The sequence below is a fragment of the Schistocerca nitens genome, chromosome 7 (assembly GCF_023898315.1).
Source record: "Schistocerca nitens isolate TAMUIC-IGC-003100 chromosome 7, iqSchNite1.1, whole genome shotgun sequence".
Taxonomy (NCBI): Eukaryota; Metazoa; Arthropoda; class Insecta; order Orthoptera; family Acrididae; genus Schistocerca; species Schistocerca nitens.
In genome coordinates this window covers 123,972,485-124,044,573 of record NC_064620.1, presented here as the reverse complement: position 1 = coordinate 124,044,573, position 72,089 = coordinate 123,972,485, and positions in this window count along the sequence as shown.

Sequence of the window (72,089 nt, the reverse complement as noted above, 5' to 3'; positions counted from 1 at the left end):
CGTCGTAACTTTTTTATTGTTTCACAGTACACGTCTTGATTAATGGTCGTACCACGTTCCATGAATTCAACCAACAACACCCCTTTGGCATCCCCAAACACCGTTGCCATCAGTTTTCTGGCAGAAAAATCTTGCGAGGCTTTTCTTGGTTTGGTAGGCGAATTTGAATGTGCCCACATCTTTGATTGTTCTTTTGTCTCAGGGTTCACGTACTTAATCCAGGTTTCGTCACCGGTCACGATTCTGTTTAACAATGGTTCTCCTTCGTCCTCATAACGTGACAGAAAGTCTAATGCAGAGGCCATTCTTTGAGTTTTGTGGTGGTCGGTAACAATTTTGGGCACCCATCGTGCACAGAACTTACGGTAACCCAATCTTGCTGTTACTATCTCGTACAAGAGAGTCTTAGAAATCTGTGGAAAACCAGTAGACAACTCCGACATTGAGAAACGTCGATTTTCACGAACTTTTGCATCAACTGTCTGAACGAGTTCGTCAGTCACCAATGATGGTCTACCACTCCTCTCTTCATCATGAACGTTTTCTCGTCCACTTTTAAATAAACGTACCCATTCACGGACAACTCCTTCACTCATAACTCTTGGTCCGTACACGGCACAAAGCTCACGATGAATAGCTGCTGCAGAATATCCTTTGGCTGTAAAAAACCTTATGACAGCACGCACTTCACATTTGGCGGGGTTTTCTATTCCAGCACACATTTCAAACTGCCACAAAAACTAAACTAGCGCAGGTACGACGTTCACTCGACCACGGCTTGATGCCGACTGACTTGTTGAGTGCGTGAACGCACAGATGGCGTCGCTACTCCCCCCACAACCCGCACTGTGACCAATCGGAGGTTACTTTCTGAACCGCCCTCGTATAATTCTTAAATTTGGTCAATAATTTCGTGGCATATGGAAAATTAAATTTTTCTTGCCCCTACAAGCCGTTAGATAGGCAGCCTGCAACTGAGAATAGACAACTGGGGGTTGGGTTGGGTTGTTTGGGGAAGGAGACCAGACAGCGAGGTCATCGGTCTCAGTGGATTAGGGAAGGACGGGGAAGGAAGTTGGCCGTGGCCTTTCAAAGGAACCATCCCGGCATTTACCTGGAGCGATTTAGGGAAACCACGGAAAACCTAAATCAGGATGGCCGAACGCGGGATTGAACCGTCGTCCTCCCGATTGCGAGTCCAGTGTGCTAGCCACTGCGCCATCTCGCTCGGTAAAAGTCAACTGTTTCATCAGTTTTCTAGTATAGATAAGTATGATATATTTAGCACTTAATTGTCACATTCATGGAATAGGGCGTAATGTAACCGTTTCACCATCAATGATATCCACTAAGCATTTTAAATCGTTCAGTCATTTCGTGGGAACAACAATGTGTAGAAATATGGTGTTGAACGATCACCTAGGCTCACATGTAGGTACATAAAATATCAAGTTATAATTAATTGGATAGATCTACCTCAGGTGCTCATGCTATCAAAAAGAATTTACGAACAACCTGATGTCATGGGGAATTGACCATTAGATGTTACAACAGGTGCAATTGCCAGTGCAAAAGGAGGCGGAGAACATTGTGTTGTCAGCAGAGCAAGAGCATCAGCAGAGCGGTTCGGTCATGAGAGCCCAGTGACTTCGAAAATGTATCAGCCAAATGTATTTTACGGTAGGCCGAGGTTGTGTAACACATCTACCATGGACGTTTCAACCCTTCTAAGGCTGCCAAATCGACTGTTGGTGATGTGATTGTGAAGTGGGTACACGAAGAGACAACCGTAGCTACACTGATTAGCCAGAACATCATGACCACTGCCCACTGCGACCTTGGATGCCGCTTGGTGGTGTTGCATGCACGTGACGCGGTAACAAAAGTAAGTGAGTGTGGCAGACACGGACGGGGATCCCCCTAACGAAGATATGGACTGCAAATGGGGAAATCCATTGAGATAAGCGAGTTTGATAAAGAGCAGATTATTATTACACTGAGCCTATGAACGCGTATCTCACAAAGGGCGAAGCTGGTCGATGTTTCACTTGATACTGTCGTGAGCATCTACGGGAAGAGGTAGAAGGACAGTGGAACTACCACTAGGCACTAAATGGTTGCCCGTCCATGACTCTTCACAGGATGGGGGGTTCGTAGGCTTGTCTGCTCTGTAAAGGAGGAGAGATGGTGATCTGCGGCAGCTCTGCCGAAAGAGCGCAATGCTGGTGCACGCAGGAGTGTTTTGAAGCACACTTGTTTGTAAACACTTGTCGCCGGATTTGTTAATGCCTCGTCTCAACTGCTGTGGAGGCCGAGTTGCAACTGTTGTTACGGTAGGCCCAGGTTGTGTCTTCGTGAAATGGATTCGGGTGCAGCACACCGGTAAGACAGTTTCTTCCTGCTACTATATGACAGCTATACCCCAGGGTGAGGTAACAGGATATTTTTCTTTGCTTATTTTTTAAAAAAATTGTGACAAGTTCCTATGGGACCAAACTGCTGAGGTCATCGGTCCCTAGGCTTACACGTTACTTAATCTAACTTACGCTGAGGACAACACAGTCACCCACGCACGAGGGAGGACTCGGCCTCCAATGGGGGGATCATGTAAGAGGGTACGAGAGCGAAGGTTCCACAACACTCCAACAAATCTGTAACAAAGTCAAACGAATTGGTTAAACGGTTTACTTATGTTTGTGACTAGTTGAATAATGAAGTCTGCAACACCGTTTGTGATACACACTATGTGATCAAGATGACTTACAAGTTTGTGGCGCCCTCCATCGGTAAGGCTGGCAGTCAGTCGATGTTGGCCCACCCTTAGACTTGATGACAGCTTCCACTGTCGCAGGCATACGTTCAATCAGGTGCTGGAAGGTTTCTTGGGGAATGGCAGCCTATTCTTCACGGAGTGCTCCACTGAGGAGAGGTATCGATGTCGGTCGGTGAGGCCTAACACGAAGTCAGCGTTTCAAAACATCCCAAAGGTGTTTCAGGTCAGGACTCTGTGCAGGCCAGTCCATTACAGGGATGTCATTGTCGAGTAACCACTCCGCCACAGGCCGTGCATCATGAACAGGTGCTCGATCGTGTTGAAAGATGCAATAGCCTTCTCCAAATTGCTCTCCAACAGTAGGAAGCAAGAAGGTGCCTAAAACATCAGTGTATGCTTGTGCTGTGATAGTGCCACGTAAAACAACAAGGGATGCAAGTCCCCTCCATGAAACAGCCGATCACACCACAACATCACCGCCTCCAGATTTTACTTTTGGCACTACACACGCTGGCAGACGACGTTCACCAGGCATTCGCCATACCCACACCCTGCCATCGGATCGCCACATTGTGTACTGTTATTCGTCAGTCCACACAACGTTGTCCCACTGGTGAAACGCCCAATGTTTACGCTCCTTACACCAAGCGAGGCGTCGTTTGGCTTTTACCGGCGTGATGTGTGGCTTACGAGCAGTCGCTCGACCATGAAATCCAAGTTTTATCACCTCCCGCCTAACTGTCGTAGTACTTGCAGTGGATACTGATGCAGTCTGGAATTTCGGTGTGATGGTCTGGATAGATGTCTGCCTATTACATATTTCAACCCTCTTTCACTGTCGGCAGTCGCTGACAGTCAACAGACGAGGTGAGCCAGTACTGTTTTGTGCTTTACTTGTCCCTTCACGTTTGCACTCCACAATCATATTGGAAACAGTGGACCTAGGGATGTTTAGGAGTGTGGAAATCTCGGGTACAAATAGTGGAACTCGCGCAAGTGGCAAATCTCTATGGCACTGGCACCAGCTCGCACCTTTGCAGCTTTGGTGCTTTTGCCCTGACCGTGTCTTGTTCGGACGATACAGCACTGTTCATCGTGCGTTATTGAACATATAGCTCTGCGGCAGACCAGCCATACGTGTTCGTGTGGTGACCCAACGTCATCGTCACTTATGACTGCAGTGGGCACGGGACCACTGGGAATCGACCGTCGATCAATGGAAACGGATGAATCACATTTTTCCTACATAAGGTCGATGGTCGTCTCCACAAACGCCGTCATCGAGGTGAACGGCAGCTCGAAACGTGCAACGTGTCACAGACGTAGGCTGGTGGGAGCAGTATTATGATGTGGGAGACATTCTCCTGTGCATGGGACCCGTGGTAGTAATCGAAGACACGATGACAGCTGCGAACCACCTGCATCCCTTCATGCTTGATGGATTCCCCGACGGCGATGTCAGCTTTCACCAACATAACTGTCCGTGTCTCAGAGCCAGAACCGTGCTACAGTGGTTTGAGGAGCATTATAATAAACTCACGTTGATGTCTCGGCGACCAAATCTGCCTGATGTAAATCCTATGGAACACACTTGGGTTGCCATCGGGAGCCATCACCGCGTACGCGAATCAGCGACCCGTTATTTACGCGAATTACTTGACCCGTGTCTAGACATCAAATGCCACATACCTTCACAAACTGCGGGATTGCTGGTACACAGAATCAGTGATGTATTACGTTCAAAAGACGGACAAACAAGCTATTAAGCTGGTGGCCATAATGTTTTGACTCATCTTTGTAAATCAAGACCAGTGACTAAAAATTTACACGAAGTCAGTGGAAGGAATCAAAGTGCTATCAGCTGTCCAGCTAGCACAATGATTGTGCGTAGGGAGTTAAAATGAATTGGGTACAATGGGGAGGAGCACCTCATGAGCCACGCATTTCTAGAGTAAATGCTAAACAGCGATTGAGGCGATGTAAAGAGCGAAGCCACTGGCCATAAACTGACTGGGAAAGAGTAATTTAGAGTAACGAATCACGGTGTACACAGTAGTAGCCTGGTGGTAGGGTTCGGTTTGGCAAAAGCCGGGATAAAGTTGGATGCCAAGATGTGTGGAGCTACCAGAGGAGGTGGTGTTAGGGTACAAGATGGCATATGGGAGAGGAGGCGGGGGGGGGGGATAGGTGGGAGGGGGGGGTGGTGGTGGCGGTTAGCGGTCATCTTGTGGTCTCCTTACTGAGCATGAGGTAAAGCTAAAGACATTTTACAGGATTGTGTACTGCGTACAACAGAGGAATAGTAAAGCACTCCGTCATCAGGCGACAAGTGGCCCATCGGGACCATCCAACAGCCATATCATCCTCAGCTGAGGATGCAGATAGGAGGAGCATGTGGTCAGCACATCGCTCTGCCCGGTCGTTACGATGGTTTTCTATGACCGGAGCCGCTACTATGCGGTCGAGGTGCTCCTCAGCTGGCATCACGAAGCTGAGTGCACCCAGAAAAATGGCAACAGCACATGGCGGCTCGGATGGTCACCTATCCAAACGCCGGCCACGCCCGACAGCGCATAACTTCGGTGATCTGACGGGAACCGGTGTATCTACTGTGGCAAGGCAGTGGAATAGTGCTATGACAATAATTGTTTGTATCAGCATGAGAATGTTCCTTGTCGTAAACCGCATCTGTGAGTCAATGTTTCTCAAACGATAACATTGCTGAAATAGACTGTACTACCCAGAGTCTGACCTGAACGCAGTGTAATGTTTTTGGGATGAGTCAGAATATCGACTTCGCCTTAGATACCGGCGTACAGCATCATTACATTCTCTGGTATCGGTTTTTGAGCAAGAATGGATTGCCATTCCTCTACTGACACTCACACATCTCGTTGAAACTATCCCCAGTAGAATTCAAGTTGCCAGTCGCTGTGGCCGAGCGGTTCTAGGCGCTTCAGTCTGGAACCGCGCGACACCGCTACGGTCGCAGGTTCGAATCCTGCCTCGGGAATGGATGTGTGTGATGTCCTTAGGTTAATTAAGTTTAAGTAATTCTATGTTATAGGGGACTGATGACCTCAGATGTTTATGCCCACAATCAGCACTTCAATATAAGTTTATATTATGCCAGGTAGCACATGATGAAGAGATTGAAAAACTGTATGTTCAGATAAAATAAATTATTCAGGTAATTGAGGGAGATTTTTGTAATGGCTGAATGGAATTAGATAGCGGATAATAGAAGACAAGGAGCCGTAGGAGATGATTATGGACTGGGGTTAAGCAAAGAAAGAGAAAGCCGGCTAACAGATGTTTAAGAATCATGTAAGACTGTTCCATACGTGGAAGAGACCTCGAGACGCCGGAAGGTTTCAGCTTGATTCTATAATGGTAAGTCACAGATTTAAGAACTAGATCTTGAATTGTAAGGTGCAGATGTTATGAACTGTTGATTAAAACTGAAAAAAGGGAAAAATGTGGGAAATTAATGAGATGGGACCCTAATAAATTGAAATAACTAGAAGTTGCTGAGAGTTTCCGAGAGAGCACTAGGCAACGCCTGACTAGAACAGGGGAAATGAATACAACATAGGACGAATCGGTAACTCTGTGTGATAAAACGGTGCAGGCTGTAGAGGATCTAATATGTACAACGACAAAGCCTAGAGAAAATCCTTGAAAATCACAGGAGAAACCGAATTTAATTGATGAAAGAAGAATCTACATTATAAATAGCAACTAATGAAGCAGGCGATAGGGAATAAACACGTCTAAAAGGTTAGACTGACGTGAAGTGCAAAACAGCTAAGCAGGAATGGCAAGAGGATAGATGCAAGCATTTAGTACTATGAGGAAGACAGATCCCGCCTACAAGAAAATTAAAGAGAACTGTGAAATAAAGAAAAGCAGCTCAATGAATATCAAGATCTCAGATGGAAAATCAGTACTACAAAAAGAAGGCAAAGCTGAAAGGTGGGAGTCTATAGAGGGTCTATGCAGCTGGGATGAACTTTAAGGCAATATCACAGAAAGGGAAGAGGATGTAGATGAAAGTGTAATAAGAGATATGATAATGCGTGAACAATTGGACAGAGCACTGAAAGAACAAACTCGAAACAAGGCTCCAGGACTAGACGACATTCCGTCAAGCTGCTGACAGCCCTGGGAGAGCAAGTGATAACAAAACTCTTCCATCAGTTGTGCAAGATGTATGAGACAGGCGAAAAATCCTCAGACATCAAGAAGAGTGTAATAATTCCCATTCAAATGAAAGCAGGTGCTGATGCGTGTAAATATTGCCGATAAGGCATGGTTGTAAAATACTAACAAGAGTTATTTACAGAATGAAAAAGCGTAGGAGCCGACTTTGGGGTTTCTGGAGAAATGCAGGTATCCGGGATACAATACTAACCCTACGACTTTCAGAAAATGGGTCCAGGACACGAAAATCAACATTTATAGCATTTGTAGGCTTGGAGAGAGCTTTTTCTAATGTCGACTGGTGTACTCTCCTTGAAATTCTGAAGATAACAGGGGTAGAACACATGGAGCGAAAGGTTATTTACATCTGGTACAGAAACCAGACCGCAGTTACAAGGATCGAGCGTCATGAAAGAAAAGCAGTGGTTGGGAAGGGAGTGAGACATGGTTGTAGCCTATCTCCGATGTTATTCAATCTGTACACTGAGCAAGATGTAAAGGAAAGAATGAGAAATTTAGAGTAGGATTAAAGATCAGACAAAGGAAATAAAAGTTCTGAAGTTTGCTGATGACATTGTAAATCTCTCAGAGAGAGTAAAGGACTTTGAAGAGAAGCAGAACGGAATGGACAGTGTCTTGAAAGGGGCATATCAGGTGAACATCGACTAAAGTAAAAAAAAAAGGGTAAATCAGGAATGTGGTCGAATTAAATCTGGTGACGCAGAGGGAATTAAATTAGGAAAGGAGGCAGTGAAAGAAAGATATGAGTTTTGCTATTTGCGCTGCAAAATAACTGGCGATGGCCAAAGTAGAGAGGATACAGAATGCAGACAGGCAAAGATAAGTCTTTCTGAAGAAGAGACATTTGTTAACATATAATATTAAGTTAAGCTTATGAAGTCTTTTCTGAAAGTATTTGTCTAGTGCACACAAGTATAGAAGTGAAACAGGAACGATAACAAATTTAGATAGGAAGAGAATATAGGCTTTTGAAGTGTGGTGCTACAGAATAATACTGAAGATTAGATGGGTAGATCACATAAATAATGAGGGGATAATGAGCAGGAGGAGAAAAGTAATTTGTGGCACAGCCGGACTGGAAGAAGAGACTGGCTGGTAGAACTCATTCTGAGACACCAACATCAAGGGATCACCAGTTTCACATTGGAGGGATGTGGGGGGGGGGGGGGGGTTAATATGGTAGAGGGAGACTGAGAGATGAATACAGTAAGCAGATGCAGAAGGATGTGGGTTGCAGCAGTTATTCAGAGATGACGAAGCTAGCACAAGATAGAGTAGCTTGGAGTGATGCATCAAACCAATCTTCGGACTGACGTCCACAACAGCAGCAACAACAACAACAGCAACAGCAACACAATACCGATACGATCAGACTAACGGGAGACTGTACAGACGGTCACATACTTACTTCACTGAGATTGTAGCGAAAATTATAAAAAAAAACCTTGATATGTAGTCACTCAAAGGAAGGCGACTTGCACCTCACGAATCTGTAAGAACTGTCTTCCAAGGAAGTGCCTCCTATGCATAAATCCCTTAGGAGAACAACAGCCCGTACAGAGATGTACAAGCAGTCATTCTTACCATTGGCAGTGAACAGAATAGGAGAAAAATTTAACACGTGCAACAAAAGAAGTATCGCCTACCGCACATTTCACAACGATTCGCTGAGGATAGATGATGTAAATGGTGTAGGAGCAAGTGATTTTTAAACTGGCGCTTAACTTGCCTCTGCGGGCATAATAACTATACAACACGACAATGTAAACACAAAAAAGACAAAATTGAACCTTTTCCTGTATACAATTTCCATTTATTTGGGAAATTCTAGAACGGATAGCAAATAGCGACAGTCTTCAACGGACCAGAAATGGAGTTCGCCGAAGCGTTATGAAAAACAACTATTATAGCAAGAACGTGAACGCAAAAATAAAAGAGCTGATAATAAGTCCCGCTACAAATGACTGTGTGTGTGTGTGTGTGTGTATTCCGCGTAAAATAAGCGTACGCATTACTAGCGAGCCAAGCAGCGTGAAATGAATATTCCGCAGTTGTCCATAGCGCCCGAAACACCATTTTACAGCCACAAATTCGGCGGCAGAATAATGAGGACGAATGACATCACATCAGCGCAGAAAATAAAACCAGCTCGGGACAAGAGGAACACATATGGAGGGAGCGACGCGTACCGCTGGGTTGAAAAACGTAGCGCTGATTAACGCAGAGCGTATTGAACCACGACAAGCTGTAGCTCGTAGGCCTCCTTCCTGTGTTCTGTACGCAGGTACAGCCATTTCAACAAGTGCGTGATGAGATGATGTCGAAGGGCCAAATTGTGTTTATGAAATTCCATTTACTATTTAAAATAATCATAAATCTGTCTCACACTCTGTCTCTCTCTCTCTCTCACTCTCTCTCTCTTTCTCACAGAGAGAGAGAGAGAGAGAGAGAGAGAGAGAGAGAGAGAGAGGCAACGTCATTTTAAGCGGAGCGGTACTACACAGTAAACGCTTATCAAAAAGTAAACTTTAAGACTTATGATGAAAACCAATAATTTCCCTATTCCTTAAAGAATGGAACTTGCATGTTTAAAACAGTTTCAGACGTCATATCACTTTACAAATGAGTTACTGTATTACATATTTGACATTGGGCATGTAATCGAGAAAAACGTTTGAAATTATGCTTAAAATTTGTTGTAAGTCCCCAAGTGCTCACACTGTGAAACACTGGATGGGTTTAGTCTCGGTAACCTAGTTTTTCAAGCATCTCACAAGGGATTCTCCACATCGCAACCCCCCCCCCCCCCCCGCCCTCGCCACACACACACACACACACACACACACTCACACACACACACTCAGATTTTCAGATTTAGTGGTAAGAGGGCCCAGTGAACAGTCAGTCAAAAATTGAACACAGATCAAGCATGAAAACAGGAGGAAGGTGTACTGAACTACAAAAACAATGTTCCAACATAGTAATTGAAGAGTCGAAACTTCCAAAACGGAACGCAACTTCAAAAAAGTTAAAACCATATGTTCTGGCAGAGCACAGAGAAACTGTCTGATTGTGAAACTGCTGCGTTCATTTGTTGCAGTTTATGTGACAAACTACTATGTTTTCGTCACTTTCTTGGGAGTGATCACGTTCACATTCATTCGAACACCTAAACCGGGAAAGGAGGTATATCTCGTACAAATTAGGTCCTATTATATTACACACGTGCTGGCGCTAATGCCGTGTATGACACATCAGACGTGTTTTCCGGAGGAGGATTCGGTTACTTGTCGCCTTGTAATCAAACGTTTTCGGTTCCCATTCGAAAGTCACTTCCTTTTGGCTGTTAACAGAGTAGTTGTGCATAATCGACTTTCAGGTCCCTTCCACACACCTCGCTGTTGCAAACGGACATTACATCACGACACAGACAAATTTTAATACACCGAACAGGGGGAAAAAAAAGAGAGGGCACAAGGGAGATTCGAACACGTCTCTTCCGCTTTACAGTCCAGCATGACGGCCACTACACCACGACGCTGTCACTGCTTTACTTTCTTCAGTGTTGCACTCTTATACTTGAACCGTTCACTGCTTCTATTTTGCTGCTTTTTCAGATTCAAGTACACCTTCTTCCTGTTTTCATGCTTGATCTGTGTTCAGTTTCTGACGGGCTGTCCACTGGGACCTTTTTCCACAAAATCTGAGGGAGTTGCAAGGGAGTTTCCCTTGTCAGTATTTAAGCCGTCATATCTTCTGACGTGCCATGTACAGACATAGTTTTGTAGGCACCTACCTGTTGCCAATATAATTAATAGTAAAGAAGAAATAAAGTAACACGCCTGCATAAACAGCGAAAACGTAGCAAGCGTCATATCCCCCTCCCCCCCTCCCCTTTTCATCATTTTGTGGTGGGTGTCAGCGAGAAACGGTTTGAATTTGTCTATAAAGATTGTTGCAGGTCACTAAATGCTCTCTTTCTCAATTAATGGAAGAATATAGTCTGGGCGTTCTGCTCACATAGAGTTAAGCTGCCTCAGAACATGTACATAGCCGGCCGTGGTGGTCTCGCGGTTCTAGGCGCGCAGTCCGAAACCGCGCGACTGCTACGGTCGCAGGTTCGAATCCTGCCTCGGGCAGGGATGTGTGTGATGTCCTTAGGCTAGTTAGGTTTAAGTAGTTCTAAGTTCTAGGGGACTGATGACCACAGCTGTTAAGTCCCATAGTGCTCAGAGCCTCAGTATATGTACATAGTTTATAACTGTAATACAGGATCATTGAAAATAGTCTAGACATTTTCAAGTGATTAAAAAATGTTTGTAATGAGGTAATGAGTAAATTATCTTTAAAGTTTAAGAATTTAATTGCTTTAAAACTAGGCTAGATGTTTCTGCTGGTAAACCTATTTTTTTGGGGGGGAGGGGAGGGGGAGCAAAAGAAGAAATAAAGTAACACGCCTGCATAAACAGCGAAAACGTAGCAAGCGTCAATATCCCCCCCCCCCCCCCCCCCCCGACGGAACTGCTGTTGCTAACGTTTCGTCCAGGACTGTGCTGGACATCTTCAGAGGCGTTGTTCCTCCACGGCAAGACTCAACAGAGGAGCAACTACTCTGAAGATGTCCAGCGCAGTTCTGGACGAAACGTGAACAACAAAAGAGTTCCGTGGACCACGACTTTATACCCCGAACGGCTTACCAGCAGCAGTGTCATCTGGCCGTGAAAGCCTTCATTCTGTATACGAGATATTAACAAATAGTTTTCAGAGTGGGACAACACCCAAATTATTTTTGTACCTTCTATGTCACACAAAATAGAACTTGAAAATCTGGAAAAATATGGACGCCACGGAAGAAAGCTCAGTGTGTATTGCCCTGGTTCATACAGACGACGTCCGATACCCAAGTGCAACGAAACTTTCTGTCTGGTTTTGTAAAGGATTTAGTGTATCGAGCCAAGATTATAGACCTACAGAACTTGAATGCTTGCATTCACAATGAATTTGAACATACCACTGTAGAATTCCGACTAGACATTATCCGTCTCATTAAAGGTACACTCATTCATGTGTATAAATAAGGAAACAGAGCTTCATGACTAATCTTATCACATGTTGAAAGCCATCTGTTAATATCTACTGTTGTTTCAAAGTTATTATAGTCTTAAGTGGTTAAGATAATTTATGGACGCGCTGTGTTATATGATTGTACCGTTTGTAGGGAAACAGCAAGTCAAGAACTTGGTTTTGTTAGCATCGTCTCCAGCAACATGCCTGCTACACCAACAGAGAAGGCATTTTGCGTCGTTTATGCCACAGCTGCAAGAAGACAGTGATATTTTCATTTGTCAATAAGACGGTTCTCCACCACACTTGCACAATGATGTTTGTGAGTTCCCAGATACTGAACCATTATGACAAAGGTTTGTTTGTGAATCACCTGGCAGTTTCCAGTTGCTGGCATGACTCACACGTTCTCTCAACCGGACACAGTGTGGTTTTTACCTGTGGTGTTACCTTAGACACTGTTCTCACAGCTTCGTTTCACAGCAACATCCATCGCTGACTTCAAATCAGGTAAGTAGTAGAGAAAAGTTGATTCTGGCCCTTTATGTTTAGGCAAGTTGCGTAAATTCAGGGTCAAGCACATATTCAGGGGCAAACCTTTATCTGGGCAGCCGGCTGGAGTGGCCGAGCGGTTCTAGGCGCTGCAGTCTGGAACCGCGCGACCGCTACGCTCGCAGGTTCGAATACTGCCTCGGGCATGGATGTGTGTGTTGTCCTTAGGTTAGTTCGGTTTAATTAGTTCTAAATTCTAGGGGACTGATGACCTCAGAAGTCCCATAGTGCTCAGAGCCATTTGAACCATATAGTTAGGCTAATAGATCTATGACTGGGGGGAGTCATAAATCTTAGTTTAAGAACAGGTTTGCCCCTGAATCTATGCAACCTGCCAACAAAATGACTCACAGTGAATTTTATCCTGCTACTCACATACTAGATTAGCTGCAACTCACATTTATTCCGAGATGGGCTATAAACGTGTGTGCCATCTGACTAATGCTTCACACATTGAACACTTGTGAACATGGCACAAAACACTTCATGAGTTGCTGTTCCCATACATATAACAATGAAGTACCTAACTTCAATACACATATTTTTACATACACTTCAATGTGACTAAATCATTTTGAATAATCATGTAATTGACTTAGTTTACTTAACCTTTCGCATAGCAGTATATCTCTTACTGAGTTGATTCTGAAAGCATTTTAAATTTTTAAATCCGATCGCAGTTAACTTTAAATATTCAAACACTTGTTGGTCCTGAAAGCCCTGGTAACGAACCTGAAACTAGGCTTTAGTTATGTTACACAGGATACTTGCTTACAAATTCCAGAGAAACTAGCGAGACAGGTGGTCCAAACACGTGAATCAGAAAAATACATAAGCCCCCTGTTCAATAAGTGAATGTGGGATATATGTTACTTCTTGTGTGTATGAGGTACAAACCTCTAAAATCTGTAACATATTATAGATATACACAACGAAATTTATGACAACTGACTCAAGCGTTTCAAACACGTATTATCACATATTCCTAAGAGTGTGAATGTTTCACAGAGAAAGTATCTCCTTACACTTTTTGTAGTATTATAGAGTTTGTTGTCATATTAAACCACAAAGATTGGGCAAAAATGTGGGAGCCATGCGCAGTGGTCGCCGCGGGGTTTCAGGCACCATGTCATGGACTGCGCACACCCTCCTTCTGGAGGTTCAAGTCCTCCCTCGGACGTGGCGGTTTGTGTTGTTCTTAGCATAATTTATTTTAAGTAGTGTGTAAGTCTAGGGACTGATGACATCAGCAGTGTGGTTACTTAGGAATCACACATATTTGAACATTTCAAAGATATGGAGACACAACGAGAAATGCATGCTTGGTCATAAATGCAGATGTGAGCCAACAGATGTCGATGTTGTATATGACCACGAAAGGCGGCGTTGGAACACTTGCAGACAGTAATATTTGCACACAGTGAGTCTCGGATGGATTCTGGGGTTCTTGCCGTGCTAACCGGCTTTTCACAGGTATAGCTACACTTAGAAGTCTAGCAGTTAAGCACAGCTGTCCATAGCGCAGCAGTGAGCACCCACGTATCGCTTCAGGGTGGCTCATTAACGCATCTCATGGCAAATTTATTTTTAAAACTGTTGTATTAATGAGAACTGACAATAAAATTCAAAATAATGAGAACTGACAGTGAAATTCAAGATCTCTTTTAATACAAGCAATCCTGTTGGAAGAACATCCGCAATTGAGCATTATTGCAGAGATTGGAATTACTGCTTCAGTTTTAAATTACTTTATTTTCACACGACCGGTTTTGGACTGTTATAAGCCCATCCTCAGGTGTTGTACTCGAAATAGCAAAAGATGGGAGACAGTTTTACACGCCGCAACACACACAAAAAAACAAAAAAACATTTTTTTCTAAGAAGCTTTAAAACCTTTTAAAAAACATTTCGAAACTGCCGGTCGGGCTAGGTGCTGTGAAACCTATTTCAATGCACAAGTGGCACCAGATAGTACTATGGACGACTGCCTGGGTAGGGAATATATACAAATGAAATCACGACACTTAAGCTGTGCTGTGGTCCCCGAGCGCAGCATGTACCAGGCGTGGTGTGCTGCCTATGAGTGCAGAACAGGGAGTAACGGATGCGAACGAGGAGTCAAATTGGTAAACCAGAGTGGCGAAAGTGCTGCCATCTATTGACAGAGAGAAGAACATGGGGCCACTAGCTCGGTTGTTCACAATTTGAATTTAGTTGTTTACATTTAAAATGAAGAAAACACAAAAAAATATATTACTTAATACACGATATAAGTTAAATGTATATTGTGCATAGTAACGGAGCATATGAACAAGTCGGTCCAGAACTGTAGTAAAACTGATTGGAAGGCCTGATATATAATTACTAAATAAACCGTAAAGCGCAATGAAACTTTCCATTGGCAGTGACCATGCTCCTGTTCTCCTCACTATCCCTAATGGTCGCTATCCCCGCAACGCTCCTCGCCCTGACGTCCCTCCTAATCTTGTCCATGATTACTCCCATGCCAACTGGGATGCCTACCCGGACTCCATTCACACCCAGGTTGCCGGCCACGACCTTACCCTCCAATCTCCTGATGACATCTCTCGCACTACTGCCTTCCTGCACCAGACCTTGTCTGACGCCGTCGCCACCCATATCCCCACCAAAGCCATCCACCCTCACTGCCCCGCCCTGCCTCCACAGGCCGTCCTCCTCCTTCGAGAGTCCCGCCGCCTCTACCGCTCTTTTCTCCGCACTCGTGACCGGGATACACTTACCCGCCACCGGCAATTACAACGACACATCCGCAACCTGCTTACTGCGAAGAAACGCCGTGCCTGGCGCCAGACATGTACACAACTCAACACCACGCTCCCCATAAACTCTTCCAACTATTAGTCTGCTTTCCACCGCCTTACTGGGAACCGCCCCACCCCACAGTACCCTCTCCTCCTTAATGACCGTCCCTTTCCTGACAACCTCAGTAAGGCCAACCACTTTGCCTCTCACCTCTCCGATGTTTTTTCCATCCCAGATGATACCCACTCTGATTATTCCCTCTTCCCTGACGTCATGGACCGCACGAATACTTCTGTTCCTCCCCTTGCTCCTAGCTTCCAGTACTTGGGCCACACACCACCATCTGAACTTAACACTCGCATCACTACACAGGACATCAGCCTCACATTCCACACTAAACGCAACACTGCTCCTGGCCACGACTGCATCACCTACCGCCACCTCAAACAGTGCCCTCCCTCCTTCCTTTCAATCCTTGCCACCCTCTACAATGTCATCCTTGCCACTGGCTTCTATCCCGAACTGTGGAAAACCTCCCGTATCCTGATGTTCTCCAAACCCAACAAGCCTCCATCTGATGCCTCTTCCTATCGTCCTATCTGTCTCACATCTGTGTTCAGCAAGCTGTTGGAATCCATCCTTTTCCGGCGCATCCATCACCACCTCCGCCAAAACCACCTCCTCCCCCACACCCAATGTGGCTTTCGACCTTCCTTCTCTGCTGATGACCAACTCCTCCACCTCACTCATCTCCTATCCCTCCAGCTTAACTCCCGTCGCTCCGCCGTTTTTGTCTCCCTTGACATCGAAAAGGCTTACGACCATGTCTGGCATCCCGGTCTCCTGTTTAAACTCCAAACCTATGCCCTTCCTATCAACTACATCCGTCTGATGGCCTCCTTCCTCTACCACCGCCCCTCCTATGTTACCATCCATAGCCCCAGGGCTCTCCCCTCTCCTCTACCTCCTGTACACAGCAGATAAGCCCCAATCCCCCCCCCTCTAGTACACCTCTTGCAATATGCTGATGACACCGCATTCCTCGCCCTCGCTCCTACCCTCCAATGGTCCCAACGCCTTCGCCAGAATCACCTTGACCTTTTTGCTGCATGGTGTAACCAGTGGCTCCTGAAAATCAATCCTTCCAAGACCCAGGCAATCATTATGGGTCGTACACTCGCTCCTTCCGGCTCCTGGATTTCTCCCTTACTGTCTGCGCCCATCCTGTCCACCTCACTCCCACCCTCACCTACCTTGGCCTCACCATTGACTGTCACCTCACCTGGATCCCTCAACTCCGCTCCATCCAATCCAAAGCCCACAACTGCCTCCGACTCCTCAAACTCCTCTCTGGCCGGACATGGGGTTGCACCCCTCTACCATCCTCCACACCTACAAATCCTTAATCCATCCCATCCTCTGTTATGCCAGTCCTGCCTGGATATCTGCCCCCCCCCCAAATTCTATAAGTCCCTCCAGATTCTTGAGCACCATGCACTCCGCCTTGCCTTCCGTATATGCCTCCCGTCCCCACGCGGATCCTGTATGATCTCATTCCTTTGCTCCATCTGCTCCTATTCCTCTACACATCCCGCCGCCTTGAACCCCCTCACCCCCTCACCCCCTCTCCTCTCCCCTGCCACGTCTTCACTGTTGTATCCCCCCTACCCTCCATCTCTACAGCCTACATCTCCTTTCCCAAGGTGGCTTCCATCAACTCCCCCTCCCAGATGATGCCCTCTCTCCCTCCATTTATCCCTCCTATCAACTCTGATCCTCACCCCCCTCCTTTCCTCCATCCTTTCCCTGGGCTCCCTCTTCCTCCCCCCTTCCATCCTGTGTTTTCTCCCCGCCCAACCTCTCCCTATCTCCCTCCCCCCCCGAGTCCTTTTGTATTCCCCTCCTCTGCCTTCCCCACTCCCTGGCACGTCTGCTCAGCACCCCCCACCCCTCTTACGGGTCCTCATTCTCCATTGGCTCCTTTACCGCCCTCCCCCCTTCACTTTTCCTCTCCTTACCCCCTTTTTTATTTTCCCATCATCTGTCCAGTTCACCCCCCCCCCTCCTACTCTCGGCTGTGGTATTTCATATTTGTGCCAACTTTTTAGTGCAGTGTTTAAGTGAGTGTTCAGTGTTGTGCGTCTTTCCACAGTGTTGCGAACAGAAATCACACTGTCGCTGGGTTGCATTTTATATCTCTTGTGAACAGAAACCAGACTGTCGCCGTGTTTTTAACTGTCTGTCCATTATTTTTCTGCTTCCTGTGTATTTTCTTAGCATCATAAACCCTGTGTTTTATGTTTTAAGTTCCAGAATTTTCTGTCATTTTACCTTTAAGTCACCGATTTTATCGCCAACTGTTATTTTTTATTATCTTCATCTTTTTAAAACAAATTCTGTAGGCTGCAGAGCGGCGTAATAAGCTGCTGCCAGCCCGCCCCCTTCACGGGGAATCGAAACTCAATAAATGAAAAAAAATGAAACTTTCCTTTTACATGAGTGGCAAAAATCTTTTAAATTTAGTGTGATTACGTAACTGGCAACTTGGAACAACGCGCCATAGTCATCAATTAAAAGAACATGCACATGTGCCACTCCTATTTACAAGCTCTTGTTACTGATCAACAGGAAAGTAGCGAAACCTTACAGTCTATACTGTCAGAAAGTAATATGCCATCCGTTTATTGATTACCAGAGCTTGAAAATTTTGCTTCAGTTGCAAATTTCGTTTATTTTCACACGACCGTTTTCGGGCTGTTACAAGCCCAGCTTCAGGTGTCGTACTGGAAATAGTAAGAGACGGGAGATAATTTTCACACGCCGCAACACACATAAAAAACAAAAAAGAAAATTTATTTATCAGGACTGCGTGCTTAACCGCAGTTTGCTAGCTGTTAATTGGCATATTACTTTCTGACAGTATAGACCATAAGGTTTCGCTACTTTCTTGTTGATCAGTAATGAGAGCTTGTAAATAGGAGTGGCACATGTGCATTTTCTTTTAATTGATGACTATGGCATATTGTTCCACGTTGCCACTTGTATATCCCCACTAAATTTTTTAAACATGTTTGCCGCTCATGTAAAAGGAAAGTTTCATTGCCTTTTACGGTTTATACAGTAATTTTATATCACACCTTCCATTCAGTTTTACCACAGTTCTGGACAGACCTGTACAATACGCTTCTTTACTACACATGATATACGTTTTACTTGCATCGTGTATTTTTTATGTATATTTTGTTGTTTTTTCTTCATTTTAAATGTAAACAACTAAATTCAAATTGTGAACGGCCGGGCTAGTGACTCCGTGTTCTTGTCTCTGTCAATAGATGGCAGCACTTTTGCCACTCTGGGTTAACCAATTTGCCTCCTCCCTATTATCTACAGTGTCCTGAGCTCCGTACAGATGTCAACACATTACCTCTCCTTAAACTGTCATTCCGCGCAAAGTCACAAACTCCGAACGGCAACTGTCCAGTGTCCTAAGTATGTTGCACACTGACATGATGGAATCCATTGAATAGCGATATGCACACATACAGATGGTGCCAGTAACGTATACACAACATATAAAATTAACAAGACTGTGATCGCGGAACGGTAGTTGGAGCCTGACACATTGTGAAGTGGCGCGCTAATAATATACCTCGTATATTAGTTGGCCGTCCTTACTAGAACCTGAAAGCCAGAAAGCGATGGAGAACATACTGACCACAGTTTCCAGTCTGCAAGTCCACATTCTTCTTGCGCCCACTGAAAGAAATGTTTCTACTCTCTATTTATTCAGCGGGATCAGGAACTATGATTATAAGTAAAAGTTTTGAGTTCTGATTCATATATTCAGTAAAAGTTCACACACAAACATAGTTACATTCCTGATAACAATAAGAATAGTCATGTCCATATCGTAAACGGCACTAAGAGCAGTTCAGAGGCGATCTCTATGGTAAGTTTCAGTTAAATGGCCTCAGACCCTGGCTTCTGATCATCAAAGTCAACTGCTTGCTACAAAAAGTGGAAAATAATCTCACCACTTGCCAAGCAATTTTGTCAACACTAAGGACGGCGCACAAACACTTACTTCCATGACATCTAAGCGATCCACGACGGTGTACAGTCTTCTAAATCCCTCTTCCTATATGTACCGAAATCATGCGTTTAGTTTCAGCCTGGCTGTGACGTCATCTGAGGCAGCGTGTAAACCGTCGTTTGACTTACGAGGACCGATTGGTAGCTGGGTACGGAGTGAAATCACTGCCTCTCCGGCCGTATTTATACACGGGCACAGCGGACGGCCGAACGGAACATCTACTGTCATGCTCTCTACGCCCAGGTACAGCATCTAAATGGCCACTTTATCGGAGACATATGATTTTATAACACTGTTGTGTATCAATTTATAGCCTTCGTAATTTTGTATGAGTGAAGTTAAGTTGGCTTTCAATACAGAATAAGTTTTAGCTGTACTGCATTCAAACTTTTCCAGCTAGAATTTTTTGAATGAAACGGACTGTAGAACATGACCTCTGAACTACATATTTGAGAGACTTTGTTCTGATTGTTATTTACATCATAGTCTTGAAACTTTTATAGATGTATTATTTAATGGATGTAATCAAGTTCTGTAATCAGAATTTCTGTATTTATTATACATCACACTTAATCTGTTTCAAACAAGGACATTTTCGCTCCATATTTTGCTTTTAGTAATTTACTTGAAAACTTGTAGATGTAGCTTAATGAAGTCACATAGTTAATGTTTTTGTATGAAACTGAATCTTCATACGAATTTTCATCTTTCTGAGTCTAATATTTACCGCCTTCAATTCTTCGTGAAAACGCTAATTTTGACCAAAATATTGCTCCGATAAGTTGAGACTTGTAACAGTTGATTTTGACATACTTTTGTACATTCTGACGAATTTTTGGCCCTCTAGCTTTATTATTTGGCGCCACTTGCTTTTAGCTTAAAAAATGTATTTAGGAAAACATATTCAACTGACCACTCTGAGATTTAATATGGTTCAAATGGCTCTGAGCACTATGGGACTTAACATCTGAGGTCATCAGTCCCCTAGAACCTGGAACTACTTAAACCTAACTAACCTAAGGACATCACTCACATCCATGCACGAGGCAGGATTCGAAACTGCGACCGTAGCAGTCGCGCTGTTCCGGACTGAAGCGCCTAGAACCACTCGGCCACTAGCGCCGGCTTGAGATTTAATAATATAAACGTTAATTTACTGAAGCAGATTTTGACAGAATATGGGAAAGCTACTTTAATTTTTAGTTTCATTCTTAGGTTACGGCGCAATACTGTGTGTGCTACGCACAGATGCGTTATCATGACGTATAGCTAGTAGCAATGAACTGGGGTAAGTCCCTGCACACTCACTCACCTACTGTATCTCTCAAATGAAAAGCGCTTGTTTCGCCACAACATGGGACATTCCAGTTCTGAAAGCTTTAGGGAATTCAGTATTCTGAGATCCACAATGTCAAGAGAATTCCGAGAATATCAAATTTCAGGCATTACCTTTGACCACGGACAAAGCAGTGACCGACGACTTTCACTTAACGACCGAGAGCAGCGGTGTTTGCGCAGAGTTGTCAGTGATAACAGACAAGCAAGACCGAATGAAACAACCGAACCTATCCGCTGGGACAGTGCAGCGAAATTTTGCGTTGATGGGCTGTGCAGCAAACGACCGACGCTAGTATCTTTGCTAACAGCACAACACCTGCAGCGCCTCTCCTGGGCTCGTGACTATTACGGTTGGAGCCTTCGTGTGGTCAGATGTGTCTCGATTTCAGCTGGTGAGAGCTGATGGTAGCGTTCCAGTGTGGCACCAGACGCCACTAAGCCATGGCCCGAGTTGCTGGTGGCTTCATAAAGTTGTGGGCTGTGTTTACATGGAATGGACTGGACCGCTCATTGACTGGAAATGCTTATTTTTTGCTACTCTGAGACCATCTGCATCCATTCAGGGATTTCATGTCCCCAAACAACAAAGATGGAATTTTTTTGGATTACAGTGCGCCACGTTACTGGGCCACAGTTGTTCCAAATTGGTTTGAAGATCTTCTCCACAATGTGAGTGAATGATTACGCCACCGACATTGCCTGACGTGAAGAGTTCCATCGAACATTTATGAGACACAGTCGAGGGGTCAATTTGTGCTCAAAATCCCGCAAAGGCAACACTTTCGCAATTATGGACGGCTATAGAGGCAGCATGGCTGAAGATTTCTGCAGGATACTTCTAACGACTTGTTGAGTGCATTCCATATCAAGTTCCTGCACTAATCTGGGCAAAATGAGGTCCCACACGATATTTAGCTTCATCAACCCAGAGTAAGTGTCAGAGCAGTGTACTGTGTAATTGTGAATGCATTATGTCGTGGCCAATTGATGTCAAACATGGGCAATTTTTTGATGCTCTTGTAGTGAGTACTTCCTTAACGAAGGTAACAGAAGTGTTCGGTATTTCAAGAGGCACCATTTTCGAAGGTTAGCCCGCCCGGCTAGCTGTGCGGCCTAACGCACAGCTTCCCGAGCTGGAAGTTGTGACGGTCCCCTGCACGAATCCACCCGGCGGATTAATGTCGAGGTCTGTGGATGGTTTTTAAGGCGGTTTTCCATCTGCCTCGGCGAATGCGGGCTGGTTCCTCTTATTCCGCCTCAGTTACACTATGTCGGCGATTGATGCGCAAACACTGTCTCCATGTACACGTATACCATAACAATTACTCTACCACGCAAACACTGTGGTTACTCTCGTCGGCAAACACTGGGGTTACTCTCGTCGGGAATGAGACGTTCCGGTGTGTGTGTGTGTGTGGGGGGGGGGGGGGTTCACTGGGGGCCGAACCGCACAATAACCCTTGGTTCGGTGTGGGACGGTGGTGGGGTGGGTGGACTGCTGTAGCCTGTTGTGGGGTTGCGTACACTGAGGGCTATGGCTGGACAGAGCCTCTCCGTCGTTTCTAGGTCCCCAGTTCAGTACATACGTACGTACATCGAAGGTTAATACTGCAGACAGTGACAGCAGAGAAACATCATCCTCGAAGTCACAACGCGGACGAAAGTGAATACTGAACGATCGTGACGGACAGTCATTGAATAGAATTGTGAGGGAAACTGGGGAGAGCCATTGCAGTACTGAATGTTGTACTTCGAAGACTGTGAACACTAAAACGACGATAAGGGAGCTCCATTAACTGGAAATCGCAGGGCGACCTCGAATTCCAAAACCACACTCATCAGTGATGGAAACGCGCGTAAGAGCCGAGGTCATAAAACTGAACTATAGAGCAGTGGAAGAAAGTAATTTCGTCTGACAAGTCTTGTCTGACACTGTGTAGAATAACTTTGGGCCGAGTTTACGTTCCTCAAGTCAAACTTGGCTGGGGCTAAGTGATAACTTGTGCGCTCACATCGTTGTACTCCAAGTGCGGCTTGATACCCTTGCAAGGTTGCATTACTGCCAAGGGTTATGAGAGTATTTTCGCTGATCATGTCCATCCCAAGATACAATGTGTGTTCCCCAACGGTGGTGCTGCGTTCTATGACGACAGGGCCACTGTTCACAAAGTTCACATCGTCGAGCACTGGTTTTGTGAGTTCGAGGATGAATTGTCCCATCTCCACTGGTCAGCTCAGTCACCAGGTTTCAACATTATATAGCCTTTGGGACTGCTTTTGAGAGAAGGGTGAGTAAACGCTATCCACCTCTATCATCGTTACCTGAACCTGACACAGTTTTGCAGGAAGAATGATTGAAGGCATAGGGAATCGGTATTTATTCAGTACGAGACTATTGGAGGCGGTTTGAATGTCAAAAGTTTTCCTGACCACGCGTTGAGTTTTTGGTGTTTCCATATTTCTGTCCACCCTCTGCATGTTGTCAATGCAAGACTCAATATGAGCTTGTTACTGTAAATGGCGAAACGCATGCAGTGATATGTCTGTGCCATAACATCTGCTGAGAAAGATGGTAGCAAATGGAAAATAGATTTGAAAAGGTATGAGATGTGGGTGAAATCTGCAGCTGGAGGTTCGAGCAAAACTTATCACATCTGTAGAGGTAAATCGTGGGGCATGGACAGTAAATCGCCATACGTTTTGTGCGTGGAACCTGTGTGAGTTAGGTTTTTGGTCATTCAAGGTTTTTCACCTCTATGTACGGAGAGAATAAAAAAAATGATACTGCTTTCAAAGTTCGTTGCTGAACGTATTGAAATTCATGCCAAAAGTAAAGGCCAAAGATTACAGCGATCGAGATAAAGAGGGACTGCTTTTTAATTCTTTAATAGAGAAAACAAGAGCTATTGACCCGATGCTAAACAGGAAAATTATAGTTCTAAAATTGACCTGAATAAGGGACCGCTAGCACACTGTTACTCAATATTGTTTGGTGGCACAATATTTTGTGGCGATGTTGATAATCTGGAATTAAAAGTATTCATCCTACAGAACAGCTGATTCAGAATATTCTGTTAAAATGATAAATGAACATGTTGCAGGAATGTTTTCAGGGATAAAGGGAGTCTTATACTTGTGCGCCTATACACTTACTTTCTAATGAAATATGAGGATAGCAAAAAGAGTTAATTGAAGGTAAATTGTTCAACGCACTAGCACAGTACTGAAAGTAAAGCTTTTGCTATGTACAACCACTACGAATCCCTATCTAGAGCTCATAAAGGAGTTATATACTACGATGTGAAACTTTGTAAGGGATTGCTAGTAGATTTCGGCCAGAGAATTTTTAAATTCCCATAGCCGCAGAAAACAAATTAAAGGAACCTCACTGGCCACATTCGAATATGGAGTTCAAAATAGGCCTAAAAGCGGAAAACTTTACCTGGAACTTGTCACAACTGATATATTATGTAAAAGAGGTACTTTACACGTCCTCATGAGATCCTCCTTCGCGACAGCAATTTAGCTTCTCGTATGTCAGATATTGTTTCTCTCAGTGATTGTGTGGATAATGCTGTCGAAAATCCTAAATATCTGCAACTTCTTCCTATTCCCAGGAACATGAATGTACGTACCAGCCGTTCATGTGGTGAAGCTGAAATTTCTCTTCTTGTACAAGTAATTTACACTGTTACAAGAGCAGTTACGACGGTGTATAGATGTTTATATGCCTCCATGTCCAGTCGAAAATAATTCTGCCAGTCGCCAGGTTCACCGTGTAACTAGCGAGGTAAATTAATATGTGAAAACTGCCTTCGGTTTCTGAGTCACTATCTTGATTATTACCGTCGTACTATCCACATTTGACACTTTATCAAGATTTTCGAACGTTAGTATCGAGTACTACATCAGAATTTTCTGCATACCAGTTACTGTCCTGAAACGAAATATCCTTCGCAAGAGGGTAGACGCTTGCCGCTTAAAGTCCTAGAACGACAGATAGCAGTCTGGGAGTAGAATGAGCCTGTGTCATGCGGACGTACGAGATTTACCATTATTTATTTCATGCACAGACATTGCACAGATTTTCTTCGCAGGTAGGTCGATCCATGTGGAGCGGCGCCAACTTATTTAGACCAGGTACTTAAATCGCTTCTGCCGTGTACCCCACCTTCCGTAGTTCGCACAACGTTGACATAGTCAACTCTTCACATTTTGCGAACTCGGTACGTGACCCTCTCCGTCGGTGCTGCCGACCCTATTTTCTTCTCGTCGCGAGCAAATTTAATGACATTAACGGCTAGCCGTCACGCCTGTCTTCAAAGTCGTTATCAGGAAACACTTTGCGAATCTGTATTGATCACGTGACGAAGTCGATTCTTGCTACGGCCGAGAGTTATTTGCTCTGATTGGTAATACAACGGGTTCCAGACCAGTACAGACGGCGGAAGACTCTAAATTAAGTGTTTTGCCACGAGACATGTAGCTGCGCAAGGTCCCAAACTAGGAAAATGTGTAAGGAACGAGTTTGTAAACGTGTTTTGTAATACACAGCTACCTGGAGCATTAACTTTGATATCACTACCTTGAAAAACCAATACAAAATCGCCATTGTTTAGTTTTTCTTGATCTGAAGATTGCCCTTAACGGCCGAAATCGGCACTAACCTGTCACATCACAACTTTGTGGTAAGCAGTCAGTTCTACACATTACGTCAGCCCTTACAGCACTTCAATGTAATGCCCTATCGTCAAGGTTCCTGTAAAGCGATTAAGACAGTTGCCAGGATGGTTCCCATGAAATGTACACCGTTTATTTACTTCCCCACCCTCCCACAGTCCGAATTTGTTCTCCGTGTCTATTGTTTCCGTTAATGTGTTGTTAACCTCAAGTTTTCCTCCTTTCCTCTCTCTGGAGGGGGAACCCACCCGGAAGCGGCTCTTAGACATACAAATTTCCGTACTTAAGATAATTTTCATGTATTGTTCTGTCTCGTTGTACAATTTGTCTCATTGTACATTTTTAATTAGATTACGTGTGTCATTCACTTGGCATCATTTTCAGATCTGAGTAGTTGCGTCATCAACCCGTGTTGTCTACTCAGAACAAGATATCAACAACATATCAGAGTTCTCTAATATGTGGCGTACCATGATATATGGTTCCATGTAGACAAGGAGGGTAGCTGACGCAACTACTTACATTTGAAGATGATCTAGAATAATCAAAACATGTAAACTAGTTAAAAACGTGCAATTGAGACGTAATAATGAATTAGAATTGTCTTTAATATCTAAACAGTTGCTGAATTTCTCGAAATGATTATGTCGACTACAGTGAATATTTCCGTATGTTATGTTTTAACACAATACGCTTAATGCCGCGTCAAGAGTTTTCATATTTGAGGTGGCAGCGAAACTTTCGAAAGAATATAGTCAAGAACTACCGCAAAATCAGCTTCACAGTCCAAGCATCCCAGATTTTACCCAGAATAATGTGTAAAGTATAGAAAAACAGATTTGAGGATCTGTTAGATGACGACTGGTTTTGGAAAGGCTGTAACCTATACATGTTTAATGTTGTGAACTGAAACTGGAGTAATCTGAACTACCATTCTTTATAACTCGTGCATCTGTATTGTAATACTGAATAGCGCCAGCGGTGTAATTACAGAGACTCTGTTTGATAAATGAGTCACCAGAAGTGGAACTGTATAACTTTATTTTCAAATAGCTTTGTAAAAGTGACTAGAAAACGTAACTGTACATTAAATAAGCTCTGTGAAATTTTACTGCAATGTACATTGAAGTACTACAATGCGTGACATCACAATACGTGACTTGCAATTTCAACACAGAATTAACAGAATGAAAATTCTACATAAAATTACTAATTGAATTTTGAAAGAATGAATCACCAAAATGTTTCTCCAAATTCATTGTGTATTTACGTACACAATCTGACTGACAAAATTCTAGACAGTTAATAATGCACACGAGAATATAACACTGCTCTGTGAAAAAATATAACTGTCTGCGTACGAAATCTAAATCAATTTTACCTAAGCTGATCTGGTAATAATTTTGGAAAGCAACACCTGACTACAAAATATCTCACTGTTTTGATTGTACTGTATCTGCCCCTAACAAATTTTGATGTGGCTTACCTGTAGCAACGAAAACTTAATACAGCTCGCACTGATGAACGCAAAATATGTAGCGCAGCAGTGTGCACGCTAATGGAGGAAAAAGCCTTGCCCTGAGTAATGCAGGGACATGAAGCTATGCTAAGCAGCTTACGCTTCAATCACTGTGTGCCGCAAAGGACGATGCGGAGACACAAATAATCAGGAAACATGATATTCTTCTGTGAGAGGACGGTGATGGGATCTGAACTCGCAGAATAATTAAATGGAAACAGAGCTCTGAAAAACTGTATAGCAAAAACAAACTCATTTTCTAACTATTACAATCATCTTGACAAAAATTATCTTTCATAACAGATATTGCTCCTTCAGCGCGATTTAAAACAGAAAATGGTGAAGCAATGTCGAACCTATAAGCTCTGAGTGCCGGACAAGTGATTAGAAAACTTTGCTTACTCAGGCTGAACAGCTTAACTGACTAATCCAAGCCAGCAAAGAAAGTTTCATTAAAATTTTCAGTTATTCATACACATCATAATTACGGGCAATCAAGCAATTCAGGAATAACTTTACCTCATAATCTGGACTTATCCAAATAATCTTTACCAAATCGTATAGCACAGTTCATCATCCTCTGAACCATTGTCTCCCTGCTCTGAAACCTACATCAGGCCGCTCAGTAGCATAGGCTACATCCGACTGTCTCGCTAACTTCTGTTAGAATGTCTGTAGCAACGCCAATACTACCAGAAACTAAAGATCACAGCGCTTGTATTCAGAAACGTCTGCGACATAACATATCGACTACTAAAAACTACTGTTTGATAAAATATTCAGCATACAGACATGAGATATGTCCCATCGCATGAAAATAAAAAGCTCACATCACTTTGTCTGAGTATCAAAAATAAACTAGAAACCTTTCGGGGTAAAGGAACCACAGAGGCCTGGTGGTGGAAGCAAGAACTGACAAAAATCACGACACTTTCATAGAGTTCTGTGGCTCTAGAAATAATGTTCGAAAATGTAAAATTGTGCAATTTTTTTACGTTCTCAAACAAATAGGTATAGGGGAGTCTGGATCCAAGTAAAAAAATAAATGTTTTTAACCAGTTTGGTTGCATGGGCATCATCCACAGCAACCATAGAAATGTTCTTGTTGTAAAAAAAAATCGCTTTTCTCTTGCTGCACTGTATTTTATTTGTTCCAGACACGTTTCGCCTTTTACTTTATGCTATCTTCAGTGGAATCTAGAATGATACAGTTTTGCTTTGATATGCGATATTTGATATTTGTAGATTGTGAATCGGTTCACGTTTTTTTGCGTAAATAATTGATGACCTACAGTTATTTCAATTTTAGGCTGACATATACGTTTCCTCCCATCTAGTTACGTGGCTATTCACTTAAGAAACAACCACATTTCCACTTTGCAAGTATTTGTGTTCAAAATTTTCGTGCTAATTGCTGTGGAGTTGTATTATTCTTCTGTTTACCGAATACTGTGGTTCAAAATCGCAATTACTGTGTGTTCACTTTATGTCTTTTTCTATTTGTTTTGTTTGTATACATGTTGCCAAGCTGATTAAGTATATGCAGAAAACTGACATCTGGTCATTTCTGTTCTCTTTACATCTGCATTTACATCTCTGTCTCTCTCTTACACAAACGCGAGACATAATGTGTACGCACAGTAGTTAGTACTTTAAAACACAGTATTCGTCAAAAATCTACAACTAGTGACAGAAGCACAATAGAGCTCCAAAGCAAGTAACCCAAAGACGATGAATATTGTGAAGAAAAAAGTTATTGATATGGGAATGTACTTATATTCGGAAGTGTAGTTATATTGCGACCTCCAGCGTGTGACTAGATGAAAGGGAACACAGATGCCAGCCAAACACTCATTTACTTATTTACTTAAAAAAATTGTCGAGAAACGTAGCACCTCAGAACGAATCTTTTTAGATTCCACTGAAGGTGCCTTAAGGCAGGATGCGAAACGCATCTGAAAAAAACAAAAACAAGCATTGCCGCGTGATAAAGGCTGTTGTATTTACAAAACGAATAATAATTAGCCTTTTTTGCTACTACATTCATTTTTGGTAGAAATTTTTTGTAATATATTCAATGAAATCATCCTTTGTTTGCAATTACAAACTCATACTGATTATTAATACCTCTATGAAATTTTGTACTGTATTTAAATTTGTAATTAAAACTTTGTGGCGTTGCTTTTGTCCCCACGTATGGGTTAATTGTAACGTACATATGGGTCAAACGTGAGATATACGTTTGTTGTAGATAAAGGTTGTTTTAGGGTAATAGATTCTTCAAGATACATTATAACATAGATTATTCACATGATTAATACTGGAATTATTATTTACTGTCTATTATAATATTAAGACATTCTAAACAAAGTCATAATTTTATATTGCAGTGTAACACTTTTATATGTAAGAGCAGCAAGTAATAAAAATAAATTCCAATCTTAAAAAACTGTTAGGACACTCATAAATATTTTCTCCCTCCTTGCTACTACGATGAGCTAACTTCGAAAATGTAATACACTGTACCCATCCCTCTCCTGATCGCCATGATTATCCATGCCTACTAGAGAGAAAAAAAAATGGTTCAAATGGCTCTGAGCACTATGGGACTTAACATCTGTGGTCATCAGTCCCCTAGAACTTAGAACAACTTAAACCTAACTACCCTAAGGACATCACACACATCCATGCCCGAGGCAGGATTCGAACCTGCGACCGTAGCAGTCGCGCGGTTCCGGACTGAGCGCCTAGAACCGCGAGACCACCGCGGCCGGCACTAGAGAGAAACGTTCAGCGTTTTCTTCCTAGCTCCTAGTCTGGTCGCCTTGAAATGAAATTGTTGTAATGGATGGTTTCTCTTCGTTTTTAACTTTACTTATCAGCAATCAGTACTTATCTGTTATTTGACGTTTCTTCGATTGCAAGGTTACTGCTAATACTAATAAAAATTTTGGAAGTTTATAGCAAATGCTAGTAAGTGTTGTACGTTATCTTTTCCTTCGTACCTGATATCTTGACGATTCCTTCAAACTGCCTTTACGTGACACGCGCATCATTCAACGTGAAAAATATAAGGCCTCAGGTTGCTGCGGCGTCGTTACCCCGCTAGTTCAGGCCTATCTTAGTCTATCATTACGACAGGTAGGGTTGTTTCCTGGATTTGGTGAGTCCCTACCTTGGCATGATGCGAAATTAAACCCTTGACAAATGTTATCATAACTGCAGAGAACCTAACAGAATATTCCTCGGTATTTCTGCTTGAAGCAGTGCAGTAGCAACAATTTCTGGAATGTGACATATTGTCATTCTGCTTCCAGGTATGTGGATTACGGCCTATCTTTGGAACCTCGTTGTTCTTCATTTTCTGTCAAAATCTACGTAGTGACATGTGAGATGTGTCACATACTCTGGCCACAATTCTCACTGACATACTGTAATATAAAACGTCCGTAGTTTCCTGTCTTGTATTTACCATCTTTGTCATAAACTTACGGGTTCTAGAAAGAAGATTAATATAGACTACTTCAATTGATATATCTTCCGGAGAAATGTAGGAACACGCAAGGCAATACCGACCCTACGACTTCTCTTAGAAGATAGTTTAAGGGAAGACAAACATACGTTTATAGATTTATAGACTAGAAAACTTTTGACAGTGTTGATTAGAAATCTCTCCTAGAAATTCTGAAGGTAACAAGGGCACAAAACATGAGAGGAAGTGTGTTTAAAACTTGAACGGGAACTAGACGGCAGTTATAAGGGTCGAGGGGCATGAAAGGGAAGCAGTGGTTGACAAGCGAGTGTGACAGGATTGTAGCCTATACCTGATGTTGTTCAATACATTGGGCAAGCAGTAAAGTAAACCAAAGAAACGTTTATAGTACAATACATATTCCAAACTTTTCTTTGGAGAAGAAATACAATTTTATAGTTTGCTGGTGACACTGGAATTCTATACAGGCAGCAAAGCACTTGAGAGAGCAGTTTAACGGAATGGACAGCGTCTTGAAAAGAGGAAATAAGATGAATATCAACAGAAGCAAAAAAAAAAAAAAAAAAGGATGATGAAATTTAATCGAATTAATTTAGGTCAGGCTAAGGAAATTAAAAGACGAAACAAGAAAATGAAAGTATTAGAAGTGTTTTGCTATTTGGGCAGTAAAGTAAATGATGATGTCCCAAGTAGAGAGGATGTAAAATGTATGCTGGCAATGGCAGGAAAAGTTTTTCTGAAGAAGAGACATTCGCTAACATCGAATATAGGTTTAAGCGTTAGGGTGTATTTTCTAAGGTTATATGTCTGTAGTGTAGCGTTGTATAGAGGTGAAACATGGACGACAAACAGTTCAGATAAGAGAGAATAGAAGCTTTTGAAATATGGTGTTACAGAAGAATGCTGAAAATTGGATGGTCACATTACGTAACTGAAGAGGATATGCCCAGCAGAATTACGGAGACAAGAAATCTGAGGCACAACTTGACTAAAAGAAGGGATCGGTTGATAGGACAAGTTATGAGTCATCAAGGGATCACCATTTTAGCAATGGAGGAAGTGTGGGGGTTAAAAATCACAGAGGGTGACCAGAAATGGAAAAAGTAAACAGATTTAAAAGGATGTAGGTTGCAGTAGTTATTCGGATGTGAAGAGGCTTGTACAGGTCACAAACATCTTGTGTGTGCTAGTAGCACAAGATGGACTGCGTAGAGAAAGAAACAAGAACTATGCTTTTTCTGGGGGTCAGTTTATTATAACATGTTATTAATCCCCCCAAGGACACTACAATCGATCCCGTCACGCCATATTAAGATTAAAACTGAATAGCGCCCACCATACGAAAAAATATAGATACCGCATTAACTAACATATATTTTCATGTATTACTTAAAACGAATCTCGTTATCTAAGAACCAGTAGAAAAACTAATTCAGAAAATGTTCTTCACGTCAACAAACCGGAAAGTACTTCCGCTGACTTCTCATACAAGGACCTCACATGTGATCGTTAGCCTCCTTCTTCCTTCATTACGGAAGGTAAATAAAGCATAAGGCTACCTCTGGAAAAATCTACCAATGGCATTCGCCCAAAAACTTGAAATGTTGCAATTTGACGGGTAATATACAATACGTGCAAGAACCAGGAGGGGATATACTAGAAGACTGAGAAAAATGTGTTCGGATGTAAAACGGCATAAGGAAGAGATGCAGTCTCACTGTTCCACTGTTAAACCTGCCCAACGCAGAAGTAATGAGGGAAATAATAGAAAGTTTTATTGGAACCGAAATTCGGAGTGAAATATATCAATAACGAGCTTCGGTGATGATCTTCCTGTTCTTTGTGACAGTGAGGTAGATTAGAAAGAATGACGAATGTGATTTACGGTCTCCCGACAGTAAACGAAGAAAATACAATATTTTCTCACTTAAGATTAACAGAAAGGAGAGAAAAGAGTCTGGCGACAAATAAGACATCAAAACTGTTGACTACATAGCAGACAAGGAAAAGATATTTAGCTACCATGGAAGCAAAATAACGGTGGACAAAGCAAGTAGGATATAAGAACTATACTAGCGTAACTAAATGTAGCACTTCCCGTCAAAAGCAGTTTTGTATTGTGAAACATAATCCTTAATTTGAATAAGAAATTTATGAGGACGTAAATTTTGACCACACTTTGTATAGAAGTGCACTGCAGACTGTGGAGAAACGAAACGCAGAGAATCGAAAACTGCCGAAAATTAAGTGGGTTGATGAGAAATAACGAGATCCTCAGTCTAATGGGCAAACTAAAGAAAGGCGTATGCGGAAACGGTAGGAGAAGATACACACTGGTAATACGTGTGAGAAGTTATCAAGGAAAAGTTTCTATAGCAAGTAGACGCAACCACAGAGAGTAAAAATTGTAGGGTAAAACGAAGTGTTAAATATTTGCAGCAATTATTTGAGTACATTGTTTGTAAGCGCCTCTCTGAGATGATGAAACTGGAGCAGTAGAAGTAACGGTGGTGGTGTGGTGGAAACCAGTCAGAATACTGTTGAACCAAGTAAAAAAAGTTAGACCTTTTGTGTCTATTTTAGGATTCTGTATTATATCTTACGTACCACCCTAAGTTATTATGTAGAATATTTTAGTGTGCTGTCGAGATAACTGGCTCATCCAGGCATTATGTTTGGGTCCCGTAGCTCAGATGGTAAAAGCGGAATCCTTATAGGATAACTTTGTTGTCCGTCTGTTAAGAACCCTCTTTCTCAGGGACGGGTAGAGGTATCAGTTGAAATTTGCGTCAAATATTAAGGTCTACGGTCCCTTAGAGGTGTAAATGAAATAAGCTTCTAAGACAATCCCATCAAAAGATACGGCCATTTATGTCACATTTTGATACTTGCAAACTCACTCATCAAAACCTATATATATATATATCCGACAGTTGAGATTAAAACATCAGGCAAAAAATTTGAGGCAGTGTCATCACTTGCAAAAACCGAACAAATGCGCTTAAGACCGGTTCTCAAGGTTCCGTAGAAACTTCATTATATATAGCAAGTAGACGCAACCATAGAGAGTAAAAGTTGTAGGGTAAGACGAAGTGTTAAATATTTGCAGCTATTATTTGAGTACATTGTTTGTAAGCGCCTCTCTGAGATGATCAAACTGGAGCAGTAGAAGTAACGGTATATAAGTTTCTACTGAACCTTGAGAACCTGAGTCTTAACCGCATTTGTTCGGTTTTTGCAAGTGATCACACTGCCTCAAATTTTTTGCTTGATGTTTTAATCTCAACTGTCGGCGATTTTTATATCTTAACAGCACATTTTCAGACACAGATGTATTAATAAAAGTTTGGTACCAAATGGTTAACTGATCAATATGACAGTTTACTGAGATGAAACGTGGATTCGTGTTCATTTCTCTGGGCGTGAATTCTAACAAAGGGCGTGTGAGAGCAGCATCGTCGAAAGAAAATGACGCATCAATATATGATTTTTACTACGCGTTGTAAGCTGCCTCCTTCTTCTGAACTTTTGGATTACATGCAAATAAGTGTCCTAAAATATCCTCAGAACAAATAACCTCTTCTACATAAGGTTAAGACCCAAGAAATTATGTTGTTACTCTATCCGGCTACAGTTTTGCAAGGAATAGAACACACTAAAGGATAGGTGCAACTTACTTTGCACAACGAGAGAAACAGCTGGTGTAAATGAAGATTTGAATGAATACTCTGATTGTACTAATTTGTGATGGATTCGCAAGCAGAATTTAAGAGCGTGTAAGTAACCCACGTTGTAGGCAAGTTTCGTGCAGTGAACATGCATGGCTTACAAGGGGAGGCCGCCAATTGTGAAATTCAGATTCGATTCATACTGCGCATAATAAAAGCTCATGGCCAGAGGTGTAATGTGGCAAAGCACCAAGATGCACTTCTCAGCCGTTGTCAAGAAAATCGACAGTAAAAAGAAACCGTTGCGGTGAAATACTCTCGACGATTAATAACTTCCTACTGCGTCGTGGCGCAGCGGTAAGCGCTCGTGTTCCTAATGCGAAGGTCGCCGGATCGAATCTCGCGCCATGCAGTTTTTTTTATTATTAGTTTTTTGTAATTCAAATTACAAAAAACTAATGTTGGTGAAGGCGGATCGCTCTCCAATTGTACCGCCTCCATTTTTCTGTTTTTTTAACAGGGTGCACCAAAGCTCTCCCGTCCGCACTGATTTTCGACGATGTTATAAGTTGCGCTAGGGAGCGCATCTACCTTCTTTTGAAGTTAGCAGGCAACTACGCTGTTATGCGGCGTCTCGTTTCGGCCCATGCAACATCTGTCCTTCAAGTGTAACGAGCGAGTAACGGAGTTTATATTTCATACCCGCCACAGCAAATTTGTGTTCGTGGGGTCTCTATTCTAATTCGAACGTTTGACTTACGCTATACGTATTCGTTTCGGAATATCGTTTCTACGTCTTCCGTTAACTATACGTGGTTAACGTTATGACGACAATTAATAACATTTGTGAAATACAACTCTGTTTGCGGAAAACATAACGATGTTCGAAGTCGCCAGTTTTTCCACGACAAACGACTTTCAACAACTTATTATATGCATAATTGTTGCAACTGATTTCCGGGAATTTTTTATATATATATATATATATATATATATATATATATATATATATATATTTGAATTATTAAAAACAAATATTAAAAAAAAGGTTGCATGACGCGAGATTCGATCCGGCGACCTTCGGATTAGGAACCCGAGCGCTTACCGCTGCGCCACGACACTGTAGAAAATTACTAATCGTAGAGAGTATTTCACCGCAACGGTTTCTTTTTACTGTCGATTTTCTCGACAACGGCTGAGAAGTGCATCTTGGTGCTTTGCCACATTACACCTCTGGCCATGAGCTTTTATTATGCGCAGTATGAATCGAATCTGAATTTCACAATTGGCGGCCTCCCCTTGTTAGTCTGCAAGTCTAACCTTCTCTATTTAGAAATCTAAAATTTAAAGACAAATAGAAATGACGTCGCACAAAACATGAAGCACCGGCAGCTCTGTCTGCATCTCCAGCTGATGACTTAAATTCTAACCGTAAGAGCATACAAAGACATGACCAAAGCCCACTGCTGATCACAGTTTTGAGCAGCGTATATGCTGACTGTAGGAGTGGCTCACTAAGATTGGTGTCTCTGCCGAAGCCGATAAAGCTAGGTGTGATATTTCGATACGGGTTTCAAAGTGGACACACTACCGTTAAAATAATAGAACCATTAAATAGTAACACGAGATAGCTAATGAACCTCATGAACTTTGATTCAAATGATTGTTATTTCTTCTAAAGTACAATTACGACCGCAATAAAGTACACAGTTTTCCTTGAGTGGAACAGGTAGTACAGCGGATCACCACAAGGAAAATAGTGAACGACGAGAATTTCATTTACAATAGAAATTTTATAGTGGAGTGTGTGTTAAATTAGAGATCTTAGCATTCGAATGGAATAATGTAAACCCGATTCTGTACCATGGCTCGAATCACATCTAACAATGAAGGTTAAGTTTAAACATAAGTAAAGGCATATTAAAGATTTGGAAATGCTGCAGATACTGTTACGCTAAGCTGCACAGTGCAAGCGAGAATCTCGGCAAACATTTGTCACATAAAATCGGAGAATGAACAACAGAGTCATATCCACTTAACTTAACACACTACCCAACCACAGCAGCGCCTCTGCAGTTCGAAACAAGCTGACGGGAAGACGCAGACACCGTAGACTTTATTTGTGCCCTGTAAACGGCTTGTTTACAAAGAAACACTCAACACCCTCGCTTCTTACTGTCTAGCGCCAAAGCTCGCCAAAGTGTCACCTGAAATTTCTAAATTGGTCAAAGACTGTGATGATTGTAGTGATCGACTGATCGGTGCGGAAACATCTTTGAGAAGTGTCTGCGATTTAGAACGCGCGGGAAGAAAATCAGTTCTGAGAGTTGTGATTGTGACAGGAAGCTTTTACGATCTAGTCTAGCAACTGCCACAATGTTGCTGTCTCATTTTTTCTCGAGCGTAAACAATATAGTGGTGGCATGCTCCCCTAGCACCCTAATGACCGTGTCAGACAACAACAATCGAACTGCCGGTAGATCGATGAAAAAGAAGGGTGTTACCACTGAAAGAGAGTGCCACACTGTGGGGCAGTGGGTTAATATTAATTATTATTATTATTATTATGCACGTAGTAGACCCTTTGCGGATCACGTGAAGCTTCTACAGTTCCCCCTGCGGTTTTTCCATGAGACCTTCATTTTCTCGCTCATGGCTTTCTTTCTTTCATCCGTCTATTTTGCTTCTGTAGACGTTACGGTCTGCTGTGTCCTGAATGGTGAGCTGAGCATCACTAAGGTCTCTTCGTACTTGTTCGGCCCATGTCATACGTTTAAGGTTTTCAGTGGCTGTGAGTATCTGGCGTGTGAGTCTACACTCAGGGAGTCTGTATGTTTCCATAGAATTTTAGGCGTCTTTTTCTAATGTCAGCAGCAATATTAGAAATTTTCTCTGTAGTTTTGTTGGTTTGCAGTCTATATCCAGCTTCAGTTTTTCGTCGTCCAAGGATTTTCCTAATGATCTTTCGTTCTTCTTTTTGTAGATTTCGTAGTAGCATCTTGTTATGGAGTGATAAGGTTTCTGTTGCGTATGGCACCTCGGGTTTAATGACAGTGCTGTAGTGCCTGATTTTTGCATGCATGGACAAGCACTTTTTGTTGTAAAGTTGGAGTGTTCGACCGTAGGCTCCCTTTAGTTTCTGTGCTCGAGTTTCTTGAGATTTTTTTTCTAGTCCAGTGGGTTCCAAAATTTCCCCCAGGTATTTAAAATGTGGAACTCTGTTTATCCGTCCATATTTTGTGGTGAGACTCTGTATGTTTAAGAACGTACACATACATTCCGTTTTCTCAAAAGCAATTTGCAAGCCAACCTTCATGCGCATTCCTCGAGTATTGCTATTTGACATATTGCATTTTGTTCACTGTCTGACAAAATTGCAAGATGATCGGCAAAGGCTAGACCCTGTCTAGTGACTTCAGTTTAATATTAATAATAATATTTCATAAATCGTAGGAGGAAATAGGAATACAGTTGTTCGCCGTCTTTTACGAGAGCCTGGAAACTGTTTCAGTGGTCAGCCAGAAAGCAATGGAGAACATACTGACCATACTTCCCAGTCTGAAAGTCCACATTCTTGTTCATCCCACTGAAAGAAATGTTTCTATTCTCTATTTTGTATCCCGCCTGGAAGGTGGCGCGTGGGTCAGCTCCTGTGACCTACAAAATAGGCCGAATGAAGGAAGCGAGTAGGAGCAGGAGAGGTAAAGCACTTCGCTACTGCATGTAAAGTAAAAGCACATTTAATAGAGAATATTAGTCAATGACATATACGTAACTTTTGGTAAAGATGAGCACGTATGTGCGAAACCGTTGTCCATGTATCGAAGCTAACAGTTACTAGTAGTTGCACAAACTATCATTGAAGTAACAAAGGCAACGTCTGTAATGGCTAGCCCCCTATGAAGCAGAAGCTACATTACTTGGTCGCCTGCTCTCGATCAACTGGGCAGAAAGTAGAGCGGCGCTCGTTGAGCTCCACAGCGTCGGCTAGAGGGCGCTATGGTCGGCGTAGTTCGTCCGCTCTCGTAGTGCCAACCTACGAGCGTGAACGTACGCTGTTGCATCGGAACTATATATACCACACTCTGTTTGCTCAACGGGATCAGGATTAGGATTATAAATGAAGATTTTGATTTTTAACTGATAGATTTGTTTGGTAAAGCTTCAAATACACAACGTTGTAGTATTAATCGTGTTAATACCCATAATAAATCTCTCTATCTCAAACAGCACTATGAGAAGTTCAGAGGCGGCCTCTATGGTAAGATCCTATTACATCGTCTTTCGCCCTGACTTCTGATAATAAAAATTGCTGCTAAACCACAAAAATCGAAAATAACTCTCACCGCTTGCCACATGGATTCATATAAACATTGCCATCTAGAATTTTTAGAGAACTACCAGCAAAACATGACCTCTGAACTACAACTTTAAGAGACCTTGTATTTCTTATTATTAACATCCAGGCCTTGAAAGTTGTTACAGGCCTATTATTTAATAGGTTTCATCATGTGCTGCAATTAGAACTTTTGAAAGGTGGCTACACTGAGTCACAGCGCCAGAGATTGCGCCAAAGATTATTATTCCGCCACCTCCACTGGGGCAGTAGTAGCTCAGAGGTTGCCGCGAGCACTACTTGTTGAGAGGATGTCGAGAGCAGTAGTAGTTGAGAGCAGGTCGTGTGCAGTTATTGTTCTGTTGGCCGAGAGAGTAGATGCCGTTCGGTTGGTGTAATGTATAGATGGAAGATGTTGCAATGATCACAGTGTATTTTTCGTCAATATACATGGAGGTAACAAAAAAAAATTTATTTCACATTTCCTTAATGACAATGCCTCTTGGTCACAGGTTCAGTCAATAAAGCATTCTGGTTTGTATGTGCAATTATAGTATTTCTGGTTTTTCAATTAGTTAATCGTAAATGGTGTTTAAAATTTCTTGTCGTGTTGAGGAAGAACCGTGCCAGATACACGTACGTTGAATCACACTATCACACACAGAACAGTTACACTTGTGCTTTGTTGTTTCGTAGCTTTTATAGTTGCAGGGGACTTAATTAATCAATTGTGTTAACGGAAATTTCGCTTCATTCTGTATTGTTATTTTTTGCAGTCAGATTGCGTACTAATACTACTTAGGGCCACCCGGTTACGAGACTTCGTAACCGGACACACAGCTACCAAAATTATTGCATTTTTAATCAAGCCCCCATGCACGTGGCGACCGCTGCTTTGGATCGTCCCTTGGAATGTTCTGATAGTAAAAATAGCAGACAGTAGTATTGTTGTAGTAATTTGTAGTTTAGTAATTGTAGTCTATATTGCATGTGTAGATTTGGTAATTGAACATTTGCAGTTGTCTTGTCATTCTTGTAATGGTATTTTTGCAGAATTTAATTTTTGATGTCTCGTATACAGGTTTGACAATTTTGTGCAATTATGAAGATTTTAATTGTTCGTTAATCGTGTTTGTCGGGAATCATTCGTGTGAATGGTATTGTTCGAGATAAAGTGTTATATTGTGTGTAATTTTCGTGTAGTGACGAGTTTTGTATGTTTTGTAAATGATTACGCGATCGATGAAAAAGGCAAAAATGATGGATAGTCAGAATAACGAAATTGTTGACATGGCGAACTCGCCAACACAGGATAACAGTATGATGAATAATGAAGTAGAAAACAATTTCATAAGCCGGGAAAATAGTCCGGAACCTGTTCAAAATTTTTCACAATCATAAAATTCACGGAATACGAGATTAACGACAGAAGATTCTGGAATAGTGTCGAACACAGAGAGCTTTACAGCTACGACGAAGGAAGTTAGCTTTACGAGAAATGTTAGGGGCGAAAAGAATTTCGAACCAGTTAATATGGAGCAGTTGATGAGTGCAATATTAAATTTGGGATTACAGTTAGGATCTCAACTAGAAACAGAGATGGGAACAATGGAAGCACGGTTAGACTCACGAATAGGGACATGTTTGAAAAATATAAAAGATGAATTAAAGAAAGAAATTAGAGAAGAAGTACAACCGATTTTGAATGCTCACAATAATAGATTAATTTCAATAGAAATTAGACAAAAGGAACAGGATAGAGAACAGGAAGCAAGAGATCGCGTGACAGTACAAAAATTTTCAGAGTTAAATCTTCAACGTCCACACGATAAGGAAGAAATATTTCTAAGGATCGAGGAATCCTTACCAAATGACAGAATAAATACCGTAACACAACAATATGAACAGTTAACTACTAAATGTGTCAATACTGAAACCCGAGTCGCGACACTTACGGAAGACGTAAATAAACAGAAAGAACAAATAGGTGACTTTTCGGAAAGAGTTGAGGAGACTTCAGATAAATTGACAAATCTTAGTTTAAATGGGGACAGAAATTCAGATGATGCAGCTCCATTGCCATTTGCAGAAACAGAAGAGTACAAGAATATAAATAAACATGTTGAAAATCAGGGAAAATATAATGAACGCGTTAAAAGGGAATTTGAGGCGTTACGAAAGCAAGTTAAACAAATTGAAAGCGAAATAGTAGAAAAAGATAGTAGAAGAAATTTCGAATCACCGATAGCAGCGGGTTTTGAAGAAAATAATTTATTTCATTTACGATATGCAACAAGAGAGCGCCAGGCGCGCGAACTTGACAATAATCGACATTCGGAGTGGGACAGACGCGGTAGGTCTTTGTCGCCACGAGGCGAAAACTTTGACTATAAACACTTTTTAACTGTTCAGAAATTTAAGATCTTTCACAATTCTAATAATGACATACATCTATGTTCATGGTTAGATCAATTTATCTACGCACTTCCGCCAAATTAGCCACTAAGTCACAAACTGGAAATTATGTGTGGCTATTTAAGTCCTCAGGGGATTCACTACACTAAATTAATATGTGCCGTAGCGAGCACAAGGCCCCCGAGATGTAGTGGTGCTATTTCCCTTTTAGTTTTCTGCACTGCTGCCTACTCTTTTACCATTCTTTGTATCTATCAAGTAACTCTTCAACTATCAATCTATCTAGAAAAGGAGTCGGTAAAGAGTGACTGGATATGACTATTTTACCCAAAAGTAATTTCGGAAATTACCGTTTGGACTTACTGTATCTTCAGCAGCATTCATTCGTGTTTAAACGAAATTTTACCTGTCTATCTTCGTAACAATATTACTTCATATGTTGACGATATTCTTATTGCTAAATGTTATTGGAGTGACCATAACAAAATTTTGGATTCATTATTACGTATTTTTACAAGAGTTGGCATTACTGTGAACTTGGAAAAATCTGAATTTGGTCGTTCTCAGGTGAAATTTCTTGGTCATATTATTTCTACAGAAGGTATTCTTCCTGATCCAGAGAAACTAGACGCTATTCATAATTATGCTGTTCCTACCACAAAACGTGATGTTCGTAGTTTCCTTGGTATCTCTAATTTTCTTAGACCCTTTGTTAGATTGGACAATTTGGCCACCCCGTTTATGTGAACTATCTGGAAAGAATTCTAATTGGTGTTGGGATGAGGAAGCTCAATCAGAATTTGAACAACTTCGTGATGCTTTAGTTGCTGCCCCACTTCTTTCACATCCGGATTTATCTAAAGATTTTTGTTTGGCGTCGGACTCATCATACAAAGGCCTAGGTGCACACTTATTTCAAGAGAGAGAAGAAAACGGCGTTGTAGTACAGAAAACTATTGCATTTGGAAGTCGTGTTCTCTCTAAATCAGAAAAGAATTATTCGATTACGGAACTTGAAGCCTTGTCTGTTCTTTGGGCTTTCACAAAATTTCGCATTTTTTGTATGGCAGACATACTAAAGTTTACACTGATCATCGAGCTCTGGAATTCCCTATGTCAACAAAATTAACGCATGAGAGATTGTCACGATGGGCGCTGTATCTACAGGAATTTGATTTTAGCATTGTTTACATACAGGGTTCTTCAAATATTATTGATGATGCTTTATCACGTGCACCTATGGGTTCTGAGGAGGACTGCAAAGAAAACAAGTATTGTTTGATCTATATTCAAGGTGTTGCGTTTGAAAATGTTATTTCGTCTTCGCTCCAGGACATCGCTAAGGAGCAAAATAAGGATCCAATCTGGAAGGACATTAAGGAGAAGTGGGGCAGAAAGAAATGCGTAGCGATTAGACAGTATTATTTAGTTCGTAATGATATTCTTTTTAAACGAAAATCGGTTGACAACTCTGTTTGGTTAGTTTGCAATCCTGATGAGTGGGTTAATAAATTGATTTGGTATACACATTTCAGTTATGCACACTTTGGTCCCAGAAAATGCTTTCATAAATTACGAGAAAATTGCTACTTCAGTAATATGGAAAAACGTATTCGATTTGTTCTTGCCAAATGCAAATTATGTCAAAAGGCTAAGCCGCCAACTATTTGTCACAGAGCACCGTTGTTTCCTATCATTCCAGTGAAATTAAAGGAGATGGTTGCAGTCGATTTGTTCGGTCACGTGGTTCGTTCTACTAATGGTTTTGTGTACATTTTGGTAGCAGTGGAATTGACATCAAAATATGTGTGTTTTACACCTTTACGCAAAGCAACAGCTCGTTGAGTATCTAATGCTTTCATCAAACACCTTCTCAAAGAAGTGGGTCATGTTGATAAAGTTATATCAGATAATGAATCACGGTTTCGCTCTAAAATTAGGCTTCGTACTTTACGGCGTAGTAAGATTAAACAAATTTTCATTTCACTTTTTCACCCTCAATCTAACGCTTCAGAGAGATGGATGAAGGAAATTAATAAATTGTGTCGTCTTTTTGTCATCAGGATCACAGAACGTGGGATCAGTATCTTCATATTTTCCAAAACATTCTGAATGAACTCCCTAATGATTCAACTTCTTTACCGCCTATATTGATATTAAAAAATAAAGCACTGACAAATGGCGCAATTCTGAAATCGTTCCTTTTCCGCCTACACGGAAACTGCGGCATTCTGAGGTTGTCAACCTGGCTCTGCAAAATAATACATCTGCGGCTGCAAGAAGAGAGAAATCAGCTAAACGTCCTGGTCGTTTAAAAACCTTGTCAGTAGGTCAAAAGGTGTTAATTAAGTCTCATCGTTTGTCTCACAAAGGAAAAGGCTTGTGTCGCAATTTTTTTCTGCTTTATAACTGTCCATATAGAGTTCGCAAAATTATTCATGATAACACTGTCGAAGTAGTAACTCTTAAATCACGGCGCTCTAAGGGAATACATCATATATCGAACGTTAACATTTTTGTGGAATGACATACTTTTGATAAATTAACAGTTGCACGTAAACACGCAGAGAATACAAGGATACCGCGCCGTGTTCTGGCGGCGGCACATACTCAAAGCAACATTCAAGTCTGCGCGCCGCACAAGGCAGTCGTTGACAATTACTTCCTACGTCACGGGTACCTACAGCTGATCGAGCGCTCAGTGCGAATGCACTGACAGCCGAAAACAAATACACAGTCTAATTTCTCCTATTAAATTCAGTATAAAGCTATTGTTGTTGTTGTGGTCTTCAGTCCTGAGACTGGTTTGATGCAGCTCTCCATGCTAATCTATCCTGCGCAAGCTCCTTCATCTCCCAGTACCTTCTGCAACGTACATCCTTCTGAATCTGCTTAGTGTATTCACCTCTTGGTCTCCCTCTACGATTTTTACCCTCCACACTGCCCTCCAATGCTAAATTTGTGATCCCTTGATGGCTCAGGACATGTCCTACCAACCGATCCCTTCTTCTAGTCAAGTTGTGCCACAAACTTCTCTTCTCCCCAATCCTATTCAATACCTCCTCATTAGTTACGTGATCTACCCACCTAATCTTCAACATTCTTCTGTAGCACCACATTTCCAAAGCTTCTATTCTCTTCTTGTCCAAACTATTTATTGTCCATGTTTCACTTCCATACATGGCTACACTCCATACAAATACTTTCAGAAACGACTTCCTGACACGTAAATCTATACTTGATGTTAACAAATATAAAGCTGTAGTGACTTGATAAATTATGTTATTAACGGTTAGTTTTTTTCAGGATACAGTTATATAAAATATTATACAATTTCAGGTAAATTCTGTGTGTGTCCGACGTTAAGAGGACTTGCTATCGAGAAAATTTCAGGAAGAATGTAATTTCTAAGCAGAAAGTAATAAACTAAAAAAGATAACTATTAATTGAGTCTGTTTTTCAGGTAACATATTTCTACTTAGGTATGTACTTTATACGTAATTTGCTGCTCGCGATTACGTGATTTATACATTGTGTTAACTGATTTTGATAATGATTGATTAATGAACAGGGTTGTTACTTATGTATATTATGCATCCCTTGCCTGCTCTGCTTTTTCACTGATGTCATATTTTTTATTATGTGCCTGCTGTGGTCATTTATTTAAATTATAATTGTCACCTGATTAGTTGTGCTGATATGGTTGTGTATGTAAATTATACTTTGTGATTTATCTGCTTGCTCCTTCATGTTTACTTATTAAGATTACATATGAACATTTATTTGCTTATGATGATATGGTGCTAATGACCTGTTTATTATGTAAGACATATACTTGCTGCTTTGCGTATGGATTGCATATTTACACATTTCTGTTTTGTTGTCATAACTACTCTTTAATTTGGTATATAGAAATGCTGGTATACTGTGTACGAACATGGAGTTTAGGACACACTATGGCATTAATTATAGATTGTTCGCTTGGCAGAGCCTCGTTGTAGGGATTGTGCTCCATCCACTTGTTGACATTCTGTTCTCTACTGATATATTTACTCGCTATTGCATATTTTGCTTACGCTCAGTGCTTCATATTTTAAGATAAGAAAATGAACTGCTATAATTCTACGAACGATATTGGTACAAGAAACTTCATTGAGGTCACATGAGCTGGAGGTTTTATGGAAGCTGTATAAATTCATTATTATACAAAGGAAGCTAACGATATGAAATACCAACAGTAGGTTTAGACCATTGACAGTTATTACACTGCATTCTTCGTGAGCAATTGAAATAGCAAGTGACACTTGACAAAAAAAAAAAAATACTCCACATTTTTGCTTCTGTTTTGCCATGATTCTTGAAGTGGTGTACACACTGTGAAATATTTCGATTTCTTCATTCTAAGTCTTATGTGATCATTCATACTCCGTACTCGTACTTACTTACTGAAAGTTATTCAAACTAAAGGCTGTTCGAGGTCATGTATGCATTTCTTTTATTTAATGATGGACAAAGCAACCAAAATGTATTTTATAATTCAGAATGAGTAGAAGATTTGGGTCAGGTGGATTACACAGAGGTTGTGTGTAAACATTGTGTCTTCGGATTGTATGGGATGATGAATTGAAGTTTGCACTAGGATTTTATCTGTACTTGTTCGAGGAGACTGATTAGAGGAAAGAGTTGTTATGGAAGTGAAATGATATTGGTGATAAGGTTTTTATGTATCGACGTAAGAGGTATTATTGAAGTATTGAGATTATGTGATGCTGATGATTATTGGAGTTTTCATGGATAAGAGGTAAAGTAAGTGAGGAGCATATTTCTTTTTGGTTTATATGGAACAAGGAGGATGAAGATAGCAGACTAGAACACTCAAGTAGAAGGAAGATTGTCTACACACACACTTTGTTAAATCAATAAGCAGTATATATATATATATATATATATATATATATATATATATATATATATATATATATATAGTGTTTGCATATCTTGGCACACTAACAGTTGTTCAGCAACCATACATTTTGATTTGGCTTGGCAAACATTGGTCTTGACATGATGACTATTATGTTGACTAACTATTATTGACTGTTATACACTGTTGCCACTACTACTTGATACACATGTTGAACATCAAATTTTGACAGAATTGCATTTACACAGTTAACACTATTCAATCACAAAGATGAGTGAGTGTGTTTTCCTTTCCTAATCCCAAATAATTGGTACCGACCTACCTCCTAAATATTATTTTACTTGTTTGTTGTGGCTTGCACTGACACCCATAAATATTATAGGGTTACCGATATTTGTGTATTTGTAATAGTTAATATGACAATTATCTGATATCATTTGTGTGTTTATTATAATTTGTATGATTAGTGTAAGAGCATTGATAATAATTTTGTAAAAGCAATTGTGTGTGCATTCAAACTGTTGTTCGTGCTTGCACCTATTATCATTGATAGGTGCCACTTGAAAATGTTTAATTTCTGCTGATGAAGGCTGATGAACTGTTTAATTATTGATAGTGAATATTGTGGACTGTTACCTGCACTTATTCAACATTGATGGGTGCCACTTGGAAATGTTTAATTTCTGCTGAGGAACTCTGATGATATTATGGACTGTTACCTGCCACTGATGAAACTGCTTCTACTGAAATGATGTCACTTGTTGCTGTCTGTACCTGTTCAACATTGCTGGGTGCCACTGATATAACTGCTTCTACTGAGGTAATGTTACTTGTTGCTGTCTGCACCTGTTCAACATTGCTGGGTGCCACTGATGGAACTGCTTCTACTGAGATAATGTCACTTGTTGCTGTATGCATCTGTTCAACATTGCTGGGTGCCACTGATGTAACTGCTGCTACTAAGATAATGTCACTTGTTGATGTCTGTGCCTACTCGCCATTGCTGGGTGCCACTGTTGGAGCTGTTTAAATACTGCTGATGAAATGTTATGGGACTGCTATTTGCTCCTGTTGACCATTGCTGGGTGCTACTGTTGGAACTGTCAACTACTCTGAGGAGTGTTACTTGTTTATTGAACTATTGAAAAGATTTTATGTGAATATTCGTATAAACTGATTTTTTGTGTATTTACTGTTTATGAAATGTTATGAGACTCTTACCTGCACCTATTCGTCATTGCTGGTGCCATTGATTGAATTGTTTAACCACACTGACAAATGATACTTGTGTAAACTACACTCCTGGAAATTGAAATAAGAACACCGTGAATTCATTGTCCCAGGAAGGGGAAACTTTATTGACACATTCCTGGGGTCAGATACATCACATGATCACACTGACAGAACCACAGGCACATAGACACAGGCAACAGAGCATGCACAATGTCGGCACTAGTACAGTGTATATCCACCTTTCGCAGCAATGCAGGCTGCTATTCTCCCATGGAGACGATCGTAGAGATGCTGGATGTAGTCCTGTGGAACGGCTTGCCATGCCATTTCCACCTGGCGCCTCAGTTGGACCAGCGTTCGTGCTGGACGTGCAGACCGCGTGAGACGACGCTTCATCCAGTGCCAAACATGCTCAATGGGGGACAGATCCGGAGATCTTGCTGGCCAGGGTAGTTGACTTACACCTTCTAGAGCACGTTGGGTGGCACGGGATACATGCGGACGTGCATTGTCCTGTTGGAACAGCAAGTTCCCTTGCCGGTCTAGGAATGGTAGAACGATGGGTTCGATGACGGTTTGGATGTACCGTGCACTATTCAGTGCCCCCTCGACGATCACCAGTGGTGTACGGCCAGTGTAGGAGATCGCTCCCCACACCATGATGCTGGGTGTTGGCCCTGTGTGCCTCGGTCGTATGCAGTCCTGATTGTGGCGCTCACCTGCACGGCGCCAAACACGCATACGACCATCATTGGCACCAAGGCAGAAGCGACTCTCATCGCTGAAGACGACACGTCTCCATTCGTCCCTCCATTCACGCCTGTCGCGACACCACTGGAGGCGGGCTGCACGATGTTGGGGCGTGAGCGGAAGACGGCCTAACGGTGTGCGGGACCGTAGCCCAGCTTCATGGAGACGGTTGCGAATGGTCCTCGCCGATACCCCAGGAGCAACAGTGTCCCTAATTTGCTGGGAAGTGGCGGTGCGGTCGCCTACGGCACTGCGTAGGATCCTACGGTCTTGGCGTGCATCCGTGCGTCGCTGCGGTCCGGTCCCAGGTCGACGGGCACGTGCACCTTCCGCCGACCACTGGCGACAACATCGATGTACTGTGGAGACCTCACGCCCCACGTGTTGAGCAATTCGGCGGTACGTCCACCCGGCCTCCCGCATGCCCACTATACGCCCTCGCTCAAAGTCCGTCAACTGCACATACGGTTCACGTCCACGCTGTCGCGGCATGCTACCAGTGTTAAAGACTGCGATGGAGCTCCGTATGCCACGGCAAACTGGCTGACACTGACGGCGGCGGTGCACAAATGCTGCGCAGCTAGCGCCATTCGACGGCCAACACCGCGGTTCCTGGTGTGTCCGCTGTGCCGTGCGTGTGATCATTGCTTGTACAGCCCTCTCGCAGTGTCCGGAGCAAGTATGGTGGGTCTGACACACCGGTGTCAATGTGTTCTTTTTTCCATTTCCAGGAGTGTAGTTCGTTCTAGAATCTGGACAGGAAACATTTGAAGCAGGTATCAGCAGGGCAGCCAGTGGACTACCAGTTTACTGGTGGCATGTCGCTGATCTAAGCCGAAAAGAAAAGGCAACGGATTCCTTCGGATCCTGACGGGAAACGATACGAACAGAGGTTTTGAGCAGTGGATGTAAGTGTGGACTCTGCTGTGTCGCACTGTGAAGCCCATCATTAAATGAGCGCATTTGGCTAGTTCACATAAATGCAACATTATTCTATATGTGGCTGAGGAAGTCAGGTTGAGGGGTACACTTAGGATGGAAGATCAAGGCCCCTGCCATGTCACCCCTTAAACTATTTATTCAAAGACAATATTTATAAGACAGAAAAGAGACAATCAACGTGTGGCTATCTTTAAGACAATACCAAAATACCACAGATAGCTTCTTCTTTAGCAACGCAGTAATTACAATTACCAAAACTGATTTAAAGAGATGGGCCACAAAAAATTTCAGTACTTAAAGGAATAATAAATTACAATCTGGAAGGGATTTTAAGAAATGTAGCACAGATAATTTTTTTTAAAGAGCAACAATTTGCAATATGGAAGTTATTTATGAAATGCACACCAGATCGTTGTTGTTGTTGTGGTCTTCAGTCCTGAGACTGGTTTGATGCAGCTCTCCATGCTACTCTATCCTGTGCAAGCTTCTTCATCTCCCAGTACCTACTGCAACCTACATCCTTCTGAATCTGCTTAATGTATGCATCTCTTGGTCTCCCCCTACGATTTTTACCCTCCACGCTGCCCTCCAATACTAAATTGGTGATACCTTGATGCCTCAGAACATGTCCTACCAACCGATCCCTTCTTCTGGTCAAGTTGTGCCACGAACTCCTCTTCTCCCCAATCCTATTCAGTACCTCCTCATTAGTTATGTGATCTACCCATCTAATCTTCAGCATTCTTCTGTAGCACCACATTTCGAAAGCTTCTATTCTCTTCTTGTCCAAACTATTTATCATTCCATGTTTCACTTCCATACAGGGCTACACTCCATACAAATACTTTCAGAAAAGACTTCCTGACACTTAAATCTATACTCGATGTTAACAAATTTCTCTTCTTCAGAAACGCTATCCTTTCCATTGCCAGTCTACATTTTATATCCTCTCTACTTCGACCATCATCAGTTATTTTGCTCCCCAAATAGCAAAACTCCTTTACTACTTTAAGTGTCTCATTTCCTAATCTAATACCCTCAACATCACCCGACTTAATTCGACTACATTCCATTATCCTCGTTTTGCTTTTGTTGATGTTCATCTTATATCCTCCCTTCAAGACACCATCCATTCCGTTCAACTGCTCTTCCAAGTCCTTTGCTGTCTCTGACAGAATTACAATGTCATCGGCGAACCTCAAAGTTTTTATTTATTCTCCATGGATTTTAATACCTACTTCGAATTTTTCTTTTGTTTCCTTTACTGCTTGCTCAATATACAGATTGAATAACATCGGGGAGAGGCTACAACCCTGTCTTACTTCCATCCCAACCACTACTTCCCTTTCATGTCCCTCGACTCTTGTAACTGCCATCTGGTTTCTGTACAAATTGTAAATAGCCTTTCGCTCCCTGTATTTTACCCCTGCCACCTTTAGAATTTGAAAGAGATTATTCCAGTCAACATTGTCAAAAGCTTTCTCTAAGTCTACAAATTCTAGAAACGTAGGTTTGCCTTTCCTTAATCTTTCTTCTAAGATAAGTCGTAAGGTCAGTATTGCCTCACGTGTTCCAGTATTTCTACGGAATCCAAACTGATCTTCCCTGAGGTCGGCTTCTACTAGTTTTTCCATTCGTCTGTAAAGAATTCGTGTTAGTATTTTGCAGCTGTGGCTTATTAAACTGATTGTTCGGTAATTCTCACATCTGTCAACACCTGCTTTCTTTGGGATTGGAATTATTATATTCTTCTTGAAGTCTGAGGGTATTTCGCCTGTTTCATACATCTTGCTCACCAGATGGTAGAGTTTGTCATGACTGGCTCTCCCAAGGCCATCAGTAGTTCTAATGGAATGTTGTCTACTCCGGGGGCCTTGTTTCGACTCAGGTCTTTCAGTGCTCTGTTAAACTCTTCACGCAGTATCGTATCTCTCATTTCATCTTCATCTACATCCTCTTCCATTTCCATAATATTGTCCTCAGGTACATCGCCCTTGTATAGACGCTCTATATACTCCTTCCATCTTTCTGCTTTCCCTTCTTTGCTTAGAACTGGGTTTCCATCTGAGCTCTTGATGTTCATACAAGTGGTTCTCTTATCTCCAAAGGTCTCTTTAATTTTCCTGTAGGCAGTATCTATCTTACCCCTAGTGAGATAAGCCTCTACATCCTTACATTTGTCCTCTAGCCATCCCTGCTTAGCCATTTTGCACTTCCTGTCGATCTCATTTTTGAGACATTTGTATTCCTTTTTGCCTGCTTCATTTACTGCATTTTTATATTTTCTCCTTGATGAACGGAAAACCAGTTCGTTAAGAACCCAAATAACACAAGTAGCAGATTAATACAATTCATTCCCCTGCAAATAAAAGAACCTTTTCTTAAAAAAAAATATAAATGAAACTCGTTAAAAGTTTACCAAACGGGCAGTGACACTAGGCTGCCCTGGGCAAAAGGTGACTTAACTTAAAATGCCGGAAGGAACAGACCAGCCGTCCGAAACAGCACCTAAACGCCGGGGCCCAACCGGGAGTCACTTCCCATTAGACGACACGTCACAGCTTCTGTGCACCGAAGCGGAACGTGGCGCCGCTCCCACACACCCCAGCTCGCAGAAAACTGGAACACAAACAGACCGCAGAAGACACGACAAACACCTATCAAACATCAATTACTATAAGTTAAGAGATCAATAAATAACAATATAAATGAAGAACCAATGGCTCTTTTACTAATACTGAGTGAGTGCATTCAAATAAATGCACGTATATAAGTGACCCAAATTTTACAGCAATATACAAGGGACGTCGATTTGATGGTAATCAAAATACAATGAAAATCTCATACAGACAATACGTAAACTTTTGGATACTGTCCCCAAAACCCAAAATATAGCACACACACCTTCGTGCTAATCAGCTTCCTAATAGTAATGCAACTAGCGGATTTTTAAAAGGAAGTAGTAACTGCTGGTCTCCATGTGGTCACACACTTTGCCGGCTGCTCTTACTTCAACACATACGTTAGGGCAACCAAGCAACAAGTACACTCGCTGCAACGCAAATGGTTCAACGAAACGAAGGCACCAAAATCACTTACACCTTCGACGGAGAGCGTTTTTCGAAATGGTCTCCAGGGATGTGTCTCTCCGAGAGAACAGGCACCAAGGCAATGCGATGAACAGCGCCCGGAGTTGACCTCAAGCAGGTCCACAACAAACTCGCGACCGTCTTACGCGCGTTTTTCTTCTGTCATCCACGCAAGCACGTCGTTGCGCCTCCTAGCGAGTCCAACACCAACTGCCGCGAGCGCGAAGCACCCGCGAGATTACAACAGTGGCAAAGATCCTAGTACAGCTGGGTAATCGATAGTGTCGTGCCAAAGAGCTAGTGTGCCAGAAAAGGCGCACCACAGCTCGCTAGATATTTTGTCTCAGGCGTTGTACTCTATCGTTTTTGGCGTGCCGTCATAAATTGCCTGCACACCAAATCTGAGTGCATCGATGGAACTAGTCGCAGAGTAGTGACTTGGGTGCAGGTCGAACAAAAGACTCGCATTAATGCACCACAGCCACTGTTTCCTTATTACTGCGAGCGATCTACTCGTATTTTCTTCTTCGTCGATTTATGTCTGTCGTTACGATGTAATACTATTACAGCCGTGAAGATTACGCAAAAAAAAAAAGCTATGAGCATCCCAGTACTGCAGCTGTAATTATATTCAGTGATATTTTGTCGCAAAGTATTTCACATTCCGCATCCCTACGGGTGAAGTTCAGCTGAATCTGAGTTATTCATATTTGCGCTTTCTCAACATTTACTTATTTTTAATTTTTTGAATGATTTTTTCTAACCTCGTGGCAGATTCAGTACATCGAAAAGAACAGGAAACTCTTCAGCAATAGGTTACTTCCTACGAATGTTCATAGTTTTTTAATTATTTATGTATTTTTCACTTCTGGCCTTCAGCACTGATACATCCTCAGTTACATTACTTTGGAATCCATTTGCGTTTGTAGATTCCTATATATAATAAATGGAGTGTCTGACATCTTGCGACGGCAATAATTATTGCTTTTTGTATTAGTGTATCCACCAACATGTGTTTTTTAAATTTTGTTTCGTGTTCTCTTGATGATAACGTCTCCTTTCATTACACAAGAATGCAATATCTTCTCCTCCTGAATTGACAGACTCAGTGCTTGTAAGAACCAAAACATTTACTGTCTTGTTATGATCGGAAATTTGTCTCTCGTATTTTGTGTGAAATTTACTTCTTTATTTCTGTGATATACTTCTCGTGTTGAATTCAGTAACGGCTTTCTTCCCGTTTTACAGGATTTTTGTTGTCTAGTAAAATTTACATTGGTTGCAATAAATAGTAGTGCTGGGGTATCTATTATATTGTTTTAGCATTGATGTCAACTGGCCTTAACTACAGGAGTTTATTCATTTATTCTCGTATCAGAAACATATACAGTGTGTTAACGGTATAAGGCGCCAAAATTATACAGATGGCACATCTCGCAATGCTTGACAAAAAGGTCTAGTAACATGTTTGCGCATTTCCTACGGTTGCCCCAGAAAAAAAAAAAAACAGTTCGTCTCAGGATAGTGGTTTTGGAAAAGTAGATACTTGTCCGTGCACGTACGTAAGCAATCGGTTCCTGTTATTGCCCGCTGCGCGTATTGACATCGCGAGCGTGAATCGTAAACACATAGGCAACTGCGGCCTGAGTGGCTGCGTCATTGTAATACACCGAGCGACGACAGTAGGCGAGTAACCTGTGCAGATATTATTGCAACTCTATTAACTGTTAGGATGGAAAGGAGATTTACTATAGCTGAACTATGCGATATGCATTTAATTTATGGCGAGAAAAAGGTGTTGCGAGGGCAGCTGTACGAATTTGTCGAGAACGCTTCCCACAACGACGACTTCCCGCTCGAAAGACATTTGCTGCTGTGCACCAAAGTTTTGTGACATTGTAATTCTCTACTTGTATGCGATTATTATACATTTACATCTTAATAAAGTACAGTAGTTATCCGCACCTTTATAAATTTTCGTCCGTATGCGAAACGTATCTTCTGTTCTGATATGCTTTCCGTTTTTGTTACATCATGACAAAATACAGCTGACGAGTACGTATTTAATTTACTTAGATTGGGAGATACTGGCTCTTTACTGCCCCGCGCAGAAGGCAGAGGCCCACAACGCGCCCATCTTACATTGGAAGCTGAGGAAAGAATTCTGGACCGCATTCAGGAGGATCCTTATCACAGTACTAGAAGCATCGCCCGCCACGTGGGTATAACGCACACTGTTGTACATCGCACGTTGCAAGAGGAGCGTCTGCGGCCTTACCACATTCAACGCGTACAAGCATTGGAAGAACAAGATTTCCCTCCACGACGTGAATTCTCAGAGTGGTTTTTGTTACACAGTGCGCAGCATGATTTTGTCAACAAAATGCTCGTCACAGATGAAGCGTGTTTCACTCGCGACGGAATAACTAATTTCCATAACATGCACACGTGGAGTGTACACAATCCTCGCCACGTAGTGGCGACACATTTTCAGCGACGATTTTCCGTAAATGTGTGGGCGGGTATGATCGATAATTACATTATTGGGCCCTATGTTTTACCTGCACGTTTGACTGGTAACTATTACCGAACGTTTCTAGAGGAAACATTGTTACCGACGTTGTTAGAAGACATTCCGTTAGGCATACGTCGTAACATGTGGTTTCTCCACGATGGTGCTCCAACCCACATTGGTCACAGAGTGCGCAGATTTTTGGATAGTCGATTTCCAGGACGATGGATCGGGCGTTCGGGTCCACGTCGATGGCCAGCACACAGCCCTGATTTAAATCCATTGGATTTTTACTTTTGGGGCCATATGAAGGAACTTGTTTATGCTGAGCCAGTAAATAATGTGGACGAATTGACGCAGAAGATTTTAGATACTGCCAGTACCATAAAGGCCAATGTGCATGTGTGTGAACGAGTGTGACGTTACTGGGTTCGCCGTAATGAAGCATGAGTAGAAGCGAATGGTGGTCATTTCGAACATTTATTGTAGTATTGGTGTAAGAGGAAACGAAGTAATGGGTTTTCTTTTCTTTACGATGTTGTTGTACAGAAGGAAAATATTGTGAATATAGTATTCGTTATGGCATTACCGTAAAAAGGTGAAAGAGTTGATTTTAATTAATGCACAACTATCTACTTGGTGATTGATTGAATTTGTACTAATGGAAATACATTGTGTTTGATATTAGCTTGTCATTACTACTACGGCCTTCGTTATCGACTTATCGACTTGTGGAGAAACAGACTAGTTGTATTCAATTCACGTAAAGCGAATTACACATTCTTGACAACCCAAAAACCGTTTACATTCCTTTTCTCGGTACCACCTGATTATCACACCACGTCGTTGTTCACGTCTAATGATTTCAATCCTCTGGTCGGCTCGTTGCCTTTCTCTGGCCGCCCCCAGGAGGACGACGGTTCAAACCCGCGTCCGGCCATCCTCATTTAGGTTTTCCGTGATTTCCCTAAATCGCTCCAGGCAAATGCCGGGATGGTTCCTTTGAAAGGGCACGGCCGACTTCCTTCCCCGTCCTCCCCTAATTCAATGAGACCGATGACCTCGCTGTTTGGTCTCTTCCCCCAAACAACCCAACCCTCTGGCAGCCCCGTCATTGTAGACAATAAGCTCGGTACGCCGTGTACTGTCGGTTGACTACGTAAACAGAAATGCGTATACTATCTATCCTACGAACATTAGGTTTTAATAATACAATAATAGAGTACATGATACAAGAAAATGTCATTAGACTTTTTTGTCAAGCACACCGAGATGTACCATCTGTATAATTTTGGCGCCTTATACCGTTTACACCCTGTATATTGCGCACAGTTATGACTAATTTTGAAAATTAGAAGGACTTATAAGAAATGAGGAGGTTCTCCGCAGAATCGGCCAGGAAAGGAATATACGTAAAACACTGACAAGAAGAAGGGTCAGGATGAGAGGACATTTGTGAAGACGTCAGGAAGTAACTTCCATGGAAAACAGGAAGGATCGGGCCCAAAAAACAACTGGTTACTATTTCTTGCAAATGAAATAAATACTGCAGTTTAAATCTTAAGGTCACATTTTAAAAGAAATATAACATGCTTTTAATAATAATAATTATAAAAGGGCCAGCCAGCTACGCAGAATTTCAGGTGAAATTTGGAATTTAAATATTAAGGCCACATTTTGGAGAAATATAACATGTTTTTAATAATAATAAGAAGAAGAAAAGCTATGTAAAAGTTCAGGTGAAATTTGCATTTTAAATCTTAATGTCACAGTTTGGAGAAATATAACACGTTTGTAATAATAATAATAATAATAATAATAATAAAATTCTCAGGTGAAATTTGCAATTAAAATTTTAAGGGTACAGTTTGATGAAATATGACTACAAGGTTACTGTTTTCAGACTACTGTAGTCAAACGAAACTACGGTTAATACTCATCTTCTGTAAGATGTCGGCGCTGCATAGATCCAAGAGGTTGCCTGAGTTGGTAATTTTTAAACAAACAGTCACATGACGTATCCGGCAGATACGTCCAGGGTGAAGCAAACGAACCAGGTTGCGAGCATCGTGAAGCGGCAGTCCATACAGCCCGATGAATTGCGGTGTCAGTAACCAACGATCGGACTGCCACAAGGTTGCCCCTTTCCACAGCCGGAGGCCCGCACTAGCTGGCGAACGCAGGGAAGGCAGACTCCACCATCCGACCGACACGCTCCACGCACCACTCGTCCAACGGCCAATTTCCTGTGTCGGACGGATGCGACTTTCGGAGACCTACTTGGCTCAAACAGCCCAACTCAGTTTCACATAGGAACCCTGTGTCACACATCAACTCCGCTCTAACCGTGCAACTCCGCTGTCTCAGACCAACTGTCTTCCCACCCATAGACGCACCACCCAGCCAGCACTTCTTCCTAGGCCGACTTCGACCAAAGATGCCTACTGAACAAACAGTAAATCGATAGCAAACTAGAAGCAGTGGCGGCAGACAAGACCCAACCGAAGTAAAATTTGGTGCCACGGCTCACATAGTACTAGAGGAAGCTTCAGAGGGTGAAAACTTTGGAGGATACAAGAGACTTGAATATATGCAGAAAATAATTGAGGACATAGGTTGCAGATGCTAGTCTGAGACGAAGAGGTTCGCTCAGGAGAGGAATTGGAGACGTGTCGCATCAAACCAACCAGAAGACTTTCTGCCACCAGGTGAAAATATGGCGTTATAGGTACTGTGCTGAGCTAACTGCAAACACTGAAGTTCAGTAACTATTCGTGTGGAACAATGGTTGTCCGGCGCGCGTCATATTTGAGCCTGTCGGTGGAAAGATTCCCATGCCACAGCCACTGTTATCACGTCTTTGGTTGCTCTTCCCCTTTTCCTGCACCCACACCACATTCTCACTACTTATAACGCCATGTTTTCACCTGGTGGCAGAAAGTGGACTGTTATTTTTTTTCAGCACGCACAGCGAACACATAGAGTAATGAACATACCTACGATGTTTCTGGGCCCTGCGAAATACACAACCTACACTGCACCACTCGGAAAACCCTCAGTTCAATTTTTACTCCCCAGTAGATGTAATGAAAGAAAATGAAAAATAGAAGCTAGTAAGGAAATTCGAAGACCGCTGAAAAACTAATTCTCCAATGACATAGATTACAATTCCTTCAGAGGGGGGTATACTCTGGTGACTATGAAGTGTGTCTGCCAACATTACTATTAGTGATATTTACCATACGATCGACAGCAAAGAGACAGCAAAGTTAGTTCATACTGCTGTAGTTTCAGGACGTCAAGTACTACACATGAAACCCTAACGAAGTTAAATATCATTTTGTCTCATAATTTTAGTAAATCCACCACTTCGTTGTTACAACGCATCCCGTCCTAGTAAGTGTGTACTTAATGCTGTTAGCATGCAGTAGTTACCATACGGGAACTGCAGCAGAGAAACATTATTTAGCTACTGTTGATGCTTGGGCTGAATTAAGAGAAGTGGTCAGTTACTGCATTCACAACAAAGAGCTGTTAGGAGATAATGGCTTAAATTTGTCATGATCACGATGTAATGAGCCTAGTCCTGTCTTCGCAGTAGCAGTGGTGTCTTGAAGCGAAGTAAAACTACGCCTGTACGGTGCAGTTTTCTTTCAGTTTAACAAACGAGATACGATTGAAAAATTTCGTGAATATCTTTTTGACAACTAAGAGAGCTTTGCTGGAAATTGTTACAGGAAATTTTCTTGCGTTCAAAACTCTATCAATATAATTAAATTGCCACTTATAGAGCGTAAACGAGGGTTTTCCCAAATGAATCTGCTCATTACAGACCGTAGTACCTCTCCCCAAACAAATACTGTTTTTTCACTACTTTACATGTTGAATGGCCACTACTACCTCGTTTTTATCCTCCAAAACCCGTAGTATCTTGGCTGCTTCGTGGACAGCGTTCCGCTGTGGACACCAACAGCAAGGAAGAGAGAAAGGAGGAAATTGCAACAAAACACTTTCAAGGCTTTGGACATATTTGTAAACTGTAAGTTTTTCCCGATTTCGGTACCTTATAGTTAATATTTACGTGTGTTCATACTTGCACAATTTCTTTTTTGTAACAAATCGTAAACTGAGAAATAACATTTAACTTAATTACTAAAACCAGCAATAAAAGGTTGCTGGTATGCATGAACGTTTTATTTTTTACTAGTGCAAATGCTGTATTCACACTTTCAAACGCTGAGAAAAGCGATAAAATAACGTTTTAAGAAGTCTATATTTCAAAAACACCCATTCGGAAGCCCACAGTACCGGAACCTTATTATTCACAAATCAAGCACTGTCTTAGAATATCCCTACATCCATCACTTCATTCCGGGTATTGAATCTTTCACGAGAGGTGTAGATTCCTCAGCTCTGATTCCTCAGCATTCGTTTACTGACAGTTCTTCTTTCTATATGTTGTGTAGACCCAGGGCAGATGTAAAACGTAAGAGTAGCATGAAAAAACGCCATGCCGCAGATATATTCAGCTAAATGGAAAGGGAATGTTGGCGCGGTAGATACATACTCTTCATATAGTAATATCTCCAAAATGAATATCTAGCGGCAACACATGAGTACAGTTGTTGTTGTCGCTGTTGTGGTCTTCAGTCCAGAGACTGGTTTGATGCAGCTCTCCATGCTACTCTATCCTGTGCAAGCTTCTTTATCTCCGAGTAACCACTGCAACCAACATCCTTCTGATTGTGTTTAGTATGTTCATGCCTTGGTCTCCCTCCACGGTTTTTATCCTCCACGCTTTTCTCCTATGCTAAATTGATGATGCCTCAGAATGAGTCCCACCAACCGATCCCTTCTTCTGGTCAAGTTGTGCCACAAATTCCTCTTCTCCTCAGTTCTGTTGAGCACCTCCTCATTAGTTATGTGATCTACCCATCTGATCTTCAGCATTCTTTTGTAGCACCAAATTTCGAAATCTTCTATTCTCTTCTTGTCTAAACCATACTGTCCATGCTTCACTTCCATACATGGCTACGTGGTGACTGGGTGTTGTGTGCTGTCCTTAGGTTAGTTAGGTTTAAGTAGTTCTAAGTTCTAGGGGACTGATGACCATAGATGATAAGTCCCATAGTGCTCAGAGCCATACATGGCTACACTCCATACCAATACTTTCAGAAAAGACTTCCTGATACTTAAATCTACACTCGATGTTAATAAATTTCTCCTCTTCAGAAACGCTTTTCTTGCCATTGCCAGTCTACATTTTATATCCTCTCTACTTCGACCATCATCAGTTATTTTGCTGCCCAAATAACAAAACTTATCCACTACTTTAAGTCTCTCTTTCCCTAATCTAATCCCCTCAGCATCACCTGATTTAATTCGACTACATTCCATTATCCTCGTTTTGCTTTTGTTGACGTTCATGTTATATCCTCCTTTCAAGACACTATCCGTTCTGTTCAACTGCTCTTCCAGGTCCTTTGCCGTCTCTGTCAGAATTACAATGTCATCGGCAAACTTCAAAGTTTTTATTTTCTTCTCCATGGATTTTAATTTTTACTCCGAATTTTTCTTTTGTTCCCTTCATTGCTTGCTCTTGAATAATATCGGGGATGGGTTACAACCCTGTCTCACTCCCTTCCCAACCACTGCTTACCTTTCGTACCTCTCTACTCTAATAACTGCCATCTGGTTTAAGTACAAATTATAGTCTTTCGCTCCCTGTATTTGATCCCTGCCACCTTCAGAATTTCAAAGAGGGTATTCCAGCCAACATTGTCAAAAGCTTTTTGTAACTCTACAAATGCTAGAAACATAGGTTTGCCTTTCCTTAATCTAAGATAAGTCGTACGGTCAGTATTGCCTCACGTGTTCAAACATTTCTACGGAATCCAAACTTATCTTCCCCGAGGTCGGCTTCTACCAGTTTTTCCATTCGTCTGTAAAGAATTCGTGTTAGTATTTTGCAGCCGTAAAGTAGCGGTCATTTAACGAATATCCATCACAAAGTAGATACTCGTGCTTTGTGAGAAGGTGTGGCACTCTGATGAATCCAGTATATTCTAACACCAGAGGTGGTGACTGTAAAATTTCCAGAATGAGATTTTCACTCTGCTGTGGAGTGTGCGCTGATATGAAACTTCCTGGCAGATTAAAACTATGTGCCCGACCGAGACTTGAACTCGGGACCTTTGCCTTTCGGGGGGAAGTGCTCTACCGTCTGAGCTACCGAAGCACGACTCAGGTCCGGCACTCACAGCTTTACTTCTGCCAGTATCTCGTCTCCTACATTCCAAACTTTACAGAAACTCTCCTGAGTGTCCCGACTGTAAAATTGTCTCACTTTTATCGTTTTGATTGTCATTTAAATTATGTTTGACACTCGGCGTAAATTCTCCGACAGACATGCTGGTCGGCACTGCACATGACGTCTAGGCAACTGTGGAGAATCGCAGTGTTGACTGCTGATGACCCTCGAGCGAAGACCGTGAGCGCGGCGTGACGGCAGGCCGAGTGTTGGCTTAACGGCGTATCATTGTCGTTCTGTGAACTACAGAGGGGTCCACAAAAATACAGACACTCTTTGATAGTCGATATTAATTGAACAAAATGACATACCGTTACAATTCTTGCACGGGGGAAGGTTATTTTCTATGCTCAAAGTGACCCTCATTAGAAGCCAAACAAAGTCATGCTGCTGAACTGTTGACCGAACTATGGGTGTCACTGTTACTGGTGTGATGGCTGCATAGGCCGCCTCAACGGTTTCCCGTAGCTCGTTTAGTGTATTTGGCTCCTTTTGATAAACTTCATTTCTGAAGGTACCCCATAGGCAGAAGTCAAGAGGTGTATGGTCCGGAGACCGTGGAGGGTACTCAACAGCTCCTCTTCAACCTATCCATCTTCCAGTTTGCTACATCTACAGAGCAAAAACCAACTCTTTTTGCCAACTTATTTATTAAAGAAACTACAGTTAACCACCACCCCAATAACCCACTCTTCAAAACCAACAAAACAGTAAGGATCCCTTCTGCGGATCAATCAAATACGAGGAACTACTAATTCCTACAATCAGAGTTCCCTTCGACTCTATACCCGTACAACTGTTCCACGTCGAAGTCGGCTGTTAGCAGTTGGCACACAGAGTAACCCGACGGAAGGGACGTATCACTGTCGTTGCGGAATAGAGGATGGTCGAGATGGCGCACAGCTGGACCGGCCGGTCTTTTCCACACTCGATGAGTCGAGAACTGCCCGCTGAACGGCCGGGCGCCAGCTTATCTAGCGGAAGGATATTTCCGGGATTATTTGCACACACGCGATTGCCAGGATATAGTTCGTTGATCGTCGCGCCCCCTTCCTATGCTGTTGGTTGATGCCCTCTGACGGACGTTGGCGGCTCCTATGTTATTTGTTGGCAACTGTGGTACTAGCTTGTAAACACTCTTGCATCGGTTAGACTGCGCAGAGGTGCCGGCAAACCGCATCGGTGATCTGTCTGCGGTGTTGCCGCCGCAGTAGGCGTTTGTGGGGACTGCAGCACAGGTAGATTTTCATCCAAGTAATCTCTGACATTTTCGTGATAGTGAGGCGAAACTCCATCTTTTTGTAGGTAAGATCTTTGATTTTTAAACACCTCTCCGGACGGCAGGTAAAACTGACCTTTGAAGGATGTGAAGATACGGCTCAGCAGTTACAGTACCTTCAGAAAAAAATGGGCCAGTCAAACTGCGCGATGACAGCCCACACCATCCATGAACACCCGGTAGATTAACGTGTTTGTCCACGTGAACATGAGGATTTTCAGGAGCCTAGAACACGCAGTTGTGGCGGTTTATAGTACCGTTCAGTTTGAACAGCACGCCGTCAGACCACATAACCATCCCTGCAAACCGCTCACGCTGGTGAAGCATGCCTTCAAACCACTCGCGGTACTCCGTCCTTCGATCCGGGTCATCCTCGTTCATACTGTGCAGCGATCTCGGAATGTTCACTTCCCACTTCGCAGCTTTGAGATTTCGTCGTTTACTTGATTGGCTTATCCCGCTTTTAAGTGCATCCTATTTCACAAAATTCTGAGGTGACATAGTGAAACACGTATGTATTCATTACCAGCGATGGCGAGGCATGACAGAATCTCTGACCAGTGAGTTATTTATCGTGTCTAGTCTGCGCTTGACCGCGCGAGTGTTCAGTTGTACTCTGTCTGTAGTAGAAGTCAGTATGCGCTAGTCTGCTCGAGTCTGCAGTAGTAGTCAGTCGACAGTAGTAGCGAGTGGACGCTTGTACTGAGCAGAAGTCGGCACGCGTCGGCGGCGTGCTCTTCTCGCGACTCTGGTCACGATTCGGAACGATATGTATTGTTGTAGAAGGTAAAGACGCAGCATTGCGCACATCTAATAATGTATGTTAATTGTAATTAATTTGTTCAAAAATGCCCCAAAAATAATTTTTTTATAAAGTAACTCTTTTAAAAAGAAGTATTCATTTCAATTTAAAGAATTTTTCCATTCTTTTGAAGAAAAAGCATTCATTTCAATTTAAAGAATATTTCCTATGCATTTCCTCCAAGAATAAAAATTAAATATACGCCACCATTGCACGAAGCTGTGTCGATAAATAAGAGCAGAAATAGTTGCAGTTTATTGAGGTAAGAATTTTGCTTTTGTTATTCAGAATACAGGGCCGAAGGTCAGCGCTGCTGTCCTAATAAAATTTGTCAGGTTTAATTATTTCACAGGGCCGAAGGTCAGCGCTGCTGTCCTTATAAAATTTATCAGGTTTAATTATTTCTGTTCAGATGTTAGATACGGTTCATGGTTTTTATCTAATTAATATTATTGTGTGGTTTTTAATCAATTTTCATTTATCAGTTTTGTGGGGAGTTAACGTATGGTTCCATTTTGCATTATTACTAAACATTATTTTTGTTGGGAGGTTACGCTTGGCACCATTTTTATGTTTTTCATCAAAATAATTGTTGGGAGATGTTACACTTGGCGACATCCGGACCAGGATCGTATTTCTTTGTGAATCTTCTGATAAGTAGTCATATATCTGCTCTTAATTACTTAAATGTAACTAGTATTTGGCGCAACGCATTTACTAATTTGTCACTCTTTCTTCCACAGATCATCGGCAATTAGTTGCTCTTTGTTGTATTTGTGTTTGTTGCATCTAGTATTGTCTTTGTTTCATTTGTGAATAATTGTGATTTATGTAAAAATGCCGCGAAAAACTGTTAATAGTACATCGCGAGGTATAATGAGTGAAATAGCCGACATAAATAACTTGACCGATAGTACTTGCGACATGCAGTGTAATGATGACAATCAGTGCGTACCGACCACTAATGTTGATTTTGATCCTAGTGATGAACAGACGAATTGAATTGCGTCCTCTGTTAATCTAACGACAATTGATGTCGCGGGGCGTTCTGTTGCAATGAGCGCTGCCCAGCTTGACACACCCGGTTTGCAGGATTTACGTAATGAACAGACAAATTTCTTTAATGAAAATGAACAGTGTAATCAGAATACGACAGATTTATTTAATTCCGGTGTAGTGATTAACAGTGCACATCCGATTAGCAAACCTTTTGAAAAATCACAGAATATCCAAATGGATACACAAAACGTGACAATTGCAGGTACACCAGCAAACAGCACAGAGAATAGAAATGCTAATTTTGGCTCGGATCAAATGATGGCATTATTGCTACAACTTCTTGAATCAAACAAACAAAATAATGAAGATAACAAACAATTTAGGGAAAGTTTGAAACAACAGAATGAAAGACAAGACGACAATCACAAACAGCTTAGTGAAAATCTCAAACAACAACTTAATGAAAATAACGAAAATCTCAAACAACAGCTTAATCAAAAATTAGACTACAATTCCAGACAGCTTAGTGAACAGATTATAGCCGTTGCCGCACAATCTCATGATACTAAAGAACAGTTACGCGAGGAAATTGAGGCTTGTGCTAGGAAAGGTAGCGAAGAAATTAGATCTGTTGCTCAAGAATTAAGGGATATGCAAACAGCTGCAACAGAATCACTTAGAGGCGAAATTAGTGCAGTTGGTAAACAATGCTCTGAAAAAGCAACACAATTACGCGACAAGTTTAAATTAATGACAACAGTACTTTCGCGCACAATGGATGCAAAGATAGACGCAAAATTCGAACAACAGAACAGTCAAATTGACGAGCGTTTTAATCATCACCTACAAAACAGTGATACGCGTTTCCGTAAATTTATACAGGAACAGAATAAAGTAAAATGACAAGTCATGGAAACAATCACCGCGCAGAGACAGGAAGATAAACGTAAATTGTTTGCGAAAGCAAAAACATACATAGACAACAATATTGCTACAGTGTCCGACGAAATTAATACCATCAAACAGTTGAACACAGAATTACGTGATGAAATTTCCGATCTTAAATCGAAAACAGACACACACACAGCAGACTTTCAGACAGTGACAGACAGACTCGAACAATTAGAACTAACACAGGATTCTGATGTCATCAAAGCTGACGGTAAAAAATTGAACGAAACCACACGTAAAATACAAAAAGAAATTAATGCTTCTGACACTAAAACGATGATCAGGTAAAAATACTGACTGAAAAATATGATGAATTGGCCAGTCGTATTGAAGTTATTGAAAGTAATAATGACAACAAATCAGACGATACGTCACCGATTTCGTTTAATCAAACACCTGAATTCCAAAATTTACAGCAGACGATCAGTGAGATAGATTCGTCTAATAATACATTACGTAAAAAATTGTCAACTTTACAGCAAGAGGTAACAGAGATGAAAAATGTTTCAGCGTTTAATACATCACAGCAGACGCCACTTTGCGAACATTTGTCAGACTCACACATCCAGTATAATTTAGGTAATTTACAGAGAGTACGTGACCTAGAGTCACAGACAAATGGAATCTCATACAATCGTGAACCTGTTCACACATTCAGTGACGATAACGTTGATTACGAGCAAATTGTATGTGTAAAAAAATCTAAGGTATTTGAAAATGACAGAGCACAGGTACACGCATTGAACTGGATACGTCGATTTATTTGTACTTTCACCGGCATTTCGTGTAATGCAGAAACTACAATTAGCATGGTTACAGCAATTTATTTTTGAATTTTCACCGGCATTGCGTGAAACAAAAAAGCTGAATTTTATTTGTAGCGCGTAATCGACCTCAGGGGATTCAGTACGCTTTAATGAATATGTGCCGTAGCGTGCACAGGGCCCCGAGCCGTAGTAGTGCTGTTTCATCTTTAGTTTTCTGCACTGCTCCCTTCTCTTCTACTATCCTTTATATCTATCAAAACAGCTCTTTAACTATTGCTCTACCTAGATTTAAGAAATGAGTCAAGAAAACCCGATACGACAACTTTTACCGAAAGTGACAATTTATCATTAGACGCTCCAGAAATGACAACCATGAGAACTTTAATGTCAGACAAAAATTCAATCATCAGTATGTGTAAAATTATCAGCAACAGGAACCACATTTTAGTTCATAGATATTTTTCACCGCAATAGCAACAAAACCAGCCGGTTAGCATACCTAACCAACAATGCAGTGTACAAGGACAACCAAGCTTTAATGTTTCGCCGCGTGCACGTATAGTCTCAGCTCCAACAAATAGTAACGCACAGCAACAAGGAAATCAGTATGTACAGAAAACACACTATTTCAATTCCTATTGCAATGCACTGTATAGAAATGACTGTCACGATAGACGTAAAAATAATGAGCACAATTTTCAGCGTACATTTAATAACAGTCTATCTTATCAGCAGCAAGAACATCCGCCACAACAAATAATCATGAATGAACCAGACAGTAGGTATCATCCAGAGCGTAATACGTCAGGAAGAAATAACAGAACAGTTCAAATAGTCGAAATGCCACAGCATCCTCCCGAAAAATGTAACACGTCAGATAGAATTTGACCAGATACAGTATAGGTTACATATTCCAGTAACGCAAGCAATTCTTATGACACGCAGAATATTGTTCACGAGAATGTTATTTGAAACATGCTTTGTTGAATGCACCACTTTTATCACACCCAGATCTTACCAGAAATTTTTCCATTGCCACTTTAGGCGTACATATTTTTCAGGAAAATGAAGAAGATGGTTGTACAGTAATTAAAAACATCGCATTTGCAAGCCGCATTTTGTCACCTGCTGAACGAAATTATTCCGTTACAGAACTTGAAACATTATGTGTTGTTTGGGCTTTTACGAGATTTCGGCATTTTCTTTATGGAAGACATACTACCGTTTACACAGACCACACAGCGATACAATTTTTACTTTCGGCTAAATTTAGACACGACGGATTAAGCAGATGGGAACTTTACTTGCAGGAATTTAATTTTACAATTGTTCACATTCCCGGCACACAAAATGTTGTAGCAGATGCACTATCCCGTTCTCTCAGCAACAATCAGCAAGACATCGCAACCAATTTCTGCAAAGCAAATTTCAGCGTCATGTACATTCAACAAGTTGCATTTGAAAATTTCATTTCGTCGTCATTACAAGACATAGCACAAGAGCAGAGTAAAGACAACGTGTGGAAAGAAATTAAACACCTTTGGCAAGATAGGAATAATGTTACCATTAGAAACCATTACACTGTACGCAATGACATTCTGTTTCGCCGCTCTCATCCTGACAGCAACAATTGGTTATTATGCATTCCTGACGAACTTGTTAACAAATTAATCTGGTATACTCATTTAAGTTACGCACATTACGGAGCCAGAAAATGTTTTCTTATACTGAGACAGAACTGTTATTTTACCAACATGGAGAAACGCATACGACGAATTTTAGCGTCATGTAAAATCTGCCAGAAACCTAAGTCAGACACAACTTCACATATTCCTCCATTACATCCCACTGTACCTGTTAAATTGGGACATAAGGCCGCTGTAGACATTTTTGGTCCGATTCCCAGAACTAATAGAGGTTTTTGCTACATCTTTGTCGCTGTTGAACTCACTTCAAAATTTGTTACCTTCACTTCGTTACGCAAAGCTACTGCTAAAACTGTTTCGAAAGCATTTGTAAAACATTTTCTATTTCATGTAGGGCATGTGTTGAAAGTAATTTCCGACAATGGATCACAGTTTCGATCTGCTATATGGACACGTATGTTACGAGCTAGAAACATTTCTCCGATCTATATATCCAGGTACCATGCTTCTTCGAACCCTTGTGAACGATTAATGAAAGAAATTGGTAAAGTGTGTAGAATATACTGCCATAAAAGAGATATTGATTGGGACACACACATACTCTCATTCCAGGATGTAATTAATTCCATACCAAATGAATCCACTCTGCTATCTCCGTCTGTTATACTGAAAAATGTTGAACCACCTAACAAAATTAAAGAATTAGTAAAGTTTCCTACATATCGTCGACTACGACACCATGAAATAATTGACATTGCGCTGAACAACATCAAACGTGCCGCAGAGCGCCGGAGAAGACAGCAAAACCAGGTTTGTACACGCCGTGACTTTCACATTGGACAGAAGATATTAGTACGTACACACTATTTATCCAATAGAGTAAAAGGTGGGTGCAGTAAATTTGAACTTCTATACGCAGGTCCATGTCGGATTCGCAGCATTCCTCACCCCAATGTTGTAGACGTCGAAACTTTGAGAACCAGAAAAACCAAAGGAAACCACCACATATCGAATATCAAACCTTTTATTGAATGAAGATACTGTATGATTTAACATGCTGTAATGCCGTTTGCTAATTTTTATGACCACTTATGCAATTATATTCACATGACTACTTACTGATGATTGTATTTTTCTTGGCAAGTGCCCGGCAAGGTAAGGTTAGCAGGTCGCTCTTCTTGTCGTTACACATCAGACCGTGCACATTTTTCCAAATAAACTTACGTATCTTATGAATAATTATGCAATTTTATCTAGTGACATTAACTTTATTAAATTCTCTCTCCATTAAAGTCTTTAATTCTCGCCTCTATTAACTACATAACATACAAGCTGAACACAAAGAAAGTCACATTTCTTGTCATCATTTTTTATGTATGTACGATTGTTTTCCTGTTTTGTTTGTATGCACTATGAAATAGTTAAGATATAGCAAACACCAGTTTACTCTGACATTTTGCCTAAAGATATCACAATATCGTGACTACTTTACTTCTTTTTTTTTGCTGCTACATTGTGTTACACTGGGTACATTTTTGCCTCTGAACACTATGTATGTTTTGACATATTACGTTTTCTGTCATGCTATGCTGTATGCTCAATTATGCTACTATAAACCAGTTTTTATTTAATGAGTATATGATTTAAATGCAAGACAGTAATCTTTGTTCATCTTTTTCAGAAAGAAATAACGTGTAAAAGAAGTAAATTAAACAGAAATGGGAATTTCACCTTCGGAATGTACGAATGAAGATGCAAAAAAAAAAAAAAAAACCTCATGAGGAAGAGTAAATGGTTCAGGATTAACAAGCATTAACAAGAATATACTATACACATCGTAGAATAGCAGTCTTAACTAATTTTTTGTTTCAGAATACAAAGCGATTGATGCAGGCTGTCAGACAGAACTACACATCCTAGTTTTAGTGATGAAATATGCTATAAATAAGGAATAGTTGTATAATGAATAATGAAGTGATTTTTTTGCAGATGATAATGAATGGTGATGAATAATGATGAAGAATATGCTACTATGTATAATGAAGTTTTTCTTTACAGGTGATGATAATAATGGAGTTATGATAATATAGATAATGAAGTGATGGATACTGAAGTGTTTTTTTTTCTTTACAGATGAGGATAATGTTGAAGTTAAGTATTTATGCTATGTAGTCATTTTAGTATTTGTTGCAGTTCGTTTTGACAGTATGTGTTATATTGCATAGTATGATGACTGAAGGTTTTGGAAAGGACAGCTAGGGAACACATTTTTTTTATACACATTTCACTACCTGTTAATTCGAAGTTCACTACTTTTCAGCATAAAATGCGTTTCTTCTTTCAGTTTAATAATCCATTTTTGTATTTTGCAGGAGAAATTATTTATGAAATTAATGTGCTATAAGCAGTTGTTCATTAAACCTATTTCATTTATGAATGTGATTACATATCTTCTACTTGTTTCATAATCTTGCTACAGCTGACTCATAACGAATGACGTTACACATCTTCATTTGCAGCAACAACTCAAAAGCAAATATTTTCATTCTTCAGTAATTACCCAACGCAATGCATTGCTTAAAAAAATATATATATAATGCTTTGTAACTGGCCAATGAATGCCAATGATTACTATAATTAGATTAATTATGTGCATTATTCTGTAATACTATGTCATTTATTTCCTCCTGTTTTCAATGATGACTTCTGATGGTTTGTAATTAGGCAATGAGTGCCAATGTTCTCTGTAAAACGATTTATGTACATTATTCTGCAATACTATGTCATTTATTAGCTCCTGTTTTCAATTATGACTTCTGATGGTTTATAATTAGGCAATGAGTGCCAATGTTCTCTGTAAAACGATTTATGTACATTATTCTGCAATACTATGTCATTTATTAGCTCCTGTTTTCAATGATGACTTCTGATGATTTATAATTAGGCAATGAGTGCCAATGTTCTCTGTAAAACGATTTATGTACATTATTCTGTAATACTATGTCATTTATTAGCTCCTGTTTTCAATGATGACTTCTGATGGTTTATAATTAGGCAATGAGTGCCAATGTTCTCTGTAAAACGACTCATGAACATTATTCTGTAATACTATGTCATTTATTAGCTCCTGTTTTCAATTATGACTTCTGATGGTTTATAATTAGGCAATGAGTGCCAATGTTCTCTGTAAAACGACTAATGAACATTATTCTGTAATACTATGCCACTTATTAGCTCCTGTTTTCAATGATGAGTTCTGATGGTTTATAATTAGGCAGTGAGTGCAAATGTTCTCTGTAAAACAACTCATGAACATTATTCTGTAATACTACATACATGGTACAGAAATGTTCAATAACTGGGCAATGAGTGCCACCAACTATTAGTGTAATTCTCAATGAAGACTAGTATGTGCCTTAATGTCCTTCACCTTCTGACGTAATTACCTGGAATTACTACAATATCCGTTTGTCCTGTATATCCTCATGATCATGGAGCATTATATTTGGTTTTTGCACTAATTCTATGTTGGTGTACCTTGCAAGAGCGTGGTGTTGACACGACATGCTGTCCACCACCGTGAGCGATGGAGATGTTATTATGGTCCCACTGTTTGGTGTACCTAATGTACTACCAAAATGATAACATGGAATATTGCTACGACATTTCAGTGTCTTGGCTACGCTGATTAATACTTCTGGGAAAAGAACTTCAGATTGTCTCACTTGGTGTTGTGCTTCTGTAGAAAGATGTGGACTTTCAGTGCAGATGCGTGCAACCTAAAGTGCTACAACCATGATGCAATCCTTCCCTTTCCTATCCTAATTCATGTAACATAGTGAAAATCATTTTTGCTAACATGATTTGTATTCATGACCTATACATTTTTGTGATTTACTGATATGTTCTGTACTGCAGTGCGTGTGCACATATGTCATTTTTCTAACATGATTTCTATTCATTGCATATACATTTTGTTTGATTTGCTGATATGTTGTGAACTACAGTGCATGTGCACTTATGTCATTTGTTAATATGTTTTGTACTCATTGTGTATATATTTTCTCATTAGCTGATATGTTCTGTACTCGGTGCATGTGCACTATATTTACTTCATGTTCTACACCTATATATCTGTATATTCTGTGATTGTAAAGTTAATTAATTATGAAAAATTTGTTGCTCATGGCAAGTCCAAATGACTCACCATCGCTGCCAAATTTTTGCCCCCCCCCCCCCCAGTGGAGGGTTATGAAACACGTATGTATTCATTACCAGCAATGGCGAGGCATGACAGAATCTCTGACCAGAGAGTTGTTTATCGTGGCTAGTCTGCGCTTCACCGCGCGAGTGTTCAGTTGTATTCTGTCTGTAGTAGAAGTCAGTATGCGCTAGTCTGGGCGAGTCTGCAGTAGTAGTCAGTCGACAGTAGTAGCGAGTGGACGCTTGTACTGAGCAGAAGTCGGCATGCGTCGGCGGCGTGCTCTTCTCACGACTCTGGTCACGATTCGGGACGATATGTATTGTTGTAGAAGGTAAAGACGCAGCATTGCGCACATCTAATAATGTATGTTAATTGTAATTAATTTGTTCAAAAATGCCCCAATAATAATTTTTTTATAAAGTAACTCTTTTGAAAAGAAGTATTCATTTCAATTTAAAGAATTTTTCCATTCTTTTGAAGAAAAAGCATTCATTTCAATTTAAAGAATATTTCCTATGCATTTCCTCCAAGAATAAAAATTAAATATACGCCACCATTGCACGAAGCTGTGTCGATAAATAAGAGCAGAAATAGTTGCAGTTTATTGAGGTAAGAATTTTGCTTTTGTTATTCAGAATACAGGGCCGAAGGTCAGCGCTGCTGTCCTAATAAAATTTGTCAGGTTTAATTATTTCACAGGGCCGAAGGTCAGCGCTGCTGTCCTTATAAAATTTATCAGGTT